The sequence below is a fragment of the Genypterus blacodes genome, unplaced genomic scaffold, assembly GCF_046128005.1.
Source record: "Genypterus blacodes isolate CSIRO-AG114 ecotype Tasmania unplaced genomic scaffold, CSIRO-AGI_Gbla_v1 ptg000085l_1, whole genome shotgun sequence".
NCBI lineage: Eukaryota > Metazoa > Chordata > Actinopteri > Ophidiiformes > Ophidiidae > Genypterus > Genypterus blacodes.
In genome coordinates this window covers 891,498-952,445 of record NW_027466890.1, presented here as the reverse complement: position 1 = coordinate 952,445, position 60,948 = coordinate 891,498, and the positions used below count along the sequence as shown (strand labels likewise).

At 44.1% G+C, this 60,948-nt stretch overlaps 1 protein-coding gene across 2 annotated transcripts; it reads left to right on the top strand.

Annotated features, from left to right (window-relative positions):
* The first annotated feature begins 627 nt into the window (after positions 1 to 627).
* olfm1b (olfactomedin 1b) lies at positions 628 to 16,890 on the top strand. 2 transcript variants are annotated; one of them, XM_076158618.1, is made up of 6 exons: positions 628 to 1,103; positions 7,773 to 7,922; positions 8,488 to 8,643; positions 10,236 to 10,455; positions 13,556 to 13,662; positions 14,946 to 16,890. In XM_076158618.1, exons 1-6 carry the CDS (start codon positions 1,038 to 1,040, stop codon positions 15,618 to 15,620), a joined length of 1,374 nt encoding a protein of 457 aa, XP_076014733.1. In that variant the 5' UTR covers positions 628 to 1,037; the 3' UTR covers positions 15,621 to 16,890. The 2 variants fall into 2 exon arrangements, with proteins under 2 accessions (XP_076014733.1, XP_076014732.1); XM_076158617.1 differs by lacking the exon at positions 628 to 1,103 and adding an exon at positions 5,965 to 6,547.
* Positions 16,891 to 60,948: the final 44,058 nt, after the last annotated feature.

Sequence of the window (60,948 nt, the reverse complement as noted above, 5' to 3'; positions counted from 1 at the left end):
TACACCTGTTCTGGCGAGCGATGCTCACCTTTATGATTTTGTTTTTTAAGCAGGGGGTCTCAATGTTGCTCATAAGGGACCCATAATGCTACATCTTTGTTTCTTCATTTTTCCCTGCAGCACCCACATCTAATGTGCTCAGCCAATCAATTATTCAGGAAAGAAAGCAAAATAGGGAAATTATTCATTTTGAGTTCCTCTAGCCTACACATTTTGCAAGGGTACACACACAAATGGACACATCCAACAAGACGTGAACATGCTCATGTGGTGCTGGAAAAAAAAACAATTTAACAACGTGCAATATTTAGTTCCTTTATCCTGATATGATAATATCTTTAATATCAACTCGCATATGGACCTTTTCTAATTCCAATAAAGTTTGACAAAATTGCAATCATTTCCTGAATTAGTATCTATAATAGCAAGAACCAAGTCGAGGATGAAGAAGCAGGATACAATATGTTGAATTCGCAATCGTTCTTTCTCGGAAATGTGACATAAGATGCTCTCGGTGTGACATTTTAAATCTCCCTCTCCGCGCGATGTAACTTCCGTTTTCAGCACCATGTACAGCGCCGTCACTCATTTTCTCACCGAGAAGCTTATACGGCGGCTTGAGGCGGGGAGGTAAACTTTTGGCAATACCAGAGTGAAGGTTTATCGCCTTGTGCACGCCGGCGTTTATGTCTTTAACCCAATGTTCCCGTAGACTGACTGAACGAATGCGCGAAGACCGAAGGGGGAAGACGCGCCGAGAGACGAGACACATGAGCTGAATACGCGCAGAGACGAGAGAGGTGCCGCGAAGCAGATCGGCCGCTATCTCGCACACTGAGGGGATACAAATTGAAAAGGGGAGAAAAGAAAAGGGGGGGACGAAAAAAGAAAACACAAGCGAGCGACTCGCCCTGCACAAGAGACCCGGGGAGGCGAGGACTTGGACCTGCTGTGCCCAGGGGTGGGGGGACGCGAAAGGGACTCGGATCTGCATGTGAGACCGCTGCCGGTCCGCACACACACACCGGAGGCAAGAGATGCAGCCCTCGAGCAAGCTCCTGACTCTGATTCTCCTCATCTTCATGGGCACAGAACTCACCCAAGTAGGTTTTTTTTAAATCGCCATTTTTACACATTGTTTGCCTAATAAAGACACAATTGGCTGCTGATCTGATGTGAAGATTACCCGCTGCCTCGCTATAGAGCCCGGAAGAATTAGCCCTTTACCCCTTGTTTAACAGATTAACGGGTGGGATTACACGATTTGAATGCATTGTGTGCTTGACGGGCGGAGGAGAGATCTGTCCAGAGAGCCCCTGATCAGTGCTGCTGACAAGCGGGCCAGAATATGTAAAAACAGTGCATGGATCTATCAATTTCTTAATTAGGAAATGGTCTTATTGATTAAGTTCATGGCTGATCTACAGGCAACGTTGCCCATCAGGTTTCCCCTGAATAGCAAAACGCCATTCAGGCTGAATTATAGGCTGCTGCTCTGGGTGTTTTTACTCAGGGCTCCACTATCTAATGCATACAGCATCTCATAGTAGGTGTTGTGAGCATGCTCAGTGACCATCATGTCACTCTGCTCTCATTTACGAGGAGAAACGGGCATTTAGTCCAACAGTACAGTACAAAACAATGACTCCTTGGTTAAAAAATGCATCTCTTGTGATGTATTGAATCTGGATATGACCCCCTGCTATGTGTGAAGGCAGCAGTAAATAGGATTGTGTATCTGATACTGTGTTAAATGACAGCGTGCCCTATGATTTATTGCCAAACAATAACATTGCCATGGTGGACAGAGTGGATTTATGACAGGCCCTGTCAGTGCTGGATTAAATAATTGCACCGTTTAATTGCTTTCGCTTGAAGAGCAAGTTGTATTTCACCGACTCCACTGTTGTGTGAAGTGTGATTGGTTTATAGGAAAGTAAAAACAAATCAGACAAACATGCCACTTCACCAGCACCGTGTTTATATCCTGTATGTCCCCAATTAATCAAGTGTATGAACGCTTAAGACGCGTTTTACTCCCAAACTCACACATTTAGCGAGTTTTGGGAATAACTGCCCCCGTCGAACAATACTGACGTGACCTCAACAGAGTCACATTAATTAGTTTGTACAAATTCAAGGGAATGTTATGGTGCTATGAGCTTTTATCTACAACACCAGCCTCGTGTGAAATCTCAGTTCCACATTTACTAACGGAGCAATTCTGTCTCCCCACCGTGGTGCAGCAAGTTCACAGCTGTAATTTAGGACAGTTCAACTTAAAAAAACAAAACAACAGCTCCCTCTTCCAAAGCGGGGCCGGCAGAATAGCATGCTGCAGCAAAATGTAGCCGATAATTTTTACTAGACGTGCAGGGCAGCAGCAGGGGTGCACAGAAATGCTGACACGTTTGAGCTACGGGCTATTTTGGTTGCACTGGATTGATGGAGGTCATCAGAGGAGAGGAAGAGCAAACATGTATCACTCTTGGGTTTTCATGGCAGTCAGTGTTTTGGGTGTTTGGATCAGGTCAGGGCCCGCGTCATACAGTGGCATTCTGTATCTGATGGGCAGTGAATGAGTGAGTGTGTGTTGTCTTGCTGAAGGTAAGTCGATATCTGTGCTCAGCCTCCCTGTTTGCTTCCTTCTCGAACAATAACACAGGACACTAAGACGGGCTCACACTATACATATAAACACTATACTAACTCTAACCCCCCCCCACACACACACACACACTTGCTATGGAGGCCTATTTTTCACAGGGAAATCCAGGCTTCTATCCAATCACATCTCAGTTTGAATTGTAGATGAAGATAAAGCTTTCCATTTGCAGAATGTTCATTAAAACACGCTGTCGGACTTGACCTTTGATGTCGAGCAATGACACCGTCTTAATGATCACATTAACCGGCTTGGAAGTCGCCCGCCAGCTGTGGGCGAGGAATAATAGGATACTCCTCCTTTAAAAACAAAAACAAAACACAAACGTCCCCCCCCCTCGCATTCATTCACCTCCGTCCTCCATTGAAGGCGATGGCCTGGGTGATTACACAGGGAAGAACACCAAGCGAGCAGAGCGGCATCTTTTCATCACCTAGTGTCCACCCCGCCCCCCTCCCCCATGGCACACATCCTCCAGCATCTGACCGACATGCCCACTAAACAGATGGCAGCAAACCAAACTGCCTACATACCATAGCTCAGCCGACACACCATCAACATCACACACACACACATACACACCCCTCATTCATACCAACATGCATGCACATATTACCACGTGCAAGCGATGCCATTCATCCTGCAGAATGCACCTCCACAAACTTGAAACTATGGCTCCTGACTGTTACGGTTTTAAATATATTTTTCAAAAAAATCAGTTCAGTTTAATGGCGAGAAACCGAGATGGGGTTGAGCTGAATTGCATTATGCGTGGTGTGATTGGCAGCTGGGGTTGAAGCTATTTATTATTCAGTATGGTTAGTTGAGCGGCAGAGCAAGGGCGAGGGGGAGCAGAGGAAGAGTAGGTGGATATCCATACAGGGCTGTTTGTAGTAGAAATGGGGTTTCTTTACCTTAGCTACACTTATTCCATCAGATTTCTGGCATTGACTGTATGTTGATTTGTTTCCATGGGTAAAAATCCTTTATAAATATTTCTCTTCAATTTAATTCAGTCTCGTTCAACCACCAAACCACGAACATACTCCCTTTATAAAACTTTAATGTCATTTCTGTTGAGACTGTGCCACATTGTGGATTTTTAACATCATTGTTGAGGCTGTGCACTCAGCATTTGTATTGTTACGCAGTTACACTTTGAACCACTCACTGTGTGCACCTTGCATTGTTTACAGTCTGCTGTAAGGTGTTGTACACATCTGGGGGAGGCAGTAGCTCAGTCGCTTCCGCTTGGGAACTGGAGGGTCGCCGGTTCGAGTCCCTGCTGCGGTGCCCCTGAGCAAGGCACTGAACCCCCAACTGCTCCCCCCTCTGTAATGGGTGGTAATGTAATGTAGGTCGCTTTGGATAAAAGCGTCTGCTAAATGACGGTAATTTAATGTAATGTACTACCAATCCAATACAATAGCACCACAAACCTTTTACGGTGCAAACCTGTCCATCACAGCTTTAATAAACATCCAAACGTGAATGTTATAGGATTGCTTGATTGCGTAAGGCTGCATTAATGAAAACTTGACAGATGTTGCTTTTATTATGTCGACCAAGACGTGACCTTAACGACTATGAATCAGGACTCCTTTAATCTTCCTCTAATAACTGTAGAGGGGCAGGTTCAAACCGAAGATTGTGACTTTAATTAACAAATCCCTCCCTAAATCACTCTTAAAGGACAGTCTGTCTGTCTGCCTTATACCTGATTGACTTATTGATTCATCTATTGATTAAGTGAGTCGTTGATATTTGAATGAGCCTCCCTCCTGAGCTGGAATTCCATCAGGGACACTTTATAAGGAGACTGGGATAATGGGCTCCCACTGCCATCAGTTGCGGAACTTTTCCGCAAAAGTGACAGACATCCAACCATCAAAGAGGAGTTATTGCAGCCATTAAAAGTGTGTGTTTGGAGGTAGCATTGCATGAACTGCAAGGAGACTGAACTGATGGAGATGCACAGTGGTGAGGTGGCCCCTGCGGATGCTTTACGGTAATCTGTACTGCTATCCATAGTCTGGAGAGTTTGCACCAAAGGTCACAAAGAAACAGCAGAGATGAGGGATGCAAGAAAAGGCAGGAATTGTGGCGGTAAAGAGGGCTTATTCCCCTTTCTTCATTCACTTTACCAGAAAAATGCATTACGGAGAAGACGAAAATAGCTGAGGGCATGAAACCTCTCTTGCTCTTCTGAAACCTCATGTATCATGCAGTGATGGCATTTTAGCCCATATAGGCCACAGCATCAGACTAGACACTTATCCCTGTTCAGATCATCTCCCCATTCTGTTAAAACATTTATCCCACCATATTCAGAATACAGAAAATTCTCCAATTAACAGCTATTCACAATATCTGGAGTTATAAAGACTATAATAATGAACATGAGCATGATGTTCATACACCGAAAAGTCAGTTTCTATTCAAACTGAGAGCTGTTTACCAGATTTGTCTTAATATTTTGACATATTCCACTAAATGCTCTTGCTTTGCGTTGAAGGCCTTTTGATTCCTGCAAGACCAAAATCGGCTACACGATGGCGCTAGACTCACACGCGACAACCACATCTGAGCACAGGGCTGCATTACATTACATTACATTACATTACGGTCATTTAGCAGACGCTTTTATCCAAAGCGACTTACAATAAGATTACGAAAGATAGAACTCAAACAAAAAGAAAAACACATTCCGATACATACAATTTGACATTTCGTGAAAAGTGATTTTGAAGATATATATATATATATATATATAAAAAAACAATAAGTTGAATGAAATGGCTGCTTTTTCATTCATCGGTATGTTTGCCATGCGTGAGCCCAGCAGGAGCGTCGTTGCTGCGGGGGGATGGCGAGAGAAATATCACGGTCCACTGTGGATAAATCCCTTCATTCCCAGTTTATTGTGACTCGCCAGTGTGTGTGTGAGTGTGTGTGTGTGTGTGTGTGTGTGTGTGTGTGTGTGTGTGTGTGTGTGTGTGTGTGTAGGGGCGGGCGCAATCCCCGTTATGACCACGGTCGCATCCCGAAGCAAAACCTGGCTGACATCGCGTCTAGAGATAGAGGATATAGTTCGCCCCCCCCCCCCCCCCCCCCCCCCTCTCTCTCTCTCTCTCTCTCTCTCTCTCTCTCTCTCTCTCTCTCTCTCTCTCTCCCCCCCCCCCCCCCCCCCCCCCCCCCGCCCTCTCCCATCCGTTTGGAAGCAGCCTGTGTGTAGTCAGTGGCACTTAATCACAGAGCGCACCGAGGCAGGAGGCGGACCGACGGGCGTGAACCAAATAGTAACGGGGCACTGGGAAGAGTCAGCAGTGATCGGAACACCGAGGAGCTACCCCAGAGGAGGACGTTGTTTTGTTCTCTCTACCGGCTGATGTTGGGTCATTTTCACCCCCCGCTTTCGGATCGAGTCTCGCCGCGTCTCCGTCCCCGACCTTTCCGTCTCGGTCGATCCCTCACTTTGCGCCCCGAATCGTTCGCAGCCAGTCCTTCGTTGGAGATGACCAAGAAAAGACCGACCGAGCCGGACTCCCGGGTGGACCAGCAACAACAACAACATCAACAACATCAACACCAACAAGCAGCTGCGGGCAACATGCGTCGTCGCCTCCCTTGTTTCTCTCCGGAGTGTGTAGAATGAAGACGGCCTGAGTTTTGTAAGAAAAATAAAATCAAGAAGAAGAAGGAAGAGGAAGAAGTCCAAGTGCAGAGCGAAAGATGTCGGTGCCGTTGCTGAAGATCGGCGTCGTGCTCAGCACCATGGCGATGATCACCAACTGGATGTCGCAGACCCTCCCCTCACTAGTGGGGCTCAATACTACCAAGCTCACGGCGGCGCAGGGAGGGTACCCAGACCGGAGCACGGGAGTAAGTGCGCAAGTTTCGCCTCCTTTTTTTTGTAGGAGGGGGGGGGGGGGGGGGGGGTTCTGAATGTGTGTGTGTGTGTGTGTGGAAATGGCGCATATTGCGGAGAGGCGACAACGCGCTGTGTGATATATATTTTTTCCCTCGGATGTGCCTCGCCAGACACTTGCAAAAGAGTGACTTGAAGAGACATCGCTGATCTCTGCCTTCTCTGCCCCAGCTGCTCCTTGCTTCTGTCCAATATGAACCACACACCGAGATGTTAAAAATAACTGCTGGTTGCTCTTGTTCTGTCATTGATATTAATAGTAGATTGATCGATTGGGGAGACCTGGGGATGGAGATGCTGGAGTGCAAAAGCAATCAGGGCTCTGAACTCTCCGGTCGTAATTAGTGTTAAAGAGAGACACTCTCATAGGCAAAGAGTGTATTCTTTGTTTCTCAACCAGGCTCCTAGCACATTGTGGGCTGCTAATCGTTTCCTGCACCTGAATAACACTGTCAGCACTCCTCTAAGTGGTGATTAGCACTTAAATTAAGAACTATAAATGTATATGGCTATGGATAGAACACAACTGCAGACAGGGAAGACATATTTAATAATTCTAATAAAGCAGTGTAGGACATATTTAAATGTCCTCTAATGCAGTCGGATCGATCTAACTGAGACTTGTATCTTTGCTTATCAGGGTTTATTAGGACGTGAAGTCATTTGACGCACTGGTTTGTGATTTAGTGCGGAATAGACGAGACAGGTGTGCTTGATGGTGAGAAACGGTGCCCGCAGATTGACAGCCGTTCTGATTGCTGCTTTCGGATTGGCTCGAGTCGCAGTTCCCCTCTAATTGGCTCAATCAGCAGGTGATTTGTAGTGATTTGTGCAGTTACCCCCCCCCCCTCTCATATGAGAGACCCGCTCACCGTCTCCTCCACAGGCACTCCCTCTCCTTCTGTCCCCTCACTGGAAAGATGAGCCCCACGTCATCCACGTCACACTTTACACATCCATAGAGGACACTGGTTGGCTGCGTTTCTCCCTTTTTGGGGGTTTAAATGTGAAATGGGCGGAGCCTGGTGGGGTTGTGGCGCACAGCTGGTGATGAATGCAATACTGCAGCTTCTATTACAGGAATGATCTCCTTCCTCGTCTTCCCCCCGTCTTTTGTTGTCGCTCGCTCAACATCACCATTTAACTCCCCCCCCCCCCCCCTCACACCTCTGTCCTCAGGTGTTACCAGCAAATCCAGAAGAGTCATGGCAGGTGTACAGTTCAGCCCAGGATAGCGAGGGAAGGTGTGTCTGCACGGTGGTGGCGCCCCAGCAGTCCATGTGCTCACGAGACGCCCGCACCAAACAACTGAGGCAGCTCCTAGAGAAGGTAACCTCCAAGTGACTCGCTCGGCAATGCGCAACCCGAGACACAAAGACACACAATCTCACACACACACTTTTGGCCATACGGTCACTCCCTGACATGTTAGACAAGAATAGAAATCATACTCTAATGAGCTCTCCAGAAACTCAACAGCATCACGGGAGGCAAATCTGCGCTCTCACTCTGTGCAAGATTCACTCCTTACTGTGAAACTTACTCCAAATATATGCAATGACGTAACCGAACTCTGCTGCTGTGCCTGGAAGCTGAGCCTGTTCCTATTTAAAGACGAGGAACATCTAAGCAAACTCACAATAAAACTCGTTCAGTGTTATTTTTGGAGAGAATAATCCCTAAACAATCTAGAATAGCTATGTGATTCCTCTGCCAACCAAACACAGGCATCAATGGAACGCTACTGAATAAACAGAAAGCAGTGTGACAGCCAAAGCACAGCCAGATAAAATATGAAATAATCTGTTGCGTCTCCTTTTATCCAACATGTATCCACTGATCGTGTTATAAGAAGCACGCATTCATCCAATCTCTCATGCCAATGTGTCCACAGGTCCAAAACATGACCCAGTCCATCCAGGTGCTGGACCAACGGACCCAGAGGGACCTGCAGTATGTGGAGAAGATGGAGGTCCAGCTCCGTGGCCTGGAGACCAAGTTCAGGCAGGTGGAGGAGAACCACAAGCAGAACATTGCCAAGCAATACAAGGTACAGAGCCAGATGTGAGCCATCCCCCCCTTCCAGGCCGATGCCATCGACCCAACCACCATTCAGTCACGACATACACCTTTTGCCTCTTTCGTGGCTATTTCCTCCAACGCCATATTGCATACCTCATTACTCATAATACTGTCATCAAACCAGAAATGTATTATGCATCCATCCATTTCAAGCCAAGCCCTAGCTCTATTACCAGTTTGTGAGGGGCGGTGCAGAGTTATTGGATTTTCCCATTAGTCACGATTGCAAAAAAAAAGATTCAGGGATAAAAAAAAGCCTTTAATGGAATCATGGGTATCATATGAAATGAAGTGATACACCAACAAGGTAACTGATACAACCAGTTAAACGCACCGTAAACATTTCCTCGCCTCACTTCCATCATAGTGTCTGATCGGATTAACCACAAATTATTTCTGGAAGATTCATAGCTTCCGGGAATAAACGGTTTGACTTTTAATCAAACAAATGCATCACTTGAACACACCCCTCGCAGAATTGGCACAGACAAAGACATCAAATCTCAGCGCCATCGATCAAAAAAAGCAGCTCCGGCGAGGCGGCGGCGTTGTACCTGCACCGCCATCTGTGCACGCAGGACACACTCATCCCACCTGTGTCATTATCCAGCGCATGTGTGTGTGATGATGATGTCTTAACACGTGTTGGAAGTGCGTTTGTTTTTCTGTGTGTCTGTTAGATAGGTCAGTAAGACTATAGCCCCTATATCAACAGTGTGTCATTTTCTTGCTTGCAGGGCTAACTAGACATGTAAAGAGAGCCACAGGGAAGAAGAGGCAGGTCAATCGCCGGTTCCCCTGAACTGGGCCACAGTACTGAGAGCATTTGGGCGTCAAACAGTTTATTTACCTTTAGCACCATTAAGACTAAGAGACCCTACCCCTCTCCCAAACCAACCCACCACTGATCTCCTCCTGCATGTTAAGGCTGTCAAAGTTTTCCATCTAAAAGCTTTTTTCGAACGTAAATACACTTATTATTCTTATTCTTATTCTTACTATTATTAATTGCTGTTCTTTTTATTTTGCTTTGGCTTTTGTTTATGCATATTTGGTTACTCAACAAATCTAGACGTAAAATTCTAGACGTAAAAATTCGAGACACTTTGTTGTGTGTGACATGTAAAAGCATGTAACCCTTAATACGATGTTGCATTTTAAACGATGATGACCAATAAAGAGCTTTCCCAATTGTTGTCGGTGTACCGAGGGCTTGCTTTTAATGGCTGCTCACTACCGGGGACGGAGCCGCCCGCTCTGCTCGTCCAGCAGGTGGAGAGCATTTGTCGGGTTTGTTTGCTCAGACACTCACCTGCACAGACGAATCACAGTGTTCACACACACACGCACAAACACACAGAACACTCAGATACACTCACATGTACACAGACACACGCTTACTCACAGGGGTCATCGTATCAGTGAAGTGTCAGGATAGATTAGTGTAGTCAGGTTCAGACAGGTGTTTTGTTTTTTTTTCAAAACTTTTTTCGTTTTTAGGACAGCGGGGCTCCTTTTGTCGCACATGACACTGAACCGAGCTTATTCTAACCCTTTCAGGCCATAAAAGCGAAAATGGAGGAGCTTAGACCGTTGATACCAGTGTTGGAGGAGTACAAGGCCGATGCCAGATTGGTATTGCAGTTTAAGGAGGAGGTCCAGAATCTGACGTCAGTTCTAAACGAACTACAGGAGGAGATGGGAGCCTATGACTACGAGGAGCTCCACAACAGAGTGTCAAATCTTGAGGAGAGACTCCGAGCATGCATGCAAAAATTAGGTAGGCACAGAAAGTTGTTGGCACACACTTGTTTCATCACCTCTCATTCACAACACACACACACACACACACACACACACACACACACACACACACACACATACACACACACACACACACATGTTGCTGCACAAGAGACGCTCAAACACATTCCCACCATACTCCTAAACATTACGGGAAGGCTTTGTGTGTTTGCTGCAAATGTCACAATTTTACAACACAATTGGTGTTAATCATGCAAGTGTATGGATAGTTCCACTGACACACTCAGACAAGTACACATGTCTGATGGTTAGGGATACAGATCAATTTGCACATGTATTTCATAAAAAAAATGTAATGGGGCCCATTGGTTCTCAAACTGTGCTGTGTACCAGGGGCGGTACTTGATGCGCCCCCTGGTGGCACAACTACAAATCACTAAAGCACATTATTCACATTTAAAGCTGGTTTTCCTGAGCATCAGTAACTGTTCGTGCTCATGCTGTAAGCTTTGCACACCGACACACACACACACACACACACACACACACACACACACACACACACACACACACACACACACTTTTGGATTGCGCCCCACCCACCTCCATACAGACACAAAAACAGACAGCAAATGAACTTCACCTGATCAGACAGAGGGGGAGAGAGCGACTGACATCATGCCAGATTCCATGTTGCGTCCTCGTTGTTTTTAGCCCTGTGTTCCCGCTCTGCTCACACCTCTGTCACAGCCCACAGTGCTAATAGATGCACTCCCACACGAGCAGCAAACACACGATGTAGGAGCAGAGGCGCCTCGATTCTTAAAAATTGTGCAACCACATTCGTTACCGATGCCTCCCTGTCCTACGCGGAGAGCGAGAGTACACAAAGCACACGCCGAATCTTCACACACTTCCTCTGTCATTCTTTATCCTTGATATTTTTCTGTCTATCGATCGCGGTCTTTCATCGTCTTTCCTGTAGCAGGAGTTATTTCTCCGCTCACAGTCCAGCGCACACGCTTCACCTCTCTCATCTGCGGTCGGGCCTCCGAAACTGTGAGAGCAGAGAGCTGAGGGAGTTAACTCCACTGTGTGTGTGTGTGTGTGTGTGTGCATGTGTGTGTGTGAGAGAGAGAGCGCAGATGAGATAAATGCGAGGTCACCCAGCAAGCAACCGACTCAGGCGGGCACAGAGGGGCGGCTCATCCTTTCATCTTCACACGCTCACCCAGTTATAGACAAAAAGCCACTTGTGCATACTGAGCGCAAACACGCTCCTGTCACCGAGATTAAACCTGTGAAGGTCACGAGGTAAATTTGCATCAAGAACAATGCAGAAAACAAAAGCGGAATATACCTCAGAGTTCTGCAGAGGGGAAACTTTTAGTGCTGAATAATAGATAGGCCAGGAGTGACAGGGAGAATCGATAGAGGGTGGTAAAAGGGAATGAGAGAGTGGTAGAGCGAAGGAGGGTAAGAAATGGGAAAGAGAGTAACTGGGGGCCCCTATAGACCTGTCCTTCGTGCTGTTTTGTGCTGGTAGAGAGTAACATGCCAGTGGCTGTAGGGACACAATAGCCATCGATCAAGGGGACGTGCCAGATTGCCGGGCAGTGATCAAATGAATAAATCAGCCCGTGTCACGGCCCCGGCGTCGTGCAGGCACACAGAGCGGCAACGTCCCACATTCTCCCCCAAAAAAACCACACACTCCTCCTCTGCTGCCATTGTTCTCGCCTTTCATTCCGGCACAGTTTGCCGCTCGTCGCCCAATCAATCTCTTGCCCTGAGAGAAAAGGGATGGAGCGTCACCTCCACCTCCAGTTTCTCTCTCGGGTTTTGCCTTCACCCCGCACTGCACCTCAGCCAGGGCCAATCCAGGCCAAACAGGGATTAGAGCCCGACACATCTCCAGAATGTAGATCATCAGTAGCGCTGCAGACGGCACCTTGGGATGGCAGTTGTCATCCAAAGATAGAGACATGATTAGAGGAAATAAATAAATAAATCAATGGCCAGGGGGATTACGGCAGCCTGTAATCCCACTGAGGGTTACATAATGGAAACTACCCCCACCAGTGATCATCCAGTTTACTTGTGTCTCAGCTGCCGATGAGGTACAGTGCCCACACACATTCACAGGAACAGCATACAGTATGTTGCACACAGGGACTCACACACACTGACACACACACCCATATGAATCCAGTATGTAAAGCCACGTGTTGTGCGAAAGGCTGGATGAGGGGAAGAAGAGATGCAAATTGAAATCCTTCTCTGTCGAATCGCGACGAACGCGCAAAATCGATGAGCGAATTGCCGGATCGGTGTTATATCGAGAGGCGGGGAAGATTGAGAGGGCGCCGGGGGTTAATGGAGCCAACACCTCGCGGAGAGAGAGAGATCAGATGTGAAAATGAGCAATCGTTAAAGCTGCACTCCGCAAATTATCACATCAAACCTGCTCATTACTATCACGGGATGAAATTATCTCCCCTAAGCCGACTAATTGACCTTTGCCTCTCCAAAACCCAGTCAAAAAAAACGCTGCAGCGCAAAGTGTTATTTGGTAGAAAAATGTAAAAGGAATGCGGGAAAGACTTATTCTTATTATTCCGACCAGCTTGCAGTCACAAGGGACACTGAGCCGAGTGTAAGTTTTGTCAAATTCACATTAACACCTCAATCAACACTAATTAACACTAGAGCAGCTCAGAAGCAGCACATAGGAGTAGAATACACAGAGACTCTGCTATAGCACCTCTCTCTCTCTCTCTCTCGCTCTCGCTCTCTCTCTCTCTCTCTCTCTTGCTCTCTCTCTGTGTGTCTATGTTAATGACACACACACACACACACACACACACACACACACACACCCAGGGACAGCAAAACAGGCATAAGCATGCATGGAACTGAATAATGGGACACTCTAAGAGAAACATCCGGGACATCAACTCCCTCATCATTCACACCACTTTGGACTAAAAGTAAATTGAAATTGAAATGAATACCCCCCTCCCCCATCCGTCCGTCCGTCCATCACAATGATCACTCACAACACCTGCGCGCAGTCGTTTGCTCCAGCTGTTCCCGTTGTACCTCTGTCCTTGCAGCATGCGGCAAGCTGACGGGCATCAGTGAACCCATCACCATCAAGACGTCCGGGTCCCGGTTCGGCTCCTGGATGACCGATCCTCTGGCACCTGAAGGAGATACAAGGGTACGCACACACACATGCATGAACGCATACACACACTAGGAGCACTACATGGAAATGTTTCTAGACACGTTCATCGTATTTAACGTATTTTTGCCAGATTTTGTGTGTGAGATAATGACTGAAATCAGAATCACGTCCTGATAGTTTGCTGTAGCGCCTCCTACTGATGGGTAGGGGGGGTAAACAAGCCCTCAAATCCTTTCTTTTCCTTCGATTCCTTACAGACTATCACTTTACTTTTTTCGTACGTAATTCACACACACACAGCTATATTTGACGTGAAAGTGAATGAAATCACACCCATGTCCTCATTACATTACGGCAGCCTGGAAAAAGCCTCCTTAAAGGCAGACTCTGCCTCCGTGTGACATGTAATAACCGTGTCAGAAGTTACTGACTGCATCTGGTGCTGCTTTGTTTGTCGGCTGAAGAAACGGCCGTGCTTTCATTACGGAAACACATTACAAAGGAGAAACAGAGAGAAATCTGTATGGGCAGGGGCCCAGTGGACACAGACGGGAATGTGCCGGAGCTAAATAATGGTTATTGGCTGTAAAACGTCAACGTGCTGTTTGTGCAGCCGGTTTTTCTAACAGTCGTTAACAACAGACTCTCAATGTCATTTGCAGAGAGAAAAACACATCTGTAGAAGCAGTGTGTACCTGCGTAGAGTTTCAGCTTGATGTGGACACACACTGTCTATAGGTAAAACAGGATTATTCAGCATACAACTGATTTTTAACAGAACGAATGAAAGTGTTTGCTGAGAGTGTATCACAGGCCAGACAGGAGGAGTGAGTCCAGCAGACAGCCAGCCACAGTTTCCCTTCATCTGCTGGGCTCTCCAGCTTCTCCTGCAGACCTGCTTCTTTGATGGGAGTCATTTGTAAGTCAGTGGCAGCACAGTGAGGCGAGTGGGGGGGTGGGGTGAGCCTCAGGTAGCTCCGTCCCAGCAAGACAGAGGAAGTGCTTGAGCCTCCAGCAGCTCTGGAATGAGATCTCCCTGCACCCGTCCGCTGCAGGGGCCGCAGGAAGCAGCTGAGGCAAGCTCTTCTTTAAATCTGGAATGATGGGCGTTATATCTGCAGGGGAGAGGCTCAGCCCCCCCCCCCATCTCGGGGCGCAAACCCTAAGGGGGATGCTTGTCTGGGCTGTGATTTGATTAGCCTGTGCAGTTACGCGTGAGATACACTCGTCGCGGTGCACTGACAAAACACGACTTGTTGCACTGATTTGATTTATGGCATCTTAATACTGCTCTGTCATTCCTGTTATGTTGCTAGGTCTGGTACATGGATGGGTACCATAACAACCGCTTTGTGCGGGAGTATAAGTCCATGCACGACTTCATGACGACAGACAACTTCACGTCCCACCGGCTGCCCCACCCGTGGTCGGGAACAGGCCAGGTGGTGTACAACGGCTCCATTTACTTCAACAAGTTCCAGAGCCACGTCATCATCAAGTTCGACTTCCGCACCTCCTCCATCAGCAAGTCCCGGCAGCTGGACTACGCTGGCTTCAACAACGCGTACCACTACGCCTGGGGCGGCCATTCCGACATCGACCTGATGGTGGACGAGGGAGGCCTGTGGGCCGTCTACTCCACCAACCAGAACGCCGGCAACATTGTCATCAGCAAGCTGAACCCCAACACGCTGCAGATCGTCAAGAGCTGGACCACCAACCACCCCAAGAGGAGCGCCGGTGAGTCTTTCATGATATGCGGGACACTCTACGTCACCAACGGCTACTCGGGCGGGACCAAGGTGTACTACGCGTACTCCACCAACTCCTCCACCTATGAGTACATTGATATTGCCTTCCAGAATAAGTACTCGCACATCTCCATGCTGGACTACAACCCGAGGGACCGCGCACTCTACGCCTGGAACAATGGCCACCAGGTCCTCTACAACGTCACACTGTTCCACGTCATCCGCTCTGAGGAACTGTAACCAGAGACAACAGATTAAAAACGTCCATATCGTCTGTGTAGAGATCTCACTATATATGAAATATATCTGCAAAAGAAGAAGACTTCATTGCAAGACCATTCTATTTATTACATCACGTAACTGCGGAGAGACAGTGAACACAACACGGATTGAATGTGCATATACGACAGAGAAAAAATAACCTAAAACAGAAGGGTTTCATTGCAAATGCTAGATTTTTTTTATTGCGCTTTTTCAGTTAATATATTTCAAAATCACACAATTCTGAATAAACAGGACTGTTTTGTAAATAAAGCTCTCGACACGCCTTCCATCCAGAGTGGACTATTTTGATAGCGACCATCGTTTTTGTTAGAGGTGTTTTTATTTTGGAATGAAACTCTTGAATTGTTTGCCACATAGAAAAAGATTGTAAAAGTAGAACTTATTCTATATATATCGGATTTAGAAAGAAGAAGAACACATGCCAAAAAAAATACAAAACATCACGCCTTTTATTATTAATGGAATACCGACATAGAGGCTCCTCCCCGGATATACTGTAATCGTCCCGCCTGAACTTTGTTTCGGTCACGACGGTGGAGAGGGGGAGGACGGCATGGGGGGGGGTCTCGTAAAGACAAGGACTGGAGCTAACAAACTGTCGGGACAAAGTCGGACCCCGCCCAACCCTCCACTCTCCCCTGTCCCTCCCTCCAGTAGGGGGACAAGGATAGAGCCGCAGGGGGAGCCTCCTTGGGCCTACGGGTGTAGACATGTTTTCATTTTTATCAGTGCAGTACGGTAGCCAACACCACCCCCTAACCCCGACCCCCCACACCACCACGTCTGTCCCAGTGCAGCGAACAATAAGGATATCCGTTAATAATGAAAGAGGACCTGAAGGCGCTGACTGTTTTGACGCCGATGTCGTCGTTCTGAGATGACTCCACCCCTCCCCTCCATCCAACTCCCACAACACAACTCAACCCACCCTTGCCCCACTCCCTTGTTGTGTTTCGTGACTCTGTGTGAAAAAGGCTGTCGTTGCATGAGTGTTTTCTATCACTCTGGTCTGCTCTTCTGAATGTCTTTCTGCTCTATGATACCAGAACAATGAATAAAAAAAAGAAGAAGAAGAAGAAAGGGGGGGAGAGTAGAGGAAGGGGCGGAGGGGAGAGAACACTCGTGGGATTCGAGGATTTGCAGAGACATTTGTATGATCTCCCCTTCGATCTGTTCGCTCGTGGTTTTGTTTATTTTCCATTTTTATTTCGCGGCTTACATTTATATTGTATCTGCTGTAACTGTTTCTGCACCGTTTCTTTTTTTTTCTTTTTGCCTATTGTGTTTTTTTTTTATCTCTCCCTTCTATTTGTTTGTTTTGGACTGTGTGGGAGGAATGTATCGAACTCACATCTCTCTGAAGAACAAGAAGAAGAAGGAGTAGAAAAAAACAAGAAAAAAAAGCAAGAATAACAGAATGTATCAAATGATGTAATCCCCCTCCCCCTCCTCCAGAACGCGCTCTGTTCCTGTTGTTCCACTTCCACCACCGTCTCACCTGTAGTAGGAGAGGGTTATTGTAGAGGATGATCCCGTTTGATGTCATGTGCCCCCCCCCACCTCCCCCTTCCTGCTAGTGAAGGTTAATGCTGTTTCAATGTGTCCCCCTACGCAGAGGACAATGGCTTTTCACTTTTTTTTTGCGCTTTTACTGGACATGTGTTGTACCTGAGATGAGATAGTTAATGATTCAGTGTCAATAAAACAGAGAAATCTGACGCCCGGTTGGTCGGTTTTCGTGCGGCTAGAAATGCTGTGATTTCCAAGCCGGTCAGGGTTTTGACCTCAAAGGTCGTCCTTGTCAGGATTACGCCAAAAATGTCACGGCTCTCTTTGATAAGAATTGCTAGGAGAGATTACAGCCAGCACGTCACGTCATCAGAACGAATTCGAGAAAAAGACATCAAACGTGCCGCCATTTCACTTTTGTTCCTCCTCATCCTTCAGCTGTTGCTCCCTCTCTCTCTCTCTCTCTCTCTCTCTCTCTCTCTCTCTCTCTCTCTCTCCCCCCCCCACCCCCCTCTCTCTCTTAGCGCTCTGATGTTTCAATCGATGAATAAATGATTGCTTCTATTTTGGCACACAGGACTCGGGCCAACCCGGGACATTTCGCTCCTCAGAAAGAGTTTTAGATTTGGGGAAGAATAAGTGAAAGAGAGAGAGAGAGAGAGAGAGAGAGAGAGAGAGAGAGAGAGAGAGAAAGAGAGGGGGGGGGGGAGAGAGAATAACAGAGGGAAACATTTGGGGGGTTATCTCTGAGCTGTCAGTCAGCAGCAGAATACATTTACATCTTTAATAGGTGATTGCCGTATCAACAGACACAGCAGCAATCCCTGTTGTCACAGTTCCCCCCCCCCCGACCCACACACACACACACACACACAAACACACCCTCACACACGCTTGTGAACCTGACAGTTGCGTTTCATTTCATCATCCCACTCGTCGGCACCCTCCCTCCTTCCCTCACTGCACCAGTGGTTTGTTTATTCTGCCGTTATAAAGGTGCCGGAGCTGCAGCTGATTCCTTCGCCCTCCAAACGCGGCGACTCTAACCGCTGCAGCGTTTTTGTTTTTTTCCACGAGCAGAGCGGAGGACGGACGCGGTGAGAGGTTTGTCCTTGCCTGGGCCTACTGGAAGGTACATCAGCCCCCCAAGGACAAAACCACTTACTAGTGACATTTAAAGCAATATATAGATTGCGAGTGTGTACAAGCCAACAATAGCGACTTGTAAAAGAAGAAGGTCCTTGCACAGCTTCAGTTTGCTTCACAATGCTGCATTACATTTTACAGGATGTCAAGACTTTGGGTACTCCCCCCCCCCCCCCCCCCCCCCCCCAGCTGCCACATTACATCATTTTGCAGCATTTGAGAGGGATTTGGACCAGTTCAGACAGACAGCATCTCTCTGGCTTCTTTGTCTCTCGGGGAGATGGCACACGATTATTGTTATTCATCTTGATATTGCTCGATGTCTCTATACTTGTGATTGACACGAGTACAAAGTTATATAACCAGAGGAGGCGGCGAGACAAGTACTTTTTACATAAGTACAGCCTTGAGGTACTTCACTTCGACTTGAGCATTTCCATTCTACGCTACTTTCCACACTTCTCCACTCCAAATTGCTCAGAGTGAGATCTCTTTTTACTTGCACTGCATCAATCCAAGAACTGTAGCTACTTTTGCAGACAGAGGCTTTAAATTCATAATTACACTCATGAAACATTAGTGTCGTCGGGTAGAAATCTTGTATCTCAGTCTGGTTTCGGTTCAAAGCCACAGCTCCCTTTGTTGCCGAATCTAAAGAGCTTTTGGAAGAGGAATAGGCTGGCGGGTTTACATAATTTATAGAGAAGCCGGAAATCCTTCTAATCTAAAAATCCTTTCTAATCTGAGAGCGCAAAGATCTCAAAACTCAACCTACCTTTTCTTCACCCATTTTCATTCAGAATGTTCATTAATTCACTCCTAAATCACCAAATAGTGAATTTCTAATGAATACTTTAATTACAATTCGACTACTTGCGACTAATTTCAATATTTTGCCATTGTGGTATTCATACTTTGACTCAGGTTTTGAGTTTTTCCACCATTGCGGTTGAATTTACATCTCTCCCTCATCTTTATATATGTGAACACATACAGGAATCAGATCCTGTGTAAACATCACAGCTGGAGCTAAGTGGTCCCACTTGGTGTAGAAAGTAAACTTGTCTTAGTGTGTAAAAGGTCGCAGTAATTTGAGTATAAAAGGCCGCAAGGTTACTCCAATAAAAGCCTGAATACCTGTATATAGTCTATAGCTATAGCTATACTTCATTAAAGATCAGGCATCAGCTATTACTTTAGATTTACTGCTTTCACACTTTGTCTTTTGTCCCTCACATTCCATCCAAGTTCATTTCACATATAAAAAAGATGATTAATCTCTCCGACTGTCGGGCGAAAGCAAAGCAGTAATAACATTCTCACAGCCCAGGACCTGCTGCAGCACTCAGGCTATTACTGTGTCCATTCAGAGTTCCTTTTCAAATTTAATGCAAGATAACACACACCAATAGCCTCTCAAACACACATTTTTTCCGTCCTCCGCTGCAAAATTCTCCATGCAGATTCGTCCCGCTGGGAGACGAACAAAAGAGAAGCAAAGCCTGAGTGTCACGTTTTGATCGGAGCCATGACCAATGTCTGAGTTAAACCATTACAAGCCCAGTGTGGGCTGGAATAACAGCTAATAATAAATCAGTCGGGATTGTAAATCATGCGACTAGGAGAGAGAAACAACGGCGATGAGAACATTTCATTTTAATTATTGTGCAATAAAAAGGCGAAGCATGAAGAGCTCAGACGTCCTCTTTGTGATTCTCGTGTGTACAGATTTATAACTGTGTCCTTGTCAGCAAATTTAAGCACCTGCTCTGTTACAAAATGTCTCCTTAATTAGCATTTTTCCTCCATAAACTGCTCTCATAGTGTGCAGCCCCACACACAAAAACACACGCAGGTGCACGTATACAGTCCCTAGATGCATTATATATATTATATTATATAAATAAAACACACCTTGCCTTGTCCTCTCAAAGATAACTAAACTCAAAGGAGTAATAGAAGAGCCTATATGTTCTGTCTAACCTGTCAAAGCTGGTGCTCGGGCTCAGTTGGAGAACGGGTGCTCCTATATGCCATACATTTTTGACATGCACCTACAGAAGAAGAGGGTTTGCTTTGAACCTGAAAACCATTGACGACTAATGAGGGAAACTCGGTTCTTCTTCCTCACCATTTCTGTAGCCGACTCAAAAAGCTGTGTGTCGCTTTAAAGCTGTGGAGTATGCAGGGATTTGTGTATATAATACTATTTTATGCATGTGAACTCTGCTGTGACTTATAATAGCTGTGCTTCATCAAGCATACAGCACACACACACACACTTTCACACTTTAAGTGCCCACATGAAGTCATAACAGTTGTGCTGCATATAGTCATTCGCCTGGACAATAAGGATGGTCTTTTGCCACTTTTTGTGTGTGCGTGTGTATGTGTGTGTGTGTGCGTGTCCGTGCACTGGCACATGTGTGCATTTGTGTGTTTGTGGGTTATGTATTACTAACAAGCTGTGGTGACAAAATGCGTGCCATCTGTGCACACTGGAGATTTTACACTCTCGTTCATGTTTGAGTCGTGCCAGTTTTTCTCGCTGGGGACACTGTCCAATCATCGCCGGGAGACAAAGAGCAACAAGCTTTCAGACTGTCAGACACTCACAGGTTCACTGCTCTGATTTTTGATAATAGATAGTGTCCACATACAGATGACTTATGCGCTTGTGTGTCTCTGGAAAAAGGAAATGATGTTGATTGTTTTGAGATTCGCATAATTGCATCAGTTTGTCTTGGGGACATTGCAGCCAAAAGCAATATGGAGGTGTGAACATCATTTCTGTGAGCCTTCTTTCCATTAGCCCGCGAGCTGTGACTCATGCATTCTGATTCATCGCCTGCATTTGTAATCCCTTGTTTCGGATGATTTGAGGACAGGCGCTGACAGTTACACTGCATTATTCACTCTCAGCTGTTCACCTGGACTCAAACCAAAAGAGACGGAATCAAAAACGATGTGGGTGATTGAAATTAATGACTGACAGGAACAAAGAACAATCTCTTCTCCTGGCTTGTTTCTATCAAAGAGACTTGCATATCCCCAAAATCACCACCTGTTCCTGTTAGGAGACTTCAAATGCCGCTGCTCACCTGTGAAGCGGCTCATTACAGAGGCGCTGTCTCCGTGTCCTTCCCAATTCCTTTCTGCATAAATCTCTTTGTGACTCTTAATAACTCTACCGAAAGACATCAATAGCGCAAGAGCTGCAATACTCCACGGCTGCGGTCAAATAATTCTCATCCAAACACACCTTGCCTTTATTAAAGATCTTTAATTTGTAAAGTGACTCTGCACTCTGGTTGTCCATTTGACTCAGCGGCTGCTCTGTTGGAATTCCATGAATGCTGTAAAAGCCTGATTGCTCTGTGGGGTTTCTCTTTAACCTGACACCTAACGTCCCAACAGAAGGAATTAAGAGCTCTATTACACAGAAGCAGATCAATATATCCAGGCATTTGCCCCCTTTTGCACCATCAACCCGTAATGTGCTCAACCTTTCCCCTCGGTTGCGTGTTGACTATATGATCGGCTCTCTAAAAGGTTGATGCCGCCCATGCAGCTAAACACCTTGCAGCTCTTGTGTTACATCTCCCAACCCTGATGTTGTTACATGTTGCGGTTGACGACGCAGTGCTACATCCTCTCTCTCTCTCCCTCGCTCTTTCTTGCTTTGATGGAATTTGCGATTGCTCTGTCACTTCCAATTTGCATTCTGGTTGATTGAGGCAGGGACACACAGAAAGAGAGAAAGAGAGAAAGAGAGAAAGAGAGAAAGAGAGAAAGAGAGAAAGAGAGAGAGAGAGCGACAGCTTGGCCAAGATGTGTGCTAGGATATCTACCAAGTGTGTGTAATTGAACTCTGGTGTCTGCGCTTGTGTGTGGGAGAGAGTTTGCGCTTGGTGGTGGGTGTCGTCCATCAATCTCTGTAAACTCCGAGTAAATTCCTCGGCTATTCTCCAAATTATGACAGACATTAATCCTTATTCTAACATTATGATGCATGATGCACAGTGAGTGAATGAGAAATTAGATGTACGCAGCATTGCAGCGTAATAATCCGTGCTGACCAAAAGCTAATCCTGTAGGGGATGTTGGCGTTCCAAATCCCTTTGATCCCCATCCATCCATACATTTATGCAAATGTGGATGAATGAATTTGGGCGTAGACATACTTATGCCTGTCTGCATGCTGGATTTAGAGGTATGGTGATGTGGGTTTTAAAGGTGCACCCTCATACGCAACCATGCAGCATCCACGCCATGCCTATACTGCGGCGCAACACGGCTCTACCCACCCCCATCTCTGCCCCCAGGTGCACCGAGGCAGAGAGCAGAACGGAGCAGAGCCGCGTGCCGTGACAGTGACATCCATCGCACGCAATGAATAATCAATGAACACCATCTGGTGTGTACAACAGGGGAGCCAAGCTCCAATCGTTTACCCTGGGATGGCTTTTCTCCCTCCGTCTCTACCGCCTTTGGGCCCCCATGCTTCCTCTCTCACCTGTTCATTCCCTCCCTTTCCCGTTTTTCACAGAAATGTACTCACACACCCACAGATTTTCTCTCTCTCTCTCTCTCTCTCTCTCTCTCTCTCTCTCTCTCTCTCTCTCTCTCTCCCTGCATCTTTGTCCCCAACCCCCACTGATCTCCAGCCTCCTCGCTGGCCTCCTTGTCAGGACTAGTCGTGGTATTCCTCATTCTAATTCCGCAGCACAATTCCCAGGCAGCTAATAAGGTGACCCACTGCCCTTTAGAGGACATTCACCTTTATGATTTATTGAAACTGAACTTTCTTATTAGCGTAGCATCAAAGTACTGCAAAAGTGCTGCAAACGTGTGATATAAGAAGAAGTAATCGCTTCTGCAAAATGCTTTACATACTGTAACAGCTTTGGAAAATAAGGAATATTAGATCATTTCTCCAATAGCAATATATCTTTGTGGGATGTTGCATTTGCACCAGAACTACGTTGATGAAGTGTAAGCTGTTTGACCTTGTCTATGTGTGTATGTTTGTGTGTGTGTGCATTTTCACCTGGGCTGTGTGAGTAGTGTTGGCCTGCATTATCCGATTTGTTGTAATGACCAGTTGTGATGTGATAAGCCAAGCGGAGGTTTCATTTGCCCCGGGAGCGAACGGGAAGAACACTGGGAAGTTTTTTGAAAGCACAACAAGTTGGCAGCATAATGTTGAAATTTTGAATTGCTAAAGAGCAGAAATATGTGGGAACTGGTCATTTTTGTGGACTTTTTCAATGAAGAGAAGGAGAATGAAACTACACCAAACTATCTACCTTGAATTGTTTCAAGCATAAAAGCATGAAACCAGATTTGAATCAGTGAGATGATGAATCTGTCCACAAGCGGGTCATTTCTATCAGCGTCTGATGACCTTGATGCGTTAAGTCTTGCAAAAATGTATGAAGCCCATAAGGTCATTAGCTCGCAGAAACCCTGAAAACATCCTGTTCGAACCACACACACCTACACACCAGGGTTCAATATTTGAAGGTAATAACTTGTGTCTTGTGCAGAGTCTGAAAACAAGTTTGTAGTCCGACAGGAAAAAAAATAACGTTATCCTAAAGTTATAAAAAACACTATAAATCTGTGTGTGTATTTTCGGAAACAGAAGCATTAGCCATCTTGTTACTGGGTGCTGGTGAAGAAACCACTATCACCTCACAGCTAAAAAGTCTCGGTTTCAATTCCGGCTGTGGTCTCTGAAGAAGAGGCGTAAAATAGCAAAGATGTATTAAAGGAACGTTCTTGTGGCATGATTTCCTCCAACGATGGCAACAGTAATTGCAGCAAGATGAAGACATAGAACATCTGTGCAACGAGAGTCAAACTATTACAACCCTCCGAAAAAAGAAATTGTCAAAAGTTACAAATGAAACAGTGCAATAATTACTCAACTGACGACCTGGAACCTCCCATGCAACTTCCTATTCCATTCCGGCAACAGTGAAGCTCCTTGGGACAGTGGTGGTTTTTAACAGAAAGGACAAATTGGACTAAATAATGTTTTTATTTTCATTTTCCAAAAGTCACCTAATAAACAAACTGGTGAAGGGAAAACAAAAAGAAAGCTTTGTTGCATTTAATCAATAACTCCCATCAATGACTCTATCTCTAACTTCAAATTCATTATTCATAAAGTATTTTTTATTTTTTTTAATGCAAAGCACATTCTTTTTTGTTTAGGCATTTTTTGGCAGACATTGTGCCGTCACTGCTAGACTCTGTCTCCTCTTAAACTAATTCCTACAGAATCAGACACTTACGACTAGTTAAAAGGAAATTATGTTTGTGCGTAAGGACAATGGGCCCGGAAGACAATACAAGCAACAATTAAAAATGAAGTCTGAGGAGCTGATGAAGCAGAGAGAGAGATTTCCAATCCAGCAGAGAGTACTGAATGTCCACAGATTATTTCAAGTAAGACACTGGGGGACAGTAGATTGGTCATAAGGCTGCTATGTGTCCCTTGTGTGATTTTGTGAGACATCAGGAACAAGAATCGATGCCTGGTGCAAGTCAGGACAGGCTGAGCTCTCGTTTGAAAGATTTTGCCCAGTTTGTCTGGCTCGCGGCCCAAACTCTGGACTTCTGAGGGTCTTTATGTAACATGGATGGATGGCAGCGTTCAGCTCATGCTGCGAGAGCTCTTGTCATAAATTAGCTTTTTCCTGCAAAAAGCCACACATTCAAATTGCTCTGAATCTAGGGGATAACAAGATTTCACAAAGGATCACAGTGCTGGAGATTAACTTTGAACTATTCTGACTATCCCATATAATCCTGTAATATTTGCATGGTGGTGACTCATTCAAGAGGACAAACTGCTTCGATACTATCGGGAGACACTCTGACTCTATTCTTCCTGGACTTGTGATTACATGGTGCACTTCCTCATACGGGGACAGAGTCTTGAGAGCCTGAAATACAGTTTGCGGAGACATCAAGATGAAAAGTGTAATGACGTATGAATTTTCACCATGAGTGCCATGAGTGCTGTCGTTTATGAGCGCCTGTCAAGAGAAATCTGTCGAGCACTTGCTCATGGGTACATTTGATGTAACAGTCATAGTCAATTGCTTTACGTCTGAAGACTTCAAATTCGGCTTTATGTTTGTAAAGGATAATTGAGAAGTTTTCATTGTAAGGTTTATGATGTATGCTGATGGATGTGGCCTCAAATTGTGGGCTCTCTCATCTCTCAGGAGATGTCAGCCTTTAATGTCTCTGTATCCTGCCTTTGCAGGACATTGATGTGTCCAGTACTTATTCAATTCTAAATGCAGTTCCACATTTCATTGTTTTTCTACCTAAGAAGCCATGACAGAAGTGATTGAATGGACAGTGAGAAGCTCTTTGCTCAGGTTTTACTTTTTAGTCAGCTTGTAACTAATTAATTGTCTTTGTAGCTCTTTAAATTACAAGAGCTTTAGAATATAATGCTGAATTGTGGGAAAGTTGCATTATTAGTTGTTAGCCCCAAATGTCTCAGTCTTATGTGACGCCAGACCAACATTTTGTTCGTGTAACAACAGGATTTTACATGTATGACTGAGGTCATGTGATGTCAGACACATAAAGTGAACAGATTTTCATTTTGTGATGAGAGTATTTGGATGTTGTGAAGAATCAGGCTGCAAATGCAAATCTCTGTTTTTCAAAATGAGCCCAAGCACACAGAATCATCCCATAAATTTGAAAATGGAACGTGGGGCTTTACAAAGGCCAATTGGAGAGAGCCAAATGTTCCAATTAGACCACAACATTGGCTAAGAAATTGGAACAATATGAAACAACTCTTTAGAGCTCCTTTCTTAAGCGGTATTAAATGAGCGGAAAGAAACTCAACAGGAACGGGAACAGTGGAGCGGACGTCTGTAGTAAAGCCAGATCTTCCTCATTAGAAGTGTTTGTGTTGACGTGTGTAGGCCGTTCGAGATGTAAAACACAGAGGCTAATATCAAAATCAAATCCCTGCTGACAAATATTGGTTAATCAACTGCAACTTCTTATAGGACTTGACATCATCATGAAAACTAAACATGTTGAACATTTTATTTACAATTGATGTTCAATCATTCACATATTGTAACTTCAAATACAAAAATAAGATGTTTGGCATTGAGTCAAGCTGTCATAACGTCTCAGATTTCATAGTTAATTTACTCTATATGGAGCAAAACAACAAATCGGAGCTCCACAGCAGCATTTAACAGAGTGTGAGTGTGTGTTACACACGACAGAGCTGTCCCTTCTTGTTTTCAAAAGCAGCTATGAATTCTGGTCCTTCGTGCCAGGTATTTCCCCTGAGGAAGCAGGCTTTGCCTTTAATTAATTACTTGAATGATTGAGCATTGTGTAAGAGTAATTTTGGAGCTGTTTGCTTGTGATAACAGTTAAAGCAGCCAAATGAAAAGGGAGAGGCTCTTTCTATTTGTTGTCCTTCATTATAACCCGAAACTTTGACTGACAAAAAAGGAGAAAATCAACAAAGATTGATTAGTTTTACAAAATTTGTTCAAATGCTACATAAAGTAAATTATAGGAGGCTTCAGTGCAGCTAAATTGTCAATTTAACTGCAAATCCAGAAAACTACGCTGCAGTCGTTGCTACTGAGGCCGGAACCATGAATCTCACCCCATGTGACCTCGGTTAGCAGTCTGTTGTTTACAGTGTCAGGCAAAACTCCAAGAAAACAACAGGACGTGCTTGTCGCGCCCCAAACTTCACTGGGGCAAACTGCAGAGATGCGCCTCGATTGCCCAGTGCAGACTGATTTGGCTCACGGCCCCTCCAGTGCTGGCACACACACCAAACATGGCCAAGAGACAGGAGACGAAAAACAGCCCTCAGCGTGTATTAAACCCAAATGGGCCATTGGTTTGGATATGTTTCCCGTTTGTGGTTCTTGGCTTGAGACGGCGACGGGAGAATTCCAGGCTCCCTCGCCATCTGAGTGCACATGCATGGGTGTTTTCTGAAGAATGGAGGTGATGCAGATAAAACTGAATGTGCGAGTGCAAACCCCATAAATCAAACCTTTATCACAGAAATCAGGTCAAGCTTTTGCATCTGCATTCACTGCAAAATGACCAAGCGCTCAGCAAAATGCTTCCTTTTAACTTCCTGATCCACGTTCTCTCTCGGTCTGTGAACTTTCCTCCTGGTTTAATTAAGGCGAGGTAAGGGAAACCACCCACTGCTCCCCGGGCTGATAGCTGCCACTTGCTCCTGACCTTGGTGTGGTACAGGGGAACGGGGGAGCAACGAGGTGGGAGGTTGTTTTTACTTAGCTGGCTGGCACTTAAAATGTATTTCGCCTGAATCGAATTTTCAAATTAAGGGTGGAAACGCTTCCGCAGTGATACACTTGGAAATACTATTTCAACGCATGATTGTATTTTTTTTTGACAGTGTTCCTTTGCAGAAACTACTAGAGAGAGCAGAGAGATACAAACGGATGTGGAAAATTTAGATAACCCTCGGAAGACTCAGACAGGAAATGAGCTTTCGGGACACTACAACAAACCAAAGCTTCACTTTTCAGATGAACAGAATCTGTTATTTCCTCGTCCTTTCCATTCTGCACAGCGTTCATCAGTAATTTGCTTTCTCACTTGCTTTCCGCGAGGCCCCAGGATGGGAAACTCGCCTGTACACAACTTAAGTCAGATGTTATCTTGAACGCAGCTTAGTGCATCCAAGTCCAACAACATTTGCAGCCATCAAAAACAGAAAATTGGCTGTAAAACCACTGTCAGGTCAATAAGGTTCTGGATCACGCACGTCATTATATAAGTGCAGGCTTCTCCTTCTCGGAATATTGAAAGCAGCTGGAACTTGTGATAAAACATGTAACGACTTGTAAGCACAGATGCATGAACAATCAGTCAAAGGCCAACAATGCAAAATAGAAACAAATGACTTCCGAATCCTGCTACAGTCGGGCCTCAATAATTTAATGTTGCCTTATTCCTTCTTCCTTTCACTCCTCGTCTATCTGCAACAGTGACATCCTGGGATCTTCCTTTCATCTCCTCATAAATAGGCACCCGTGCTGCTGTTGTATGCAAATGCGGAACAGAGAACCTTGGATTATCTAAATTGCTCATTTATTATGAGATTTTTCATCTGATTGCACATTATGCACACTATTCTAATATCACTTCCACAGTTTTGGTCTCGACTTGCTCCGTCTGGCCTCTCCGCTCCTTTGAGATTCTGAAAATAACAGAGTGCAACAGAATCACACCTTGCTATGCTTTTTACAATCTGTAGAGTTGTGTTGCTGTCAATTGCAGCATCAGGATATGGATTTTTCAGTGCCTGGGATCCGAAACAGCATAATGATATCTAGACCCAGAGCAGCAAGAGTGAAAGCGACTGGAGGACAAGGTTATGTTTTCGTGTCGGAATATGGGGAAATCTGTTCATTCTAAGCCAAAGAAAGCCTCCTCGCATGTTGATCGTCTGCTATTGTGGCCTTGGGGAGTAAAACCTGTGCATGCACTTCATTTGGACTCCAGTTAAGAGTCGTATTAATCAAATGTGGATAAGTAATAAATGTCAGATGTGATGCAGAGTCGTGCGTGAAGCCATAAACAAACCTGGCGCTGGTGGAAGCAAAGCATCCGTAACGCTGACATTGTGACTGATTGTGAAGCCGTTAAACAAACATACATACCGACACACACACACACATACAGACACACATATGTACATGCTAATGTGTGACCCAGACATACACACATCCACATGCTGAATCTGGATCCCTACACGAAACCATAACCGATACCGAACCTTACATGTTCTTCTCCAAATTAGGTTCACGAGCACAGCGGTGATGATTGCAGCAAAACAATGAGCCAAAAGGTCGTTGGCATTGCAGTCTGGGTGTTATTTCTCTGGGGGTTCCTTGCTGGTGACCCTTTCTTGTTACAGAGTCATTTCATGTTCTCATCAAGAATATTGGCCAGAACAGCACATCAGTTATACAAGTTGTTAAATGGAAAATGTGTGTTTGACTTGTTCTGTATAAAAGGTGCATGTGGTTGTTTGTTGTACATCCCCTCTTGAGTGAGAGGTTGTGTGTTTCTGCTGAGCTGTGCAGCTGTGTGAGCGTTTCCTGTTATCCTTCCCCCCTGTAGCATCGGACCCTCGCACAAACACAAGATCAACTCAAGGATCAAGGAACTCTTCCCTGTGGAAGTTTGGTCTCGTTTGAAAGTTCTTAATATTATCTTGTCGCCCCTCAGTGGGATCTTGCCCTAGAGGGAAATCTCTGCACTCCTGCTATACAACTTATGTGGATAGACAAGGACCCCTGTGGATTCCCAGAGTTCCCAGGAGAATAATTACTATCCTCTGCGGTCAGTGGTCAGTTGCATTGCATGGAGTCAATAATACTTACTTTTACTGTAAACGTGGATTTTCCAGACCAATCACAAAGTCTCTAAAAGGAAAATAAGCCAAATTTTTCTTTGAGTATTCTGTTGCCACAACTCCCCCGCACACCTCTGTGGGGGTCAATTTGGTAGATAGAGTTTTCCTGCAGCCAGAGAACTGCAGGGATCCCCACGTGTCTCTATTCATAGAATAATGTCATACGTCATATTTGGCTTTGTTACCTTTTCTCACTAACTTCATTGTAAAATCTCTGTATCTGAATATGCTTGGCTGTTAATTGACTTTGAATTTAAACCTGGTAAATACATTTAAGGCGCCTAATGCAGCGTTTCAATAGTAATACGCCTGCATCTGGTCCAATCACACTCAAACATATAGCAGAATGGTCTCATATCAAGGTGGTGTGAGAGAGCGTATGAATTATAGACGGTTGTAGTTGAGGCCCATCAGTTCAATTCATTCATTTTGTGACCCTTCTCGCCCCTTAGTTAAGTGCAGAATTTAAATTTTGTAATAATCAATATTGCCTTGCACCCATGTAGAAGATGTTTTTAGATGTTTTTTCTCCATTCGGGTAGTTTCTTGAAACAGACTTCTATTGGTGATCAGTGATCCGCCAAAATAAGAGCTTTTGGAAAAAAGATGGACGAACAGATTGATTTCCGCGTCTAATATGCAGACAATGATACTGATTACAACTGCAGTGAATAGTCAGACATATAAAGTCGGGATCCTTTGTAAGAGTAAACTTTCACCTCTCTCACATATCCAAGCATGATCATCCATCTTCTTTGTTATCCCACCAGCTCTCCTCCCTCTTCTTCTCTGTCTCTGTTTCCTCCTCCCCACACAAGGATCCGCCATGTCAACAAATTAATCACGTCAAACATTTGATCCCAGAATCATGAATTATGACTCCCCCCAACCCTTTCACAAAGAGAGTGTTCTTCCCCACACAATACACACACTGTGAGACAGCGTGCAAGTGTGTATTACCTCGATACAGACGTGTGCACCAGACGCCATATTTCAGTGAGGGATTCTACACTAAGGTCAACACATTCAAACTCATTTTGTTGTTGTGTTTCATTTTCGGTGAAGGCACATTTTTTCCTCACATCTGATGGGATATAGGAAAGCAGCTCCAGGAGGGAGAGAGAAGGTGGGTGTTGGTGATCCGATCGAAAGAATAGCATCTCATGCAGCACATGAAGCTGTTTTATCATCTCCTCCTCCTCCTTTTCTGACACCTCGCGTATGATTGAGTGTTTTGGTGTGAGAAGACTTGTGCGAGTGTGTGTGTGCATGTGTGCGTGCGTGCGTGCGTGCGTGCGTGCGTGCGTGCGTGCGTGCGTGCGTGCGTGCGTGCGTGCGTGCGTGCGTGCGTGCGTGCGTGCGTGCGTGCGTGCGTGCGTGTGTGAGAACATGAAGTGGTGGATGGTTGCAATGTTAATGTTTTGCATATCAATTCCCCTGGTAATTTTTGCTGCTTTTGATTCGAGGGAGGCAGATGGTAGTGTGATGATTTGTGTCATACAATATAACTGCTGTTGTCTGGATTCCTTCCGAAGTCGACTGTGTACTTCATTAAGGTGATCATCTTCAGTTGCTCCCCTCACAGCTGACATGCAGGATGGTGAACCACAACTCCCATAATTCCATGTCACCAAGTGAAGGAGTTGCTGTCATTTTCTTGAGTTGTGCATCCAATTTTCCCTTTTCTGTTCCTTCCCTTTTATCTGTTTTCCCCAAAATGTCTGCATTGTGGCAAGAAAACAAAATGTACATGCTGCCACCTGCTGGGCTGGAGTAGCACCAAAAGTCGCCGATTTGTAGATGCAAAAATATGCATGAATATTAGTTTTAAATCTAGGTTTTTTCAAACTAGAAAAATTTAGAATTTTTACTTCAATACATAACAAAATATGGAAAAGTAAGAAAGTCAAATTGAAGTACACAAGATTCAAAATGTTTTCAACCTTTTGACATCCAGTTGATGAAGAGGCCAGTGTCAAGAATCCTCTGTAATAAGTTTAAATTGTAAACTAAACAGTGCCCTTATATACCACTTTCAGGTACCTTACTTGTGTGTTGGGTTTAGAAACCTTTATTGATCAACCCTTTATCGGGCAACCTCAATTTATATTACAAAGCTATTAAAAGAGCTTGTAAACAGCCTATGAATAGAGTCATAAAACGCCACCTAATGCTGTTTTTACTTACAGTGTCCAAAGTGCACACAAAGTGATTGAACACACTCTCTGCAAATGCGACTGATTGGGGATTGATGAGAATTCTCCATCTAAATTTAATGACTTGTGATAGTTTACGAATGTGCGTGCGATACTTTTCATGTCATGTAATGTGAATTTTACCTTGTATGCCTAATTCAGAAACACATTTTCATAGCAGGTCTTAATCATTTTAATGCAAAGTAATAGGATCATACCGGTCGCTCATAGTCAAAATGTGATGTCAAATCCTCTGCTCAGCACTGACTCCAAATTCATCGGGATGGAACATTGAGCATCTCAATTTCTAACAACTGCAAATTATCCACTCCCTCCATAAGAAAGTCTATTTTCAGAATATCAAGGGGGAGGGGGAAGAATCAAGAGATTTTTCTCCCAGCTATTGAATAATTTACAGACCTTGCCAGGATACTCATTAAGCCTCTACAGTCGGCAGACAACGAGAGGGGGGGAAGGGAGGAGAGGTGGAAAGAGCGAGCTGCTGTCAAGCAGTGAGGGACGAAAAGAGGGATTGGCTATTTGGTAAGACGAACAGAAGCAGAGGGAAAGAGAGCAGGGGGTGGTGCTGAATATAACACAAATGAAAAATACGACTTTATCAAGGGAGATGGAGAAAAAGATACTTTCAATCGGGGTCATGATTAAAAGATTAATGGGAGCTGAAGCAGGAGGGGGTGGATCTTCGCACTGACACTCTTGCTTTGGTCTTCTTTGAACTTCGGATGCAACGAAGGACTGAGGGAGTTTTGCTTAAAACCCAACTGACTGCAGATAGGAGGAGCAGCTCAGGCTTTGAGTTAGTGTGTGTGTGTGTGTGTGTGGGGGGGTGGAAAGAACTAGAGGAGCTGAGGATGGGAGGCTGGTTGTGAAGAAATGGTGGAAAACTGAAGGGTGGAGTCATATCCCATGATCCTCTCATGTCTCCTGGAGCATAATTTTCCTCTTTACCTGAGATGATTGCGAATATAAGGTTTGAACAAAACAGGAGTATCACCTGTTTGATTCTGTTTACCAGCGGCTTTTGTATGCAAGGAAGGCAAAATGCTTTGTCTATATTCACCAAAATGAGTATGCATCTCGTACATAATTCATCAAAAAAATACAAAGAATGTTTTATATTGTCCATGTTTTTCCCATTTTACTACTTCACAGCAAGAAAATAATTTCTTCTCAATGGTAAAATAAGGTAAAAGTACCATGCTCTAAAGTTAATACACTCACTGTGTAGAATAGTCTCGAGGTTGAAATTACATGCATGTACATGCATTGATATGTAGTTTGTACATTTTAATAAAGAATGCAATCATCAAAGTCCCGTTATTTGGAGAGGAGGATGTTCATGTAATACTCGAGCAAACTTAGTGTTCCGGTGTTGCTAATTCATTGCACTTTAACAGCATTACATTTCAATTCTAATGTGCAATCAGACAAATGTGGTGAACAAACATTTCATTTCCATTCCAAATGTCATGGAGTCAAAGTAGGTAGTAGCACAAAATGAAAATGTCAAGTGAGGCGACAGAATTTGAGTGAATGATTTAATTACCTCACACCTCTGCTCTTATATAAACATCTCATTCATTCTTCACTCCCCGGCGGCATACTGATACACTATGGAGCACCTGGACCATGAGAAGCCTCTATGTATTCCCCGTCCTCTGTGTGTATCCCTGAATATTTCATAGACGCCACACAGCAGATGCTGCTAAAAAGCGCATCAATATTTGATGCGTCATATTTCTCCACCAGTTCCTTTAGGCGCACTTCGGCAGTGTTGATTAATTTCATCAGAAATTAGAATGGAGGGTGCATGGAATGCACTTGCAAAATACAAACATTGTAAAGTGCTTTTTGAGTCATCACACTGAATGGATTCAAGTTGGCAAGAGAGGCTGGCAATGAAGGAAACATGATTTATGATTGAAACACAATTTCAAATGTCAAATTACTCAGATTGTCTCGGTCTGTCTGGGCATGATGCAAAATCTATGTTTGCCAGCAGTGTCACATATGCCGCGGTGTGTTCTTATGACACAAACTGTCCCGGATTATAGAGAGCAAGAGAGGAAAAAAAATCCCAATTTAATCTGGATTACTGGCAGCCGTCTCTGGTCTGGCCATGGCAGCTCCCTGGAGATGGGGAAGCCTGCGTGCAATGGCATTTACTTTGACCCATTTGCAACAGTGGTGGTATTACAATATGAATTATGGAATATGAATGAGTCCCACCTCCCCTAACAGCTTCCATTAGAAATCACTTAAGGGACCCTGGTCCATTATTGAGAGATTGCTGGGGGTGTGAAGCTGCTCTCTTTGGTGTCAGGAGTGGAGGATAAGTACAATGCACCACATTATAGCAGTGTGGTAACTCTGTATCATTATGTTCCACGTGGAAACACAGTTCACAGAAGCGTAATGATGACTATTGATGTATTGCAGGGTGCAATTTCAGATTTTAATTCACATCCTCTCTGAAATTGCCTGCAATGTTTTTTTGATGGATAGATACTGAACATGATCGTTGTGATTTTAATGTCCTCTGTGCGGAAACACTCGTCCTCAGCTTCATTAATGTGCATTAATGCTCTGGAAACATTCAGTGTTCCTCCACATCTACACACGAGTAGAACTGGCAACCGTTTGTCCCGAGTGGAGCTCTTTCATGTCCAAGAGCTTAATAAGGCTGCTCGCACTGGAGGGATGGGCTGAAACTGCTGCTGATGACCAGACGGCAGTGGCAAAATGGTCTCTTTTGACTGTGTGCTGCTCCTCTGCACACTAGCTCCAGATGCATTGAGGTCCAACAAAGGCTTTGATTTGTACTTCCATGCTTCTCCTTATTTACATTGTCTTGTTTTGGATCTGGGTTTGCTTTAGTCCTCCTGGAGCACGTTGTTTCATCCTAATGGATGAATTAAAGCCTTGTGAATTTGTAAATGTGAGTGTGAATAAGTATAAAGAATGGATGGATGAGTGCATTGCTCTTTTTCAACTCTTCCAGGTCAATAGCATAGAGGTCATGTGATAACTTTCCTGGTGGAAATGCAGCAGGAAGGTACGCTTAAATCTCAGCCCTGTTGTTTCTGTGTTTGGGTTCAAATAAATGCTAAACTTGTTGAATTCAACGATCATTTACATACATTTGTCGTTCACATACCAGGTCTGGAGCGTCTTTGAATGCATCACTTTAAATCCCGGTGTTAAACATGTTGAAAAAGCTTTCAAAAGCTTGAAGCTCCAAGTGACGTTAGAAATACTTTCTTTGTGGCGTGCTTACCGTCTATCTGAGTTTGGACATAAATTACCTGAAATTTAGTCAAATCGCCGGAATACTGAAACAGAATGTCATTTTTTTTATGATCAAATATCATTGCACAATCCTTCATTATAGGTGCCATCGTAACACCTCAATAAATTCTCCAAAGAGGTCATTTAATGCTTTTATATCTCATTACAGCATAATGTGGTGCCAGCTCATTAGTGCTGCTCAAATGCTCAAACGGTTGGGACCATTTGCAAGCAAGCAGGACTTCAAGGGTATCTAAAGTGTCTAAAGCCTGTACTGATAATACCTGCTTTATAAATCTGATACATCCATTTGATACAGCTCCAATTGCAGATCTACTGTATTTCCAGGTGTTATACATGAAAAATTAATGGAATGTTCTGGTTTCATAGCTTAAATGACATCAGAGGGATAAGTACATCCGAGTTTACACCCCAGCTGTTTTCAAACACAAAAGTAATGAACAAAGCGTTTTAAGCATTTTAAGAACTCAATTTCATCTTTAGCAGCCAAGAGATAATTGTTGTCAGCAACATTTATGGAAATGAATGAACAGTCCAACAAGAACACATTTCATGACTCCATTCTGAATGTCCAATATGTTTGCCTGCGATAGTAACATGAATGTTTTGAAATCAGCTTGCGATTTCATCAAAAGCCACAGTCGTTTTTTTTAAGCATGGATCACAATGCTTAAATTAGACTTCATTATTTCTACTCAATTTCTCTTTTTTGCAGCTAATAAATCTATTCAGTGGTGTCATATATGCAGCATAGCCCCAATCCCCAGATGTCAATTTGACTAAGTGGCCAAATAGACTCAAAATCTGAAGCGGATCAATTACTGTCGAATGAAAAGATCACAAAGTAAAAAGATTTAAGTATCTGACAGAGTGAACAGAAGAACGGAACAGCGTTTTCTAGATTGAATTAAAAATCATATTCCTATGTGAAGGCTGTTTTTTTCTCCCTCTCATCAGTCTCAAACTGCATACGAAATGGGACATTTCCCAAGCAAGCTAGCGAAAATTATATAAGTGTAGTGATTGTGCTGAGAAATTGCTTTATTAAAAAATGAGAATAAATCTATTGATGGTAGCTCGATAGAGGGGGTAAGCAGGTGATTCATTATGCCGCTGTTTGCACACTTCCAAATATTGAATTTCCGATGCAGCACCAGTATTGATGTAAATTATCTAAAAATCACATGCTGCAAATACAAGATGTATTATTGACTGTAGACCCTCACACATTCATATTTTAGAGCAATCCTTTAGCTGTCTGGTACACAGCTTGTTGCAGCGCGTGAGGGTGCTGCTGCTGCTCAGTGACGTAGAGTGGGAGACTATTAGTGTAGTCGTCAACACAGCCAGCTGATCGGCAACCGAATGTTGTCCTAGACCTTCTCATGGTGAATGTTTTCACTCGTCAAACGCAGGTGTGATTCATCACAATAATGGCTTCACTTTGCTGAACCAGTAACAACACACTTTAACGCACCGAATGGAACACACCTGCTGCAACCAGACAAAATGTCATCTAGTATCAATACATTCAATTATGTAATGTAATCAAATCACTAATATGGTAAGATGGATGCTGTCTGTTTGTCCTCAGATGTGCTGCAAAATCGCCTGCTTGCCACAGTCGCCATCTTGGTTTAGACAGTGACAGGGTAGGAATGTTACAATGGATACGATTGGCTGATCAAACTCAAGCATCTCGCACTCTGATTGGCCAGTTTGTATAAGGCTTTTCTGTCCCTCTTCAGACCAATAAGAATCGAGAACACGGGCGTGAGGTGTATAAGATATAATAGTCTAATCTCAATGAAGCAGCGCTCGTAAAATTAAATATGCTGTCTACATTTTATATTCCAGTGCTTTAGCTTTTGAGCAATGAGCAATTTCAGCAGGAATGCTCAGACGTACCCGCTAATGATTATAACAGTAACCTTTTGCTGAGGTGACATTTTGACTTGTCGTTGTAGCTAAAGACAACACGTGTTACTGTTATCTTTAATAATAAATGGCTCCATTCCATTTACGTGTGCCACTGGGACGCCCTGCACAATAACAGCGCTGGCATTGAGTGCAGTGTTATTAATGTCATTGGTTACGCCTGTGCTTAAGAATCAAAACATTCACTGTGCAAAAAGTGAAGCCCAGTTAATCTATTCATTCATCAGAAGATAATTCCTTTACCTTTCATGCTGTTTTGTGTCATCGACCATATTTCGTTTTGTACAGAGGTGAACGTGGCTACGTTTGCCCTTTTCTCCAGAGTGACGCTCATTCAACCAGGAGCTATGTGTGACCTAATAGGACATGCGCCTGTCCTGGCTCAGGTGCTCTTCTGGTTGAGTAAATGCTAACAGTGTTGCTCAACAGTGACCTTACAGAGTGGAAATGAGCCCTAATCCTGACACTGCATGTGGAGATCTCCTTTATTTTCACGTTTGCCCTTAGAGAGCTCAGGCACACGGCTGCTAAAGGACAAACCAGATACTGCAAATGACTCGATTGGGTAAAAAGGATATACAGCAAGACCAAACAGGCGACACGGCACCTTGTGGTTCCAGGAAGCAAATCGCCGCCGTCACATGTTTTAAAACGGAAACTCTGCAGGAGGAAGTTGACAGCTGCAAACAGCTTAATTAATTAGGCCCCTCGCTGCTTTACTTTTATAGGAGTGTGTGTGAGACCAACACAGGGCTGAGCGTAATTGGAACAAAGTCTGTGATTGAACAGATTCAAGTATTGTTTTGGTCTCATAATCTCTCATCAAGTGGGAACATATTTTCATCAAATTCCATTTCCATCATTTCCATCAATCACTCGGCATGAAATCTGATTGATGATCTAATTGATACTGATCAGTGATTGCATATATGGCAACCTGCATCCTGACGTTTCCGTTCAACTCATTAAAACCAATAATTAAAATAGAATGTATTGGGAAAACAATACAACATTCAACTTGTACAAAATCTGAATAGTTCATATATTTAGATGTGTTGCATGTCTCCAAGCTGCCAAGTGTCTTACGTCCCAAATTCTGAATACACTTAGAATATAATGAATACACAAATACACATAGAGTTGATGAATTCTGTGAAATGCAAATACAATATACTATTATTTGTACTATATCATATATAAATTAGCATTCATATCTATTTGCAAGACCCAGATTCTTTCATATATAATATTAACAGGGTTTATTGTACATAACTGCGGCAAACTGTACATATCTATGTGTATGTGGAACTACATAGATACTTGAAATGAATATTATTTTTGACCATCTGTTCTCGTTGGTAAATTGTAAACAATGGAATAAATGACATTGGGCTAATTAACACCTAATGTTTTCATGTAAGAAGTTTGTTCTCCACACTCTTCCCCATCTCTTCCTCTCCTCTCATTGTCCTCGTTTGACCCGGCCGCGCTGGCACGTGAAAAGCCCGAAATCCCCAAGGAGTTGAGAAGGAAGTACAGGGGATGTAAAGCTGGGGTGAAACAACAAGAGAAAAAACGGAGATACAAACCGTATCTCCCTTCGATCACCATGGGGAACGTGAGATCGCTAGCTAACAAGACGGACAAGCTAGCGGTCTTCGTGAGGACTCAGTGGGTGTATCGTGTGTGCAGTGTTTTGTGTTTCACAGAGACATGGCTCCACAAGGACATCCCGGACTCCAGCATGAATTTTGACGGCTTCCAGACTGTTCGGGCAGACAGAATTCATCGAGAGAGTGGCAAGAGAAAAGGTGGGGGACTTGCCATTTTTATTGACAAACAAATGGTGTAATCCTGGTCATGTCACCGTGAAAGAACGTTTGTGTAGCCCAGACATTGAATTGCGAGCTGTGAGTTTAAGGCCGTATTATTTGCAGCGTGAGCTCTCACATGTTATCCTCTTGGCCGTATATTCACCCCTTGGCAATGGGTCGCTCGCGAGTGACGTCATCCACTCATCAGTTGCCAGATTCCAGACCTGGCACCCGGACGCGATTCATCGTCATATCTGGGGACTTCAATCACGTCTCTCTGGCAGCGACACTGCCAACGTTCACTGTGTAACAGGGTACATCAACTTCTGTGTGGAAAGTATTGCTCCCACAGAGACTGTACACTAGTTCCCCAACAACAAACCTTGGGTGACCAGAGATATTATGGCCCTCTTGAATGAGAAGAAGATCTATGTATAAAGTTCAACAACAATAGTAGGGATATCACAACCTGCCTCCCTTCTCTCTATCTCTCTCTCTCCTCTTTCCCCTCTTTCTATATAAAAAATTATCTCCAAAATTCCCTTCACCTGTATGCACAATATCATGTACAATATCTGCTTCAATAAAAACAAATTGCAAAAAAAAATGTAATGAGAAGAAGAGAGCCTTCCGTGTCGGTGATAGAGAGGAGATGAAGCGAGTCCAGCCACCACCTCCCCCCACCAATACCAGCACCACTCAGCCACCACCTCCCCCCACCAATATCAGCACCACTCAGCCATCACCTCCCCCACCAATACCAGCACCACCCACTTTGTCATTGTGCTGTGTCCCTTCGTGGACTTTTTGTAGACACAATCTCCGTGCTTCCAGCCATCACGCCGGCTGCTCGTCCGCACCGGCCGTGATTGATTCGTGTCCCCCACTGACGTTCCGGACTCAGCTCCCCTCGTGAGACTCAGCTCAACCATCGTGAGACAGTCAGGACCTGTCATCTTTGCTGGTGGATTATCACGATTTAAAAGGAGTGTTGGACAAGGACTCCACACTAGCCTTGCCCCCTCACAGACCATATGGCTGCGCCATAGACCTTATCTCGGGAGCTCCGCTGCCTTCTAGCTGATTATTTAGTCTCTCTCGTCCAGAGTTGTCCTAAGAGGGCGGATCCTGGGTAGTGTCTCTTGAAGAGATGGGTTTTCAGCCTGCGGCGAAAGATGGGCAGCAACTCGGCTGTCCTGACATCAGTCGGGAGATCATTCCACCACTGAGGTGCCAGAGCAGTGAAAAGCCGTGACCTTGTCGATCAGGCGCAGAGGCCGCTGAGCGACAGGGCAGCAGAGCGAAGTAATCGGGCGGGGGTGTAGGGCTTCACCATAGCCTGGAGGTACAAAGGAGCTGTTCCTTTCACTGCCCTGTAGGCTAGCACCAGAGTCTTAAACTGGATGCGAGCAGCTACATGGAGCCAGTGTAGAGAACGGAGAAGGATAGTCGTGTGGGGGGACTTGGGGAGGTTGAACACCAGACGAGCAGCAGCTTTCTGAACAAGCTCCAGAGGTCTGATGGCAGAAGCCGGGGCGCCAGCAAGGAGGGAGTTGCAGTAGTCCAGGCGGGAGATGACAAGAGCCTGGATGAGCACCTGCGCTGCCTTTTCGGTGAGGAAGGGGCGAATCCTCCGGATGTTGTAGAGGAGGAATCTGCAGGAGCGCGTCACTGATGCGATGTTTGCTGAAAACGACAGTTGGTCGTCCAGGGTCACACCCAGATTCCTCGCAGTCCGAGTTGACGTCACCACAGAGTCATCCATGGTGATGGCCAGGTCTCGGTGCGGGCAGCCCTTCCCCGGGAGCTCAGACACCAGCTCAGTCTTGTCCAGGTTGAGCTTCAGGTGGTGCATCAACATCCACCCCGAGATGTCTGCCAGGCACGCAGCAATGCGCGCCTCCACTTGGGTGTCGGAAGGGGGAAATGACAGAATCAGCTGGGTGTCATCTGCAAAGCAGTGGTAGGAGGAGTTATGGGAGTGGATAACAGAACCAAGAGATGTTGTGTAGAGGGAGAAAAGAAGAGGGCCCAAAACCGAACCTTGCGGAACCCCAGTGGTGAGCCTACGTGGCTTCGATACAGAACCTCTCAGTGTTAGCTGGTAGGAGCGACCTGTCAGGTAGGATGAAAACATGGAGAGTGCAAGGCCTGAGACACCCATCCCCTCCAGGGTAGAGAGAAGGATCTGGTGATTCACCGTGTCAAATGTTGCAGACAGGTCCAGGAGAATCAGGACAGTAGAGAACCCAGACTGGACCCGGTCCAAGAGTTTATCCTGGTGGAGGTACAGGGACAGTTGATTAAGACAGCACGTTGAAGAGTTTTAGATAGGAAGGGTAGAAGGGATACCGGTCTGTAGTTCTTGATCGCTGAAGGGTCAAGAGTTGGATTCTTCAGAAGGGGAGTGACTTTGGCAGTCTTGAAAGCAGAGGGAAAAGAGCCAGATGTCAAAGACTTGTTAATGAGGTGGGTCAGGTAGGGATCAGGTGCAGCAGACTGAAGGAGAGGGAGGGGACTGGGTAGAGGGAGCATGTGGTGGGGCGGCTAGATGTAACAAAGTGAAGGACCTCATTCGCGGAGAGGGGAGAGAATTGGGACAGAGAGGGAGGGAGAAGGTGGAGAAGGTGGTAGAGAAGGGGGTGGAAGGGAGACAGGTGTGGATGGTGTCGACAGCTGGGGGGTGAGGGAAGGAAGATTGGATATCCTTAACCTTCTTATCGAAGCAGTTGGCAAGTTGTAGTAGGGAGGAGGGAAGAGGAGGGAAGAGGGGGTGGGGGTTGGAGGAAGGACGAGAAGAGTTTTTTGGGGTTGGAAGCAGAGGTTTGAATTTTGGTGCAGAAGGAGGCAGCTTTAGCAGCAGAGAGAGAGGACCTCCGACTTCCAATTCTGCCCGGGGTCCTGCCACCTGCAGAAGTTCTCAGATGACTCTTCAATAGTGGGCTGTATCACGAGGGGAAGGATGAGGAGTACAGGAGCGTCGTGGACTCCTTCATCGAGTGATGTGAGCTGAATCACCTGCAGCTCAACACTGACAAAACTAAGGAGCAGCTGGTGGACCTCCGCAAGAAGAAGTCACCCCCCACCTGTGTCCATCAATGGGGTGACGGTGGACTCAGTGCAGGTATACAAACACCTGGGAGTCCATCCTGACAACAAACTTTACAGGTCTAAGAACGCTGAGGCAGTGTACAAGAAGGGACAAAGTCGACTCTACTTCCTGAGGAGGAATGTATACAACACCATGCTGAGGATGTTCTACCAGTCTGTGGTAGTCAGTGCCATCTTCTTTGCTGTGGTGTGCTGGGGCAGTAGGGCGAGGAAGGCTGGTTCCGTCCTGGGGGTTACACTTGATTTGTTGGACCTGGTATTGGAGAGAAGGATGCTGCGCAAGCTACGTAGCATCATGAACAATGACTCTCACCCTCTCCATTAGGAGCTGGCCTCATACAAAAGCACCATTAGTCACAGACTCATTCCTCCCAGGTGTACTACCGAACGCCAAAGGAAATCCTTCCTCCCTGTGGCCATCTGACTTTATGATAAATCCACCTCGGGTCGGGGATGAACAGTGAGGACATAGGGATCTGAGGCCTTCCCCCCCAACGCTGCACTTTGTACCCTTGTCCTCCTTATGTACTTGTACTGTTATGTACTTTGTTCCCCTATTGTATGTACTTTGTACCCCTTATTGTGTGTACTTTATTATCTGCATGCATTTTTGCACGTTTTTTATTGCACTAGTATAGGTGAATTATCGTTCTCGTTTCATTCTGCACTGTACTGTAACTGTTGCACAGCAATTTCCCTCGAGATAATAAACTTTTATCTTGTCTTATCTTAACACTGAGCTTAACTGATGAAGAAAATTGAAAAAGGTTGTCAGACGGAAATATCAGAGCTGAATGTTTCGCTGGAACCACAACTCCAAATCAAAGCAGCAGATGGGTTTTGTTTGTTTAGTTTGTTTAAGGGGGGAGGGGGGGTTGACATAGTGGGTTAGATACAATGCTCTCTCCTCTATGATATATAGAGAAGGACATTTCGATATGATTGAGACTAAGGCTTCCACTTATATTTGTCTGGAGCCGAGCTGAGGCTTCGTGGAGTGCTCAGCTGAGCGCGGAGGCTCAGTCAGCAGGGTTCCTCTCCTGCTCCTCTCAGCCGCCTCTCCTTTTGTCTCTCTCTGCCTACCACGGTGACACCCAAAGTGGCACTAATTGGCATGGGCTATGACAGCTATCCTGTACGCCTGCAAAACTTTTAATGACACGCCTTATACCCAGCAGCAGCCACACTATCCTCCCTGTTAAGGAAAGCCTGTAAAAAATATAGTCAAGCTGTGCCTGCTCACTGGCAGTATGTTCCCTTTTCACTTGCTTGCTTTCTTTTGCTCTGTCTTTCTCCCTCTTACACAGATACAGTCACGCCAGCATGCACCGATGCTCGCTCACACACACACACACACACACACACAGACACACACATAGGCGTAAATGTAACGTTACCCATGGAAGCACAGATGGAAGCTGTCTGGCAGAGATGATGCATAGGCCTAATCATTTATTTCTCTAACTTCTAGACTAGATATGAATTATGCATGTATAAATGGGGCTAGAATATAGTACTATAGTATAGTATAGTTTGTGAAATGCAATTAAATCCTTATTCCCAGCACACGCAATAATCTTAATTTCCCTCCTTTTTTTTGTGCATTGTCTAGAAAGTCTAATCCGTCTTTATATATTCTTTTTGAAGCCTTAATCTATGTTTTAATGTTTCTTTCTCCAAAGAGTTTGGCCTGGTGGAAGTGAGCGCCTCATTTATCTCCTTGAATATTATTAAAATGCAAAGGCAGATTGTGTTCGCCATTAATCATACAGGTGCACACTTGAGCACACACGTATATACAGACAAAGCACAGAGTGATGTACAGTATGCAGACGTACACGGAGACACCTACACACTCAAGTGGACACACTCATTAGGGGTCCAAACACCAGCAAGACACAGCTGTTAGAATCATTATATAACACCCCAATTAAGTTTGTAAATGATTCAGTACATCCCAGAAGTGGTGTAATGGTTCCATAATAGATGAATCAAAGACGAGAGAGAGAGAGAGAGAGAGAGAGAGAGAGAGAGAGAGAGAGAGAGAGAGAGAGAGAGAGAGAGAGTTTCCAAGTAAGGGATAGGAGTTGATATTGTCTGAAACTAATCGGAAATTATTATGTATTACTCTTTTTGTTCAATTATTTGAGAGAGACCATTTTTTAATCTGGCAGCTATGTCACCTTACAGCAGTTTATAACCAGTTTTCATCGAGTGTAACTGGCCTGAGGTGATCCAGAATCCTCTTGTTCGTCCTCATGCATAGGAGTCAGGGTTATTATCCTTGATTCAGACTTGGTAATAGTCCCAGTCTTTGTATCTACTCTGTTATTATCTGTGTATCTACTCTATGATTATTACAATTCGAAAATATCTCCAATAGAATTTATAAAACTCGGCTGTATGTTGCTGTACGTTGGCAATTATCTTTCCCTCCTCGATGGATCTGCACTTCTAGTCGAAATGCACTTACGTCCACAGATGCGAAAAAAAGCAGATAAAAGAGAGACGGCATTGACCTAATTATCTGCTGCTCTTTCTTCCTCTTTCAGCCTCCTCCTCTTATGCTTTTAGTCTATGTTTCATACACCCACACTCAATATCATCCTCAAAGTGTGAGCACTCCACAGTACTCTCCACATGTCAGTCACTTTACCCTCTCACAGCTGCTTGCAGTATGTGTGCACTCGTCTTCGTCTGACACGCCCACGGCTAAGCAGAATGCGTCGTTTTTTGGAGGTCTGGAGTCTAATCCAGTCAGTGGAAGGCTGAAAATCTCATTTCACTTTTTTTATCACCCTTCTCCCTATGGGCAACATCACAAGACCTGTCGAGCTCATCCTGCAGCATGTCTCAGCACCGAGCCACTGTTCTGCTAAAGTCGGAGGGTGGGCGTCATTGTGGGGCCACATCTGAATAAAGAAAGAGAGGGAGAACACGCGATGAAATAAGACGGACGAGAGGCAACAGGGGAGTGATAGCAGGGAGACAATAGAGCATCAATCCGACGTAGCCGCTTCAATTTCCACCACGCTCTCTCATCCGGCCTCAATCTGCAACACATAAAAAGCACAAGACAGTCGGGGTTAGACCAATGTGCAAATAAAGATAATGTCAATAACTTAACATGTTTAATTATTTACAAAATTTACCATCAATTAAGTTGTTTCACCCATCTGGACAACCAGGAAAACGTTGCACGGTGACATATTGTATGAGCTTGTGGGAGCTACTCCAGCCCAGTAGGTGTGTGATGTAAATTTTTCGCCCTTCTGGTTCCCACGAACAATATTTTAGAAGAAGGTTTTTGCAGATAAACAAACGACAACAGCAGAAAGTATGTGAACAATGATCGTCAACACAGTCTTTCATCCTGTATTGACTCCCTCCAGCAGCAAGGAACTGATACTATGATCCAGAAAATGCACGTGTTTTAAGCAGATTATGCATACACAGATCCATTTCCATGCTCTCCTTGTATGTTTACACCTGTGTGAGGGAGCGGGAGGTCATTCTACCTACTAAAGCATATTTAAGCACTGACAGGTGTTTCCAAATCAAACCATGTCAAATTTCACTCTCTGTAATCCTTACACCCACCAGATCTCTTTCTCTGTCGCTCCTTCATCATGGGCGAGGAGTATCGATTGTGAGGGTTAGGGATTTTCTTCAAAATGGTTTCAGATAAATCAAATGCTTAACCTGCGTGATTTATTCTCTGTCTCTGGCTGTTGTCTCCCGGTTCCAGACAGTATAATATGATGTAAGGGGGCCTGTGATCAGAGCTGCAGCCACTGAGCCAGCAGATGTGAGGGGGGAGGGGCCGGGGAGTGTGTGTGTGTGTGTGTGTGTGGGGGGGGGGGACCTTCAAGCCAGGACCAAGGTCAGTTATTAAGCTCTGCTGACAGCAATCCATAGATTAAACGTAGTGTGTCTGACCCGCTGCTTCATCAGCTCGACTGAAATTATTGCAAATCTAAACACTAACAGGTTTGAATCTTCAGTTTTCTGTGAATTAACCACCGCAGGGAGACCAGCGGCCAACAGCAAATCTCACAACCTTGGAGTCACATCAAACACTTTCCCGCATCACACTCTGGAAACAAAGTGCTTTCGCCCTCCAGCTCACACTCGCTCACGCACGCACGCACGCACGCACGCACGCACGCACGCACGCACGCACGCACGCACGCACGCACGCACGCACGCACGCACGCACGCACGCACGCACGTATGCACGCACGCACCCATGCACATCCACCATTGCCCACACAGTGCTCATCCACCCACAGATGAAACAGTGGAAACATAGAATGGCAAAAAAGCTTAGTTTAGTGCCTGGATTGAAGATGCCGAAGAGTTAAGAAGTTGACAGATTGGGATATATTGACTGCTTATTGACTTTATTGACTTAAGATTTATGGCGAGTCCTTGAGGCTTAGGTCAACTATCTGCTATCTTTCCCCTTTTAAATTAGGGGTGGTTCCCCGAAGACTCTAATTTATTAAAGTTATTATTTCTTTTCTTCTTCTTTTTTGATAGCAATGTTTGATAAAGTGAAAACACCTACAACATCTTTACAGATTACAAATCTCGAGGAGTCACATTTTTTTGGCAGGAGTGTGTGAACAGTATCTATGCACGGACGCACATATTGTGTGTTTGTGTGTAGTTTGGGCATGAGAGCATAAGGTCGTGTTTCCACCGTCTGCAACCGCTCCGCGTTTGATCCGCCTCCAAGGTTCCATCTGGCTTTGAGGGTGCAGGTCTCCGTCTCCTCGGCCAACCTTAAAGTCACATAGCTTGATGATTAATAACACACATTTTTACATAACACCACCTCACCTCAGGAATTTCACAGGCAACAAACGCTGTCTGCATTAACAAGCGTGGTTTATTCGCCCTGGTTTCTCTCTGTCTCTGTGTACTGTGTCATTATGGCGGGAACGGAATTATATTTTGTGCTCGAGATGGAACATAATGTGTTTATCTGAGATCGATGGTGAGGCGAGCTTTAATATGCGGTCCCAGGAGTGGGGAGTGGCGTAAAAGTCACTGGAGGAGCATAAAAATACTGATTTCTTTGGAGAGAGAGAGGAGGGATGAAGATTGAGATAGTGGTGTAAAGATAAAGTCTGTAAGAATAATAACCCCAAGTGGACATTACAGCTGTGTAGAACTATCCCAGATTTTGTGTAAAGCAGAATGAATGTTTATCTGCAAAACCCTTAAAATTGAAGGGCCAAGTAGAAATCCTGCACAGTCAATTCCATTGTTTGAGGGGAGTACTAATCAGAAATCTTCCCCTCTGGCACCATGACGATGCTCTCGCCCCTCAATCATTAGTTTGAATCTGTATTAATGTTAAGAGAATAAGAACATGCATCATCATTAAGAAAAAATCTTCTTTTTTCATAATGAAAGGATCTGAAATTTCCATATTTTAGATGCAGGAGATATGAAACAAGAATTGGGTGAGAAACTAAGTGATGAGAGACACAGAAAGGAGTGATAAATGACAGAAGGAGAGTGAGGCAACTTCCAAATCAAACAAAGGGTCTTAGATGTCATCTCCATCTGGAGGTGCCAGACTGTCAGCGTTTATTAGTCCTCAGCAGACCCTGCCATACCAGCAGACCACCTGCTGGCCAACTGAGCAACTCATACATTTCGACACACAGCACACGACTACAGTCATCTCGGTTTGTGTCTTTTGATGAGCTGGAAATCTGTTGAAACCAGAGGAACGAAGACTCTCTTGGCTGTTTGTTTACCTTTTGGAGGAAGAGCTGTTCAAATACCAAACTCTGTGTAAAGTCACCGATGCGTTTGTGATGAAAATCCAAACGGAAAAATTGAAAAGTGAAGATTTCATCTGTAAGAGTGAGTTTAAGGTTTTTCGAGAGAGACTTTTGTATGAATAATGGAATTTGAATGATGAAATAGACATCCTTTCATGTGAACAATGAGAGTGAGATGAAATGAAGTAAAGTGACTGGTCAATTAATTTAAAAGTACACATATTCAGGTGCAAGTAGTCCTAGAAAGTAGCAGAAAATGGAAACGCTCCATCATCGTGAAGGTACACAGTGTGATCCATGGCTGATGGGAGTTGACAGAGCTTCTTCCTCTGTTATTCACAGCACTGCAGTGTCCATAATAGGGCCAATAAATGACCCGATCCAGTACATGCACTAATAGTATATAACTTCAATATGTATTTAATTCGCTGACTCCACTTAGTCTTGCACTTGTCATCTCTGTCACATTCCTTTTTTTTTATATTCCCGGCTACAAAACAACAATGGAGTTTTTATTAGCTCCATGTATACACAAAGACAGACTGTAAATGGAGCTCACCTCAGCCGACCCCTGTGCACCAATAACACACACAAACACACACACACACACACACACACATAGAGAGAGAGAGGGTTAGTTATTGATCTTTGGCAGGTTATTGTCCCAGTGTGGACGGCTGCAGTTTAGACAACAGCTCATCCTTCCAGTATAGATGCACTTACACATGCACATGCTGCGCAAACACGCCTAGGCAAACACTACATCATTCTCTCAGCGGCGTCTCATCACATTTCCGACTTAATCACAGTGTAAGGTACTGTAATTGGGAAATTGGCTGTTTTTGACACCGCTTGAGGAGGAGTTAGGCAGGAAAGGAAGCGAGCGGCAGGAAAAGTGTTTACTCCACATTACACACTTTGCTCGTTTCTTCTCTTTTTTTAGAGTTAAGTGCGTTCATGCGAGCTTCATTCATGTGATGTTTGCACAGTAATGGCTCAGTAATGGTGCCTCAACTGTGATATGCCTATCATGGACTGTTTACTACACAAAGAAACAGAGGCATGCTTTAGATCTTGAGAAAGTAACAAAGCCTCTACATCACTCTGGGTGATTGTTTTTTGCAATAGTGGAATCTGAGGCCTTGCTAACAGCTCTTGTGTCCTAAACACTTAACTGCCCCCCCCCCTCTTGTTGTCCATTTACTAAATGGTCAACAGTAAATGGGCACATTAGCCAATAAGTGGACTTGTGACCAATAGTTTCCTTTAAATGGAATAACATAGTTCATTTTGGAAATGATCACTTACAGCAATTCTTATTTGCATAACTCCTTTGTTTTCTTTTGTTATCTTTTTTTTTATCAAACCCGTGATCGAACATTTTCTCCCCTCTCTCTCTCTCTCTCTCTCTCTCTCTCTCTCTCTCTCTCTCTCTTTTCCACTTTGCCGCCCCCCGTAAACAGGCCATAGAGCCATACACACAACACACAGCTATCTGTGGAGCTGCAGAAGCTGAGGCGTTTCAAAGCAAAAGAGACGGATGTGACACATGGCCTTTCCTCACGACAACATAAATCAACCCGTGCATCTGAAATATGCTTTAAATTTACGACCTGTGTCATGTTACGCCTCGTGTTGTTCAACTGTTTCATCCGGAATATGTTTTTGTTGTCATCTCAGTGTTTTCCTGTCGTTATTTACCGGTTTCTTAAAGGTATCACAACCAAGCAAATAAGCGTCTTATCTGTGCTTTGTTTAAACTTGTTTATTACTCTGTATTATTGTTTTTTCAGAGATGTTACAGTATAATTTAGGCGCCTATCGACAGACGGTGGCAGGTGTTTGTTTTTCCTCCCACTCTCTCTTTCCAAAGGTTATTATAGCAATTCTCTGATTATTGCTTTGCCCGCGGCTCTCTGTGAGCATTGATCGGCCTGCATCTCCTCCGCACCCTGATCTGCACCCCACCCCTCACCCACCCCAGCTGCACCCTCGCATACTGGAGGACAGCCTGTTGTAAGTGGGTTAAAAAGGGGATCTTACCTGTAAATCTACAGTTGATTTTAAAGTCAAGAGATGCAGTCAGTAAAGCGACACGAAGAAAAGATAAATCAAGAGCGTGTGAAGATGTGTGTGTGTGTATGCTTGCAGTTTGCTTTTTTTGGAACAAAACATTGACGCTGCCAAACCTAAACATATATATTTATATAAAATGGGCGTAGATCACACTTTTGGTTTGTGCTCCCGGTGCAATCATCACCCACACAGCAGCATGGAGCATGTGATGCCTCGAGCTGATAAGCCAAACTGAGACAGACGGCGTGGTGCAGCTATGTTCGCCGGTTTCCAAACAGACATCTTTTCTTGTAGCTGCACAGAAAATTAGTCATTTATTGTCACGCCATACAAAACACTCACACCCGTACTTTACATCATCACTGTTTAAACGACCAGTGTGCACCGCTGTACACACACTAATGAGTTTTCAAGCTGCGACGACCACAGATGCTGCGGCATTGCTTTGTTGTAATTATGACAAATCTCCAGCGTGTAATACCTGTTTCTTTATGCCGCTGATGAATGAGTTGGCTTTAATTACTTATCGAAATTGAGTGTTTTGGTTTTGTTTTAAATACAGGGAGCCGGCGCAGATGTGAAACGGCTGAGGTTGGTAACAATATGGTAGCCACATGCATAAAATTTAAATAAATGCCACAGGAAGGAAGGGAAAACTGCTTTTTTATTAAAAAAAGTAAAAGAAATAAGCCCAGATTGTATTTTATGTTCAAACAGAGATACAGTATCTATTCAGCTTATTTTAATAGATTGACAGAGTGTACGTCTGTATTGTTTCCATTTGTCTTTCAAAGACAGTAAAATAGCAATTTCTGCAGAAGCTGCTCCTGGGGAAAATCTCTAGTAATGTGTTTATAATATACATAATATATAATGGTTTTTTAAAGCAATGCAAACTTTTTTATTGCCGACGAGGACCTTTGCTGTAAGGTCAATTACATGAAAGTCACAGATTTATAGGAAGAGAGGGAAAATGAATCAAATCTCCACCTAGATTGCAGTGGAATGGTGAGGAAGTTAGTAGATTTCTGCCACATCTGCACAACGTCCGGGCACTGCGGCTTGATAGGGATCGAATATCGGTTTCTCTCACGTGGAGGAAGAGCGCATCAGAAAGGCTCCGACAGTGGTTAAACATGCCTGATTGCACACAGGCCGCTTGGGGCGGATTGATCAGGAGTAGCTGGAAGAGATCATGCAGCCGACGGATCTCATCCTCTTCTCTCTCTTTCTCGTCCATGCAAACCATTTCTCCGTCCTCTCCCACAGTATTGACTTTCTTTGCCGTTTCTCTCCTTTGAGTCATTTGTCCTCCAAACTGTGTTCCTGACTTGCACCTCCTCTCCGGTGCGATATTCACGTGCTATTTTTATCCGCCTCTCTACTTCCATGTAGCAGCTTGTTACTCTTCTGCTCTGAATTATTTCTTATTTCATTCTAACCTCTTGATTTTCAGCCAAGACTTTGTCCTCATAGATTCCTCTTGCATAATTATATCAGTGTTATGTAAAAAATACCAGTATACAATTCAAAATATAAATTCTACTTACATAAAAATTACAGGAGTAATGTACTAGATATTAAGATCTCTGCCAGTAAAAGTTGAATCAGACCTGAAATTCGGACCCCGACCTTTAATCCAACCTTAGTTTAGTGTAATCTACATCAATATCCTATAATTACTTACTTGAAGACATGGATGGTTGCTCAACCTTGATTTATTAACAGTTAAACAGCATACATGAGTCATAACTGCTAACAAGGCATCAGAGCACTCACTTGCTAAATCAATAACTAGTGTAATACAGCAATTAAATGCTATTCTGCACCCCTACTGGCATGGGGGTGATATTACACTTTTACCATTGAAACTTTGACCCCAGCCTGAGCCTGACATGTATCTAACAGATGATTTGCAACGTGGATACAAGACACTTATAACCTTTGAAGTACCTTGTAACTTTGTGTAGTGGAGTACAAAAACTACAATATTCCCCTTTGAACTGTTTGAACAGAACAAAAATTAACAATTTGTCAATCATACTTCAGTAAATGTGTAAATGTCACTCCACCTCCACATTTTACACTCGTTACACACTTTTCAGTAAGATTTGGCATTCAGCTGTGCAACAATTTGCAACGATAGAGCCACCAATGAGTTCAGCGGAGTGGAAAGATTAAGAACTTAGATTAGGTAGAAATATATACACTGTGTGAGGATGAAGCTTAGACCAGACTGCTGGGATGAGGTTATAGTAATAATATGCAGTATCACACTCACTGTGGCGCCAACTTCAGTGACATTCATCCACAGTTCAGTCACTCTGTGCATGTTAATGAAGTCACTGATGAATGTCTCTGTACCTTTTCCTCCACACCGTCGCACATCTCTGCAGCGGCGGATGATCAGATCATATTGGACATTTGTCAGCGCTTTTTGATTTATTTCCTCCTCTTATTGAGCTTTGAAACACTCATTTGAAGTTATGCTGGTTGGCTGCAGCCACCTTAGCACCTCTGTCCATCTTTTATCTGTATCCATCATGTCCCCCTCTTCCCTCTTCCCCCTTCTCCTCCTCTTTTTCCCTGCAGAATCCTTAATGACTACACCGATTGATGGCGTCTGGGCAGTAATTAGTGTCTCAGCGTAGCCTCTCCCCCTGTGAAGGTTATTTTTGAAAGGGATTGGCGATGTAAAAATCATAACCCTCTCTGCTGTCTCAGCCTCGTGTCAACCTGCCAATTTGCAGGCAAAAAGATTCTGATCTGACATTTCTTCTTCACAGCGAAGATGCTGTTGATCCAAAATGTGTACAAATTACCCTTGTATCATCCTCTACATTAATGACCTTAAGTGAATATTTACTGTCAATATTTACAAGCAGTCGCTTTCATGAATGTCATTTGCATAAAGATAGATTAATTTGGCTATATTTAGTATAATGAATTACTATATATGTACAACCGAAACAATCTAATTTGGTAAACATCGATGGTTAACATGTTGCAGATGTTTATGGATCCAGAGATGTAATCTTGTAAACATTGACAGAGGCTGATGGAGACAATTTTGGCAGCATTTAATTAGAAACTTGTGTCAATATTTTGATTAAGATGGCAGAATTATGTTTGCAAAATGTAATCTGTAAAGTTAATTTGTTGCAGAGAGATCATACACACGCACCGAAAAGTACTGATTTTGTGAATTGCATGGATCGCCAAATATGATCATAATAGATTATAATAGGAGTTAACTAGCACCGCCCCAAAACAAGCTGAAATATATGTTTAGTGTAGCTGTGGACAGATGACTTTTTCCAACTGAGACACCAGATTGCAGATTAATGCCTGAAATTATTGCCATGGTGACAGGGGCACACCAGAATCCTAAGTGTGATTAATTTTCCCACCATGCACTCTACTGTTTTACTCACTGAGCTCAATATCACAATGTCACCACGCCAACAAAAACATCATGTGCGAGTTACCGGCCACTTTTTTTCTCTTCCGATCTATTAGCTTTGACTGATAAATCAATCGCAAAGCCATGGATAAATTATTTATGGTGTTGATTTTTGAAAGTATGCTCTCTAACCCATTTGATCGAGCCCACCCGTCATTACAAAGGTCAAGCATAAGGGGGAAGTTGCGTGTTTGCCACTGGCAGGTGGATCAAGCATTGTTTGGACGTCATCTTGACTCGGGAGTGAGATTTATTCATGTTTCACTGCTACAGATGTTGTACTGCACTTCATACTGCCAAGTTAATGTCATGTTAGGCAATTATTCATCAGAATCTATTCATTTATTCAGAAATTGAGTTCCTCGTTTATTCGCTCCACCGCTGATATAATTTAAATTATTGACAGAGCCCTTATATATTAATGAGGATATTATTAGCATATTACTCAAACCCAAAACGCTGCAAATTGTATAAAATAGTAGTTACACACGTCTCAGTACAATCAAATGGTTGGAAAAGTAGGTAAAGGTGATTTCCTCAAGAATCATGCTGCAGTGTGGTATATATCAGCCGACGCAAGATTACAACTTTGTCATGCCACTACTCCTGCAAAAGCCACAGATCAATAGCAGTGAGCGCTGCAGATAATGACCGGCCTCGCTACCGCCACTACGCTGGACAGAGCTCGATGTGGAAGCGTCGCCAGGAAATGGCACACACAGGTATTTCCTGTGGCCAAAAACAAGGGAAAAGGAAACGTAATCTTTCATAATGACAAGTGGTTTGTCTAGAGCCCTGGCTGCTTGCTCATTCGGTATTTATCGTAACTATTGTGAAATTGTGAAAATGTACTAACTATTTAATTTTTGCATTTATCTGAATTGCATGAAATTTAGAAAGTGTCAGGAGGACAAGCACAGGTGCAACTAGTTAACTTAATTGTGGCCAGGTTCCATTAAGCTGTTCAGCCTCTGGTGTTGTGTTTGCTGGCTCAAATGCTCGTTAGTGATATTGGCTTCACCTGCGCTTTTCTCTTTCCAGCCACCCTAAATACCTGCCAAGGAAATCTCCTCTCCTCACTCCTCCCTCGTGAAATAAAATTTTTTTTTACCCCGAATGACAAAAGGTTGTGTTTTGTTTATATATTACTTTTTATAATGTTGTCCTCGTTTTGTATTTTCCATGAGTGTATGTTATGTTTTTACTCTCTCCACCGCATCCGGACTGGACCATTATGAGACGGGGGGGCATTTCAACTATTTTGTCTAAGGTAAAAATGCAAAAGAGTCACTTCTTGTTGCAGCTCAGCAGGTAGAGAGCCATACTTTGCTTTAGAACAGGGGTCTTCAACAGAGGGGGATCAATGTTTTGTGAAATTGTGGTTGAGTAGACAATTTTTTATTCTTTTTTTCCAAACCACAAATCTAAATGTCTTTAAATCAGTTGTCTCCAACAGTAGCTCGCTGGCCGTTTCTGAGTAGCTCCCGAAAGGTTCAAAGAATACGTACATTTGACGAGACATTGTTACGGGAAAGCTGTTTGAATTTCTATACAACCAAATTCACAGACATCCCGCCCCTTTTGTCACAAAACGATTACAAGCCAATCAGCTGTCAAATGACACTGCTGTCATGTTTGGTTATGTGACACCATAACATTCGGCTAGCAAACGCATGACGGACTTGAGGATGACCGTGGAAAATAGCCCCGATAAAAGGCAACAATGGACTATTTTCATGAGAAATTAAAAACATTTACAAATGCAAATGTCAAGTGTGTGCGTGTCTCGTTTGCGGTGCGAATTGCAGAATTAAGCCGTCATGTCCACTCAATCCAGTGTATGTTCTTCCTGTAAACTGTATGACAGAGAACGTGCTTCACTGCAAGAACATTCCAGAACTATTTTAATTCCTCATGAAAATAGTACCACCTGTCATCTCATTAACATCAGAACAGATGAATGCATGTGAAGTACAGATGATATGGGAACTACAGGGAATTCCCTGAAATACAGGGAATGTGAAGGGAAATTGTGACAGTGATATATAGACAGACAAATGTGAAATATGAAAGGTTTAGTATTAGTAAAATCAGTAATAATATTGTTTTGTTTTCTTTGAGATTAATATGATGTGAATATATTAGTGTGAGTTTGACACAGAAAAATAGAAGCTCATGTTGCTGAATTGAAGTGCATTTTGATACAAAATGTGAGTGTTGAGTGTTGGATATCGAAATTTTGTAAATGTTCACACAGAAGACGCTTATTCAGCTGGTTTGGGTGGAGAATCAACCATGTGGATAAATGTTACTAATAATGTTAAACATGAGGACACTTTGATTTTGTCAAAGTAGCTCTGAGGCAAAAAGGTTGGAGACCACTGCTTTAAATACACAATTACATGAATCCAACATATTGTAGTGAACGGATGAATGGAGGCAGAAGATGTTATCTTTCATCTTTTACCAATGTGTGTCATTTGATCTACTGTGCTGTCAAACAAATCTATGAAGCCAGCTGCAGTGTCACTTGGAGACAACCCACAGCCACTTAAAAGACAAACCTGTTGAATACTTCCAAACTAGTCTCAAATCCCTCCAAGGTCAACAGACAAGAGGGACATTTTGTTGAAAGCAGAAATGCTGTAACACAGTAAAAGTTACACAGTATTACACAGTTAGACTTTTAATAATTCCACTGTAACTAATAACCACTGGTTATTAGTCACTTTATTATTTACTTTGTTTTGTTGAATAAAAAGTTATAGTTCAAGTTTCAAGTTTATTTGTCATTTGCACAGTAAAACACAGGGTCATACTGTACATTGAAATTCTTTGTGACGTAGAGACAACAGCAGCATATTGAAATTTGAATTTTGCGCAATTTGTGCAAAGTACTAAGCATTAAAGAAAATGGAATAAAAATGCAGACCAGACTGAATTACTGCAGAATAAAAAATATATATACAGACTATATCATATAGGGGGGGACTTTCTTATCTACAAAAGGGGGGCCCTGCAGAAAAAGTTTGGGAACTGCTGATTTATCCATTTACAGTACATCAGGTTCACCAGCGTGTTAATTGTGCGCTCATTTGCAAAAGGCTATTAATAAAACTATAACCAACGTAATTAACCCCTGTGGTTTATGCACGATATCTTGAGATCTCGCAAATTGACAATAAAGTCGTCGTCTGCCCATTTGACGTCAAGCTTGTACATATGAAGACCAAGTGAATAGAGTGTGTTAAATCAGTGCATATACCTCAGACGCACAGATCCCTCCTGTGGTTTCTCATCGAGCTGCTCAAACCACATATGCATGATCAGAATTCGATTAAAATCATAATTATAAACCATATGTTCACGCAACTCCACCTGCATATTTAAGCCGGTTTGTTCCACGCATCAGGTTCACACTGGGTCTATAACTAAACTTCCCCTGGTCTCAGAGGGGTACCTCTCAGGGAATGAACTGCTGAGTGATGAATAAAACCGGCGTGATTCGCAGTCAGCGCTGTTTTCATGGCTGGGATGAAAACGATAAGGTCGAGCAGCTTTCAGAAAATCTCATCATTAGTCCTCTCACAGGCCAGGATTTAATTATCTACACATCCAAATTGTCCGCTTCCTCCTTCTCAGCAGATTATTCTGCTCCTGGAGGATCATAACCATGATGCCTTTCCCCTCTTTCCTTTCCCGCATAGTAAAACAGCTAAATAATGTTTGTGTGTGTTTGTGGGCTGTAAATGTGCATCCACTTATAGTCTTCCTGTGTCATTTACCTTGATTGAGGGGGATGGTATGATTGCTTAGGTGTGTGAGTGTGTGTGTGTGTGTGTGTGTGTGTGTGTGTGTGTGTGTGTGTGTGTGGGGCAAGGTTCTAGAAATAGACTCATGTAAAATGAATCTTCATAGAGAATATTGACCCAGATATAACAGAATCTCATCGGCGCAATAACAACATCAAATGGATCTCGCGACATAAAGGTGACAAGGAGCGCTAAACAAGGCCCCATGATGAAGAGCGAGCAGAAAGGAGAGAGGGAGGGAGGGAAGAGAGGGGGATCATTGCAGATTTGGAGTGAGAAGATGAAGGCGAGTCAGGCAGAGAGGAGAGCATATACCTCCCCAGAGAGCATTGTAATGTAGCTGCTTTATGTTTTAATGCTGATCACACTGACTCTGGTGGGACCTTATTAGCACCAGGCAGAGGACTATTCCATCTATTGCCGCAGGGAAATACACAAGTTATAGTGTAATAACATTAGCTTTGGCAACAGTTCCAAAGTTGCACAGGCCAATCTTTTTGCCAATCACTGAATTCTGTTATCCACTGTGAGAGTGACCTGTGTAATTGGTCCACACTGGAGATAATAGACTCGCCGAGCTCAGACGGCCTCTGTGATTCTGTGTGATGCTGGACTAGGAATGGTGGTTTACTTACTGTGAGTAGAGTTCATACCTCCGCCAATGCTGCAACATCTTCCAACTAACAAAACAGCAAAATCCAAAACGCAGAATTACGCTTAAGTGAAAGTAAAGAGGTGTTTGCAATAAAATGTTCAGAAGGTAATGGAAATTTCCAAAACTATAGATCCAAGGCATGTAAGTTTGGAGTGAAATGAGATTTCTAGTGTTAAATCATTAAAAGATAGAAGTTCTTCATGCTTTTTTGTTCATTGGAAGAGTGACAAGTCTATTTTCTATTATTTTGCTTTCCAAATTCTTCAGTTGATGACGTTTCTGTTGCCCGGACGTTGAACTGTTAGCTGTGGGGCTTTGTCCATATTACTTGCCCAGGGAGATTTCTTATGTCATCGTTGTGGCCTTAACATCCCTCCATCAGCTGACGCGGAGGAGGCCGGTGACGTCAATCACTCAACGGTTGCTAAACTTCAGACTCAACATCCCAATGCTTTTATCATAATTACTAGTGGCTTTAACCACGTCACTCTGGGTAAAACCTTACCAATGTTTCACCAGTATGTTAACTGCCCCACCAGAGACAATACAAAATTGCACCTACGGTATGCAAATACCAAGGATGCATACTGTGCCACTGGCCTTTCCCACGTTGGCAGATTGGATCACAACCTTGTCATACTGACCCCAAAGTATGTCCCCCTTGTTCAATGGCTGCGTGTGTCCACAAGGGCTGTGAGGAAGTTGACTCAAGAGGCTAATGAGGCACTGCAGGACTGCTTCGAGTCGACTGACTGGGACTTGTTGTGTGCGCCACATGGGGAGGACATCAACAGCACAGATTACATCAATTTCTGTACAGTCCAGGTCGGCAGGGTGGTATTTATACCACCCTGCCGACCTGGACTGTACGCTTGTTTCCCAACAACAAGCCCTGGATCACCAGTGACCTGAAGGAGCCTCTTAACAACAAGAAGAGAGCCTTCAGGTCTGGAGACAGGGAAGAACTGAGGAGTGTACAGCATGAGTTGAGGGACAAGCCGAGGGTGTGCAAGGACTCCTGCAGGAGGAAGCTGGAGGCCAAACTCCAGCAGAACAACACCAGAGATGTGTGGACTGGATTGAAACAAATCACTGGCTTCAAGGTGAAGGAAAGACAACAAGGAGGCAGCATGGAGAGGGCAAATGAGCTAAACTGCTTCTTCAACAGCTTTACTTCACAGCCATCTGCTGCCCCATCCACCTCACACCCAGGCCTCCACACAGCTCCAATGCTCCCAATGGTCATGCCCTAGGCCACTGGTGAAACCATCACTGGACCCTCTGCAGTTCGCATACCAACCTCATGACGGAGTGGACGAGGCCATCATCTACCTGCTACAGCGAGCCCACTCGTATCTGGATGAAGCGGGTTGCACTGTGAGAGTCACATTCTTTGACTTCTCCAGTGCATTCCTCCACCATCCAGCCATCACTACTGAGGGAGAAGCTGCAAGCAATGAAGGTAGACAAGCCACCATCTCCTGGATTACTGACTATCTGACTGCTAGACCACAGTTTGTCCAACTGAGTAATGTTCTGTCCGAAATGGAGGTAAGTAACACTGTAGCTCCACAGGGGGCCGTGCTGTCTCCCTTCCTCTTCACCTTGTACACCACTGACTCTCAGTACAACTCTGGGTCTTGCCACTTGCAGAAGTTCTGACGACTCTGCAGTGGTTAGGTGGATTAGAGATGGACGAGAGGAGGAGTACAGAAAACTGGTGGACGATTTTGTAGAGTGTCTGGTAGTGGTCTGGTAGGAATCATCGGATTCTGAATGTGGCCAAGACCAGGAAGATGGTCATCGAGAATTAAGAGGACGGTTTTGAACTCTGGGTGAGGATGTTCAGGTGGTGGAGGATTATAAATACCTCGGAGTCCACAACTTGTGTGTCTTAACACCACAGGGGGTTTATCACCCAAGAGGTGCAGAGAGAGAGAGAGAAGGAAGAAAGAGAGAGAGGAAGCATGCAACATGCAGGTTCTGTGCTGAAAAGCACGGTTAGAAAATTTAAAGAACACAATAGCAGAAATATTCAAAATAGAAAATACAGTATTCAATACAGTGTATTTATCTACTTAGATCTAAATCTGACTTTAAATCTTAATCTTCCCAAACATCAAAGCCTTAATTGATAGAGTCACGTCCGTTTTGTGATTCTTTGTAGCATCGACATGGACAGCTGCGCTGAGGGTCCACTGAGTCGATGGTTTGTCCGTTGTGGTGAGCTTTGCTCCAAGTCTTCAGTTCTGGACTAGAAGAAGTTTGAAAGTTGCCTACGCGGGAATAGGAGAAAAAGGGCAAAGTGAATCGCAGCTTGGTCCACAAGTTGAGTCACGGTCAGACAATCTTTGAAGCAAACAGAGGTGCAAGCCTTGGAGGTTTGGTGTTCACTGGAAAAATCCAGGGTTGGGTTTCTTCCTCTTCCTTACTGCTTGGTTGGGCTGCATAGAGTTCTGGGTTCACTGGATTGGAGCATCCAGGGCAAGTTCTTAGGTCTCCTTTCTGCCTCGAGTTGAGCCGGAGAGAACTTCTGGGTGAACCTGGTGGGCTTTTTATACTGCAAATGACCTCACAAGCAAGGGCTAACCTTTTGACCAATGTCGCGGCAACTAAGTCTATGACATCTTCACATCAAGGTGTGAAAAGGGGGTCTATCTATCTATCTATCTATCTATTAAAACATCTCTTTCACTTTAGAGCAAAAACTAAATTGATTGAAAAGCTAAAACAGCAATATCCAGTGAATCCATGTTGAGTTTAACACTTGAACTTGAAGTAAGTCAGATAAATGGAGTAAGAGTGAGAGACCCACAATACTGTAGTGCTTGAGTAAATGTACCCAGTTACCTTCCACCTTTGTAACCTTACAGTCTGATTTGACTCCCGATTGCACACAATCACGCCTGTTTATCTGATTGCTGGTGGACATTGTGCTCTGAAACACGAGTACA

Bases quoted from the DNA above. Each gene is read 5' to 3' on its own strand.
- olfm1b (XM_076158617.1), top strand. From the start codon at position 6,398: ATGTCGGTGCCGTTGCTGAAGATCGGCGTCGTGCTCAGCACCATGGCG. The intron at 10,456-13,555 runs GTAGGCACAGAA...CTGTCCTTGCAG, and splicing joins AGCATGCATGCAAAAATTAG to CATGCGGCAAGCTGACGGGC. The intron at 13,663-14,945 runs GTACGCACACAC...TTATGTTGCTAG, and splicing joins CACCTGAAGGAGATACAAGG to GTCTGGTACATGGATGGGTA.